Source organism: Lepisosteus oculatus, chromosome 11 (assembly GCF_040954835.1).
Source record: "Lepisosteus oculatus isolate fLepOcu1 chromosome 11, fLepOcu1.hap2, whole genome shotgun sequence".
NCBI classification, from domain to species: Eukaryota; Metazoa; Chordata; class Actinopteri; order Semionotiformes; family Lepisosteidae; genus Lepisosteus; species Lepisosteus oculatus.
The window spans coordinates 2,707,284-2,775,788 of NC_090706.1; the positions used below are offsets into that span (position 1 = coordinate 2,707,284).

At 48.0% G+C, this 68,505-nt stretch overlaps 2 protein-coding genes across 8 annotated transcripts; both read right to left on the reverse strand.

The window, feature by feature from the left end:
• Window positions 1-315: 315 nt before the first annotated feature.
• Window positions 316-35,214, reverse strand: trit1 (tRNA isopentenyltransferase 1). Of its 7 annotated transcripts, none has more exons than XM_069195406.1 (11): window positions 34,742-35,202; window positions 25,141-25,283; window positions 22,613-22,709; window positions 20,879-21,030; window positions 19,794-19,936; window positions 18,812-18,923; window positions 15,300-15,412; window positions 12,957-13,034; window positions 3,468-3,577; window positions 2,543-2,660; window positions 316-2,217 (listed from the first exon to the last, which is right to left on the reverse strand). In XM_069195406.1, exons 1-11 carry the CDS (start codon window positions 34,901-34,903, stop codon window positions 2,039-2,041), a joined length of 1,407 nt encoding a protein of 468 aa, XP_069051507.1. In that variant the 5' UTR covers window positions 34,904-35,202; the 3' UTR covers window positions 316-2,038. The 7 variants fall into 7 exon arrangements, with proteins under 7 accessions (XP_069051507.1, XP_069051506.1, XP_069051508.1 ...); XM_069195405.1 differs by having other exon boundaries at window positions 20,879-21,033; window positions 34,742-35,171; XM_069195407.1 differs by lacking the exon at window positions 34,742-35,202 and adding an exon at window positions 29,654-29,723 and having other exon boundaries at window positions 20,879-21,033.
• A 2,295-nt stretch (window positions 35,215-37,509) lies between these two features.
• Window positions 37,510-45,201, reverse strand: myclb (MYCL proto-oncogene, bHLH transcription factor b). Its single transcript, XM_006631228.3, has 3 exons — window positions 44,669-45,201; window positions 43,344-43,996; window positions 37,510-40,295 (listed from the first exon to the last, which is right to left on the reverse strand). Exons 2-3 carry the CDS (start codon window positions 43,933-43,935, stop codon window positions 39,751-39,753), a joined length of 1,137 nt encoding a protein of 378 aa, XP_006631291.2. The 5' UTR covers window positions 43,936-43,996; window positions 44,669-45,201; the 3' UTR covers window positions 37,510-39,750.
• Window positions 45,202-68,505: the final 23,304 nt, after the last annotated feature.

Sequence of the window (68,505 nt, forward strand, 5' to 3'; positions counted from 1 at the left end):
TCTTTACTTCCTTTTCTCCACAGAAACAACGCTGGTTCATCACTCCTGTTTTCCTATTTGCGTTTTCTTCCATAGCAGCAATCTACCAAAGTTCTGGGGCTATAAATAGATGATCAATTGGCGTGTTACTACAGTGGCTTTGCCTGTGCTGAACTTACCCAAACAACAGCAGCTTTGCCCACGTTTGATTTATAGGCTGCTATTTTCAAGAATTGTGCGAGTTTCCTCTATAAGCATACCCAACACACTGAGCTCTCAGCTGCCTGCCCCTAGGCAGAGAGAGTGCTCTTAGAAATAAGATGACAAAGACAGACAAAAATTTAACTTTTTAATTTTGAGTCTGGCAGCTAGCAGAAACCAAAGTGTTTAACTATTTTTATTTTTAAAAGACGCATTTCTGAAGGTGGACTTTTTTAACTATACACCCTTGCGTTTGGCATGCTGTAATTTGGAAGCATACTGATGAAAAACAGCAAAACTGCAATCATTATTTATTTTTTTATTTACTTGAAGCTTGTCGCTGCTCTGAGAATGGTCTGTTTCAATTTATAGTTTGCTCTGAGAAAGCAGGGATTTGCACCTGAAGAGGAAAACCAGGAGTTCATCGGTAGAAAGCACTGTTCAAAATGTGTGCTTCCATCAAATACCGCCTACCAGAATGTGGGAGGAAAGTGAATTAAAATGTATATTGTATTGACAATTAGAACAGGTCTGCCTTTGTCTGGAACTATTAAAACAAGGCTGAAGTGAAATCATCATTTCACTTGATCATTTAATCATTTTTGGTTAAAGAATTAACAATTAAGAATCCCCTTTTCACAGAAATGAAAATAAGACACATGTATTAATGTTCAAATAACAGAAAGTAAATCATTTCAAACAACCCCCAAATAAGATATGGCACAGTCCATGTGCTCTATTAAAAACTTATTCAGCTCTCTTAAAAGTTCTCGAGGCTTCGGTTTCTCTGTCCAGCTGTGCTTCATGATAGTCCGTTAACTCCACACAGTCATATTTAAAAAAGCCTGGATCAATTTCTTGATTTTAATACAGTGCCTGGTATTCTCTTCACAGAACAGCATCACACTTCAACCAGATCCTGCAGCAGTGTGGGTCCCAGCACAGACGGGAGCTTCTACTCCAACTGACAGGTGTTTTAAGGCACCAAAAAATGGAGGGAGGTATGTGTACAGAGGAGCTGAGTGGTATGCTTTGTATAGAATAGGTTAACAGGAGAGGCCAGGCACTAGGAAACAGCCTAATACAACCACTTTCCTCTGTCAAGGGGTCCAGGGTGAAGCGAAAAAACAGAAGGCACAATCATAATCAGAACAGTTTCTTCGGTAAATCCACAGCACTAGAAAATCAGATTTTGCTGGTTCAGGCAGAGGGTTTCAGGCTCAGCTGTAGGGATCCCCGTATCCTCAGAGGTCACCCGGGGCAGGGGAAGGTGCTGGCTGTCCTGGCGGTGGATGCCGTCAAGGGTGGTTGTTGGGGCCAGGTCATACAAACCTTGTGCCATGTCACTGGGGGAATCCCAGGCCAGGAGAAAGAGGGTTCTGAGGCTGAGTTACAGTGGATTCGGCCGCGCCTTGCCGGTGAAAACCCATCCACCGCCACCCACTGTGGATTCCCCAGTGTTTCCCCACCGATTTGTGACTTTCACCACACAGAGCCGCTTCTGCAGGAGGGGATTCCCCAGAATCCACTGCGAGAAGAATCCCACAGAATACCGGATTCAGCTGAAAAAACACCTCCCACCTCTCGCGGCACAAGAGCGAGCTGTCAGACTCAACGTCCGGCTGCTGCCCTTTCTTGGAAAAGTCCTCTGCGCCGAGCCGGGACTTCAGCCTCCTCCCATGAGGCTTCCTGCGAGCCGGCTTGCGACCCGCTGGGCTGGTGCAGAGGAACGGCAGTCCAGTCCGGGGCACTTCCTGAACGACGGGCCTGGGGCGGGTCAGTGCCTGGCTCTGCTTCTCCGCCGCGGACGCAGCCGAGACAAACACTGACTGACCTAGGGCCCCCCGCGGCCCGCCAGTCACACCGCGGTGCCGGCCGCGCTGTCCGTCCGGCAGGCCGGGTCAGAACCTGGGTGTATGTTAGCGACACCAGCCTGGCGAGGAGAGACACAGGAGGACCCCTGGGAGCCCGAAGCCGATTCCAGCTTCTTCTTCTTCTTCCTCACCTGGTGCAGGTGGCTCTTGGACTTCAAGTGGGCTTTAAAAAGACAAAGACAAGTTCTTAGCGTTCGCTCCACGGCGGCAGCCACGTTCTGTCCCTGCACCGCGGCGCGCTATCGCCGTGCGCGTGAAAGAGCAAGACCGGCTTTCGTTTCAAATGCTGCAGCGTCAGGTGTTTCAGCTGCAAACCACAGACCACTCCACCACACTTCTCACACGACGGCGGCTCCCGTCAGGTTTCAAAAACATCAATAAATAAAAACGATGTCAGATGGCGGAAAGGGACGAAAGAGACCCCCCCCCCCCAGAGGAAGAGGAGGAAACGCAAAGCCGAGAGCTCGGGAGCCTGAGCCGCCGCCCACCTGTCCACTCCAGGTCTCCGATGATGACCCGCTCACACAGCTCGCAGGCGTGCCGGCGGCGCTTGCTGCCCCGCTCCTCGGCCCCGGGCGCGAGAGGCTCGGCGGCCGGCCGCTGCCCCTGCGGGGAGACGAGGGCAAAGCAGCGCTGAGCCATCGGGAGGGCGGAGCAACACCAAACCAGCCGCACCCAGAGCGTCACATATCTCCCCACGCCGAGCGGGGAACCCTTTCATGTCTAATTCCCTTCGTTTCCTTGACTTTTCTACGGATCGCAGGGAGCACCTCATCACTGGTCCCTACGAGTGCCTGAAGCGCTCAGCTGCGTGCACAGAGCCCGCCCCTGTGTGAACTGCGCTTGGCTGGGTACGTGTGCCAGCTGCACCAGCCTGCTCTCCTCTTAAAGGCCTGTGTAACCTCCTGCCCTTTCCTTCGTTCTTGTGCTGGAGCTCCTGCTGTTTCTGTGTGTCCTCGTTTAAAGCTTTTTGGAATATAAAACAATGTTAAAAACAGACAACAGGGCTAAAAATACACGTATATTAGGTATATGCATCTATGTTCTTAAAAAAAAGGCATTAGCTTGTGCAGAAACACATGCAATAGCAGACACAGTCGGTTTACAGGAAGATTTTGATAATTTAACCTCCTTCCTGGGCTATAAGGAGTCCAGCTAGAGCGCTAGAGTACTCTACACTAGTGCATACTCCAGTGAACTCCTGCATTGTGCTGACAGGCCCCCTTTCCCAGGTGAGAACATGCCACTCTATTCCATGTTGCCTGTCTGCACAGCTGGGAGATTCAGCTCTTCAATTTATCCACCAACGTACGGCGCAGAGTGGGCTTGGCTGGCCTGCTCGATCGGTTCACCCCTGGGGATAGAGCTGCTTGTGTGGAGGTGGGGCTGCTAGGGCCTGATCCCCGCTGATACCTTGCGCAGGCTGTCCAGAATCTGCAGGGCCGGCGCGAGGACCGTCTCGTCCCAGTGAGACACGTCGGTGACGTCCAGCCCATACACAGGAGGCGCGCTGGACCCCGGCCCTGCAAACACACACACACACGGTCACGTCAAGTCAGCCACGCCAGCCATCGGCCTGCACTGCTCCTGCAGCCACACTGCACGGCCACAAGAGCAGCAGCGTGTGGCAGCAAAGGACAGGGGGAAAATACGCTCCTCACTTGTTAATGGCACACGTTAAACCCTGACAGCCCTGATGACCAGCACACGGTCTCATCTGAGGGGCCCCTGTGGCTCCGTTCAGCGAGCAGGCCTTTTACTGTGATAAAGTGTGCAGCCTCAACGTCAGGAAAAACAACCCACAAAACTGCAAAGAAGCACAAAACAGTGGACACAAACACTACCACAGCTGGACCTTGCTGGGCAAGCAGAGCCTGAAGCAGAAAGCCAGACAGAACATATACAGCAACGCTGCAGGAAAACTGAGCAATTTCACTGGTTTGGGAAGAAGGGCACCCATTTTTATACAGCGTAGCACTTCAGATTTTGTGTCTCTGGCACCAACACAATATCTAAGAACAAAAACTTTACACCGATTTTGATTTTCTTCTTAAACAACAATCCGTAGCTTTCCAGTCCAGTTTCAGTTTTTTGCATTTGCATTTTTTTCTGTTTTCTCTCTTTTCTGTTTATGTCTCCATGCAAACCCCAACACGCAATACAATTTGTTTAAGGGCCACGGAGCCACATATAAAGGACAGTTGGGAAGGAAGGATTAACAACAACCTACTGTCAATTTCTCTGAGCAATACAAAATACATAAGGTATTTCACAGGTCAACTTACAGGTACTATTGCAAATGGCAGAAGGGGATAATGGAGACAGAGAGCACTGCTAGTTTCTCAAACATCCAGGGCAGACCCGCTGAGGACGGGGAAGAGCTCTGTGCCGTGGCAGAGCGAGGGTTAAGTGGTGAGCAGAGTGGAGGGTCCCTGCGGAACTGCAAAGCTGCTGACTCACAGACGCTCAATAATCTCCCCATTCTGACACTGTCAGCAGTCCTGGCCAGCCTGCCTGCCCGCGCTGAGCTGAGCTGTGCTGGCTGGGTATTGATTCATTCGGAAAGGCACAGACAGAGAGACACACACACACACACTTGTCCACGCCGGGCACAATCCTCTACTGCAATGCTAAGACAAAAGCAGAGAAGCAGTTTTAAAGCTCAAGAGTATCATGAATCATTATCATCACGTCATTCAGCTGACACTGCTATTCAAAGCGAATGACAGATGCTTTGGGCGGGAGAAATTCGTTAACAGCTGCTGCAGAATCACTTTAAACAGGATCTCGGACTCCCCATCAGAAAAGGAAGAGCATGAGCAGGTTCAGTAATTTGCTCAGTATGACACTGAATCAATAGGGTCTTCTGAACCCTTTGCCACGAAGGCATCCTATAGCTCACAACATCTGGACCATCAGCAGTCCACAGTTCAGTGCCACGCAACTAAAACACTCAAGTCTGTGGTTGTAAATTATTTTTTAGATGTATTTTGTTGTTTTGAAACATGTGCCATCGGCGCAGTGAGCCAAGCCAGAGGACTGGAATCTATATTCCTGGTCTCCACAGCAAGGAACCAGTCAGAGCATCTGGTGCCTTGCACTTATAGATTCACTGTATTTATATAGAGCTCTACATCAATCAAGGTTCTCAGAGCAACTTTAATCGATCAGTCAATTGCAACTTCCATCTGGGTGACATGGCCCCAGTGCCCTCCACTGAGCAGACCGGGGGAGGAGTGAGACTCTGTTTCACCAGTTCAATTAAGGGCGGATTTGAGGGCGTGCGGACTGTGCAAGCTCAAGATGGGATTCCACTAGGACACCAGGGTTTATACTCTCTTGGAAAAGTGTCGTGGGACCTTTAATGGCTGGGTTGTCACTGATCAGGCCCAGCCTCGTGTAGCTTCCGCGATCTAACGCAGTGAGGCTTGAAGGCGCCAGCTCGTTCTGCGACCGTAGGGCGAAGGAGCCAGTCTCAGGGTGCAGTGGAGCAACGCTCCGGGCATGGCCACAGCTACGGCACGTTACGACATCACATCTGACGAAGCCTGACAGATCACCTGGTCCGTCTTTATCTGCAGGCACTACTGCCAACAAGAGGGGTGGCAGACTTCCAGCCCCCCCTGAGACGTGCCCCAGACTGAAACCACAGCTGACACACAAGCAGCTGAAGATGCTACACACAGGGCAGGGCAGGGCAGGGCGATGAACTGCTTCATCACTCCTCGTGATATTTCGCTTGATGACATTAATGAAGTGGGTCAAACTGTCATGAAATTGTATGCTTGTGACTTAAGTGTCATTATTTTTAATTCTTTCATTGCCTATTCTAGATCTCCCTTCACTTTGGATAATTTCCAATTCTGGTGTGTGTGCTGTGTTAAGACCTTAGAAAGTTTCAGCTCCTCAAAAAGCCTTGTGTAACTGCTAAGGTTGTAAAATACTGTGCTTTGAACTGTACTGCCTATGAGCAGTTTCCTGAGAAAAAATATTTTTATTGAGATTTACCATCTGTTTTGCATTATCATTTACATTCCTCTGTTGCATTAATGTTATGTCTTAATCGCAAGAACAGCCTTTATAAGATAAAATTCTGCGAGTTGGAATGCTAAAATCAGAGCAAGCATATTTGCCACCCTTTATAATGCCCTTTCCCTATTTCAGATACAGCCAGTCTTCCCCGGCAAGGAGTCTACTCGCAACATACAGTGATCCTTCTGTACACCAGAACCAGCTGACCCTGATGTGGTGGACAGCTGAAAGACAATTTGATCTTATTACATCCAATCAGCGACCACCTCCTTATGCATACTTTGAGGGATACTGCCCACCCCAAGAAAACTGACCACAAGTGTCACAAGCTCTGGCTGTCCTCTGCACTACAAACCTGGTAACAAAAAAGTCAATGAAAAAGTAATGAAAAACACGGATCAAAATGGTCCATTACTGGAACACATCAAATCTGGAACATCTGAGATACTGTGACGCATGTTTTTAATTCTATCATCCCTCCCCTAACACATAGTAACAAGATGAACTTCCAGATGTTTTTTTCCCTGCAGTGTAGGGAGTTGCTTTCCTTTTTTACGGACTTTAAATACACTTCGGATCATTTTCCAAACTGACAATTAGAGAGTTTTGAAAAGAAACCCTCCTTCGGTTCCAAGCATGCTCTATACTTCCGGGTACTGCTCATTGTGAAATCCAGGTGATTTTAGGGTGACCTACAGGACTAGCTGGACAGGGGCTCCCCAGGACCCGGGCTGGAGAGCCCTCCTTTACACTGTCTTGTGAAAAACGTTTCATCCTTAAACCTCACAAATTACTTTAAGAAAACAAGGAACACCTTTTGCCTGGGAAGGCTCTGAAAAATCCACCTGAACAAAAAAAAACATTTCTCTTTTACAATACTACAAATATCCAAGACTATACGCATGGGGCTTATGTAGCACCACAGATATGAGGAGACGCATTCCAATGCCCAATCCCCTGCCTGCGATTAACGTGCCCGGAATTTCCTGCCCTTGGCGTTACGACTGTTATTCCTCTGTTCCGAGACAGTGTGAAAACGTGTGTGCTGGGGACATATGAGCCATGGTGGGCTCTGTTCGCGGTAAGTGGGACCCTATCAGACGCCTCCGAAAAGAAATCTACACTGCAGAGGAACGGGAGGCCCCAGGGCAGACAGATGTGGAACAGGAGCAATTTGAAATCTTGGTAAATGATCCCAGCTTCTGTAGAAAAAAAACCCCACAGGGCTTTCCGGGTGGGTGGGGGGGGGTGTTTAAGAGTCTGGCCCGTGACACAGCAGACGAGCGGCCCCTGCGACAGAAGCCAGAAACACTGCTGCCTTTATCCCGCCGGATTCCTGCCCCGCTGGACGAGCAGGATGAAAGGTCGCCCCCGCGGCGCGCAAGCCGAGCCGCCCCTGGGGGCAGACGTCCCGGTCAGCTGCAGTTTCATCATCTCCCCCGGGGGCGCGGGGGCCCCGGCTCGCACCTGCCTCGCACCTGCTGCCGTCCGCGGGTGCGGGCGGGGAGGCGAGACACGCAGCCCGCACGTGTGTGTGTGTGTGTGTGTGCGTGCGTGTGTGCGCGCTCTGGGAAGGCGGAGCGGGCGGGCACAGCCAGCGCACACCTGTCCCACAGCACGCCGCACACCTGCCGGGGTGTGGCACGCCCGCCCTTATCTCCTGCCCTGCCCTTTCCTCCCCTCTGAAAAGGTGCCTTGTGCCTGGCTGGCCCGGTTCCAGGGCTCAGCACTTCCTCTCCTGCCCCCACGGGGTGCAAATCGCACCCGAGGCCAGGGAAGGCGAGCCATCCCCCCAGGCTCCTGTGGAGGGCGCACCGGGGTTCCCACTCTCTCCAAATGCGGGGTCAACAGGAGTTGAACCGCTCCACCTGGCCTGCATTACACGTTTCACGATAGTTTCCCCCCTTCTTTGCTTACTTTTTAACGCTTTGGGAAATTTCCACAAAAGGTTCAAAGCAGAAGTTGGTGTAAGAGGACACTTGTGTCACAGCTCGCTTACTCACACCTGTCGCCTGAGAGTATCATGTTACTTCCTGCCGTCTGAAGATCCAGAGTGCGTTACTTAAAACTCAGCCAATTAACAGCTTATTTTTCTTTGAAGCGGGTTATGCAAATACTGCTTTACTAGAAAGCCCCAACCCAGCACGTTTCCAAGCTAACCATTAAATCATTAACTCCTAAAGAATTGGATTAAAGTTTACCATGAGCAACACAGTGGGGAATATGTGAAATTAAGCAATTTAGAGATCACTTTGGAACAAAACAGGAATCCTCTTCAGCCCTCAAGTACCAGAGCTCTCTTCACTGAGCAAATTACATGCTGAACTGATTAACACCTCCCAACTTCGGGGGACAAGACTGGAGCTGGCGGCCCCCCATAAGTAGAGCACAAAACAGCACCAGCCAAAGCAGAACTGCAAAAAAAGCGAGCAAGGAAGAGCCACGGGAGACCACTGTACCCTCAAGGGCGTGAAAACGAGCTTGTGAGACCTGCGGTAAGAAATCAGGAGAGGACATTTTCGTCCTTCTAAAGAGAAAAGCGGTTTTTGTTTCCTCGGAAGAAGCAGTAAATCTAATTGGTGAAACAGTATCAGAATAACAGAGCCTTTTGTCGCCCCCCCCACCACTGCTGCAGCTGGGAGAGAAACTATTAAAAGCTGGCTGGAGGAAAGTGGCTGGAGCTGGCAGAGGAACAAGCTGGGTATTCTGCAACGGGTCTCCCACATGCAACAAAAGGTACAATACTGGAGCCGGCACCAGGCAGGACGGGGCATTCGATATGTCTGGCGTTAGCCCAGGGCTGCGACCGGACACGCGTGCGCTAGGCACTGCAGCAGAGGGACTTCAAAAAAATTTAAATTCACTCTGCGAAGCGCCGTACCAGGAGCCTTTTCAGACATGGAAATTCAATAAGGCGAAAGACCGCGGCTGTAGGACACAGAGCATTAGCCCTGTAACTCAATAGGGAGGGCTTGGTTTTTCACATCTTAACTCGCTGGTGTCAAAGCAGCAGGGACTGCAGATCCCAAAGACACAGTACAGCAGGAAAGGACACTGCGATTCAGCCCCAGAGCAAAGAGGCAGCTGCAGCTGCGCAGGACCGAAGCCAGGAAGCCGTTTTGTGTTTCTAATTGCAATGGCAGTTTGATCTTTAATCTGTGTACTCCACAATAAAATCAATACGCCTTGTGATGCAAAAACAAAATGTTTGCTTCTTCCTTTGCCTACGATAAAGACACAAGGCACCAGGGTGATATTATGCGCCCTTCGATTTCATGCGGGTCCAGTCAGTGTCCCTACTGCACAAACAGACTGTAGAGTTCTGCACCGCTGAGCAAACAGCCACAAGGGGGGGAATTGGGGCCGAAGAAGTAGCCTGCTCGTCTGTGGAAAAACCCACAGCAAGGTGGAGACAGTGAACATCATCCTAGAAACAGCTGCTCATGTTCAGGGGGTGTTTCGTAAGGTTACTCGCTTAAAGCCCTGACCTCCCGGCTAGCTACTGGAACCAGCTGTCTAATCTTTTGCTCCCCACTGCATGGAGCACGGCGGCGGGCTCCTACTCCGAGACTGGATGTCCTGACGTTTCATGACCTCAGAACCTGGACCCTTAGACCTAAGAGGGGAACCTCAGCTACTTCACTCCCTGACCACAGAACCCAAGACAGCTGGATAACATCTGCACAATAACAATCGTCCAAGATTTATTATTGGACCACAGACCCATTGCCTGCGGGGAGGACAGCCATCGGGCTTGAAGCCCCCAGAGGTTTAATTTCTCCCAGTGAGAGTATTTGCTTTCCTTTCCTCTGTGCCGACATGGCCAAACCGTTGCTACATTGTCAAACTCTTGACAGAAATTTGTAAGGCGCTCTGTGGCAAACTGCTGCCAAGAGCACTACAGCAAATAACCTGACTGATTGGTCGACTGGTCCTGTCATTGCTGCACAGCTTGTGATTGAATCAAACTGTCAATTCGCACTGATTCTGTTTTTTCTTTTTCTGAAAATGGAAAACAGGGCTTAAATATCCGCTGCAAGCACAGGCCCTGTTCGGTGCTCTCCGGAGCGGTGCCGTTTGGTCACTTGTCCCCATGACAAGCTGGACGGACAATGACCGCGCACACCAGAGGGTGCCGCTTCAGCTCGCTGTGAGCGTGTCGCCCGGCGGGGCACAGTGCGAAGCTGCAGGACGCTGGAATGTGGTCCAGATATCTCTGCTCCATGCTGCGGGAGCTCACTACACATCTGACCGAACTGTCGGCTCAGCTCACGTCTTCAGCACCCTGAATCGGTATGCGGGAGGGAGAGGGGAGAGAACAGTCAAGACCCGGGAATCTCCGGGAAACTCGTGCTTCCCTTGCTGCCGGTTCTGTCGCTCTCGCAGGTCAGCGCGCGGGAAAGCTTCCCAGCGGCTCACTCCACCGAGGATTACCGGGGTCAGAGGGGAGCCGACAGGCCAGCGGGGCAGCAGCGGGGGGGGGGAGCATGACGTGACCTCGGCGGCCGAGCAGGGCACTCTGGGGTCAGGGTGGAGGGAGGCGCCGGCTCTGCAAACACAGCAGACAGGCGGCAACCTCAACAACTAGGGGGAAGAGAGCTAAAGCACAGAAGGAAACAAAAAACTCGACCCTGCTGCAGTGCGCATCCTTTACAGCTAACTGCAAAGCCTCAGACTCAAGGCACGTCTGCACTGTGCACTTTACATGTTCTACCATGTTTCCATGTTTCTTTTTCCAGTGCTAAAAATGTACTGTTTTCCACAACATATTTATTGTTCTGGCTGTATTATTGATTATGTTTTTAATGGGCTGTCTACATTGTGTGCTGTACTGTGTATGTCCCGAGAGATCAGCATGGGAAAGAATTCCACTGTACGTGTACACATGCCAATAAACTCCTCTACTACTCTAGGATCTCCTCTCCTCTGCGCCCACATGGTTAAAATGGAACTGCTACAGAAATCTGTAGGGCACTCTGTGGCAAACTGTGGTGAAGGGCACTACAACAAATAAAAGACTAAATGATTAATCGATTCACTGATAAAAGCCTCCTTGCTGCAGTTATGATCAAATCATCAGCAGCTAATGCAAGATTCTGATTTTGAAAACCTTTACTTTGCGAATCTGGAGTTAAAGCCTAGAAACAGTCTGCCCGCCCCCAATTCAAGCCCAAAACTTCCAACCCCACCTGCTTGCAAAACTACTTTCTAACACAGAACAGTGCCCTTCTCAGCCCAAACCAGACTCTTCTGGCAAGAGCCAACATTAATCTTCATTCACTTGCAAAATCCTTAAAAATAGATATCCTTATATAATCAGTAGGAAAAGTTTTGCCAGGATCACAATACGCAAGTTTGAGAATTAGCCTCGGCACGCGAAGAGAAAATGACAAACATATTTGTATTTTTATACCTGTAAAGAACTCCCATTACATCTGATTGTATTTTTAACAATTTTCTCTTGAAATGGTAACTTAACAAGGGGTGAAAGGAAATCAAACAAAATTGCACTGGGGCTTGTGATTTTTATAAGAAAACTTCATTTGGCTTCTAAATTTTTTAAATTCATCTGCCTCGTGAGCGCTGCCTCACAGATACCTCACAAAGGCCTGTTTCTCAGGAGCCCCTGTATTTGTGAGGTCCTCACCGATGTAGACGTACCTGCGCTCATACTTGAACCGATCATAGGGCAGGATTAAAAATACTCTCGACAAGCCTCAATCCATTCTGGGATGCCTTCAGAAAGACTCAGCTGAAGGCGTGGATGATTCTACCTCGTGTTGGGGCTAATAAAGACTCGGCACCAGAACCTTTTAAAAAGCATGCGGTTCTGGAGGCAGAACAAGGGGAGGCTCGCTCTGAAGAGGCAGAGTGTTCTGGGAGCTGAGCAGGGAAAAACTGGGCAGAGGGGCTGAAGACACACCCTTAGGGTGGCTAAAGGAACTTCAAAGGCTTACGCTGGGGGGCCCATCCAGACCACTACACAATGAGCTGTTAGAGAAAACCAGGACATTTCACAACAGGGGCCACGGCACCCATCCCCACCCCCGCTCCCCCCATTCCACAACCCCCCAGGAAAAGTAATTAGCCGGTTTTATTTTACAACCGAGCCCTCTCCACCCCCGAACTGCGATCACCTCCTGTCTTTCGGCCCCTCCCCGAGGAACAAACTGTCAATTCACACTTAGACGCTGGGAGACAGAAATGGTGTGCAGGATTAAGAGCCCCTAACGAGCTGTTCCCACAATGCAGGGTTTATTGAGGAGGTTATTCATGTCACTAAAGCCGAGAGAAGCCCAGGACGCTATGGAACAGGGTTCCAAACTGCAGTAACATTTTATGTACCTTCTCGTTTACAAGAACAGGAAAACAGGAGGGTCAATGTATTGATCTGGGTGCTGGCAGACAGGAGTCTGCAGCCCGATTTGTTCCCCTGCTTTTCTTTGTCTTTGCAAATGCCGTCACGGCCATAAACGTCTCATCAAATGCAAGGGGAAAAAAACGCATTCACCGCTTAAAACTGCAAGGAAATGAGAATGCACATGCGTTTGCTGGCGGACATATAATTCGGAGGCAGATCCGCAGTGAGCTGGAAGCTGACACGCACGTGACTCGCAGCAATAACCAGTCGGCTGTCTCTGCCATTCCTGACAATCCACTCCCGAAAACATCGTCGCGAGCACCCCACTTTTAGCTGCTGGGACCCCACCATGAAGGACCCCACAAGCTGTTTTACACCCAGAAGTAGAGGGGAGAATGAAAGACTCAAACCTCTGCCTCACAGCTCCCTGAAAGGCTGTACAACCTGTGAGAACCTTTAAACTGCTAAAAACAGATGGAGGACAAATGACAAAAAAAAATCCAACTTACGTTTGAGAAAGCGGTTTCGGACCCATTTGTTCTGCTTCCTGGCGTAGCGCTTGGTCGCCTGTTTCAAAGCTTCGATGCCTATATCAGAGAAAAGAGGGGAGGGTTACTTTTTAGTTGGACAGCTTTTTTATCACTTTTTATTGCTGCTCACTGAACCTCCTATCTTGCGAGATAAAGCTGTAACAGACAGTGCCAGTCCTGTTACTACAAACTGGAAGATCTGCCAAAACCGCCTCACAGAGTCCGTTTTTATCCTGCTGCCTCCACATCCCGACTTGCTCTCCGGCTCCCTGCTCATCGGCCCTCTGATGGGGTTGGGGGCTGTCATCAACGAGCAGGTGACACGAGGAAGGGCTGCAGCCCCACCATGCCAGGCTGGCGGCCAGTAGCTCACCCCTCTGCCACATTCTGCTGGACCTCAGAGAATCCAGCTCGAGCAGAATCGTGCTGCGGCTTTTTACAGCAGCTCCGTTTAAAGCAGCACACTCTCATTTTCTGTTCTCACGTTGCAGATGTGCACAGAAGAAAATGGTCATGAGAAAAATTGCAGGGTGGGGATTCTCATAATGGGGGGGGGGGGGGGGGGGAGAGGCCATCTTTTAAGTAAGCTTCTGCACACGAGGCTCAGAAAGCTGCACTTAAGGAAATATAAAGAAGGCCCTTAGTGCACATTCAGTATTGCATCCAGAACTTGTACTTTTCCTAGAGCCCTGTCAATACGGATGCGGCATCGGTGCAGCGCGTGACCCGGCAGCAGACAGTATCAATGTCGCTTCTTCACTTGACTGTGAATATATAAACACTGGGTTACCATACTGCACACAAAGGTCTTGGCAGCCAGTTGAAACTGACGAGTTCTTTCATGGCGTACTGCTGCCAATAACAAAAAAAGAGGCAGTACTTTCTTTAAATTTATCAAGTGCTTTAGATAACGGAGGGGACCCACTTAGTTCCCTGCTGGGTGACGTGTGGCAGCCATGATCAGCCAGCAGCAGACCAGATGGGGGAGTGAGAAACAGCTTGACCCACTGCATTAAGGGGGAACTTTAGGGTGGACAGATTTTATAAGACCAGAGTGGAATCTAGCCAGGAGACTAAGGTTAACACCACTATTACAAATCAAGTCTGGGGATCTTTAATGATCAAGTACTCAGGATCCGGGGATTGACATCTCGCCCAATGGATGCCACTTCCTGCCATCTTTATTGCAATACTGGGGCACTGGGCTACACATTCTTGGGCCAAGAAGAGCGCCATCTACTGGTTTACAAACACCTTTTACAACAGCAACCTGGTTTTCCTTAGAAGTCTCCCATCGCAGTGCTGACCAGGCCCACCCTTGCTGGGTTTCTGAGACCTGGAGAGACCAGACTTCAAGGTGGCAAAGCTGTGGTCGACAGGATTAGACAGCAAAATGCAAACCTAAAAGCAAGGGCCTGTTTTGCGAACATATCTGGGACAGCCTGCATTCCACCCCCCTTCCCTTTTTGTAAACATAAAAAATACAGCCAGATCGGTTCACCCTGAAAATCAAAAGCGTTAACTAACGACTTCCAAGAAAAACCTCTAATGGCAGCCCTACTGCAGAACCCCAGTGGGAACTAGATTTGCTGAGCCTGTACCCTCCTTTCAGGGAAGTATTGAAGATTATCAAAGCAAGCAAGCATCCATTCTTCTTCACTCCTCTACAAAAAAAAATCAATCTGATCTCATTGAAATTCCTGAAATGTAGGAAAAGCCTGAGCTGTCCCTCAGGCCCAGGCTATGACTGTCTGCGCATTTCATCACCTTTTTTTTCTTATCCCAGTAGCCCAAGAGATCTCAGCTGCTAGTCCATGTAAAACAGGCTTGCCCAGCTCGAGCCTCCACGGGCCAGAACCCAACGGGTTTTTCAGTTTGGATCACCCGCATCTTCAGCCCTGTGAAGGAGGGTTAAACTAGCCCAATTAAGGATTAAACGAGTGCTGGCAGTAGCTTTGCAGAGAGCTATAAGACACACTGCTCTGTGGCCCTTGAGGACTAGGTTTAGGAGCCCTGGATCCAAATGACACAGCACACCTGAATGGTGCTACACCCTGTGAACATGCAGCACGGCATTTCACCCGAGACATATGGGAGGGGTCCGTTCCCTTCATTCCCTGCTTCCCGCCAGTAATGTCGCACGGATACGAATAAATGAAGCCGAGCATTTCTTTTTCCTGCACAGAAACACAAGACGCATCTGGGGGGATGCGATGGGGCTCTGTAGATTTCTGAAGGAGGAGGATCAACGCAGAACTGCCCCTCCTTCTAGCGCAGGCTAATCACAGGGGCATCATGGGAATGTGCCTGTGCCCTGCCTACCTTTGCTCATCAGCTTCTGTCGCTCCTCCTCACTGCGGTCTGTGCCAGCTGTCAGGTACTCGTGAAACTCTTTGAAGCCGATGGACTGGAAGATACCATGCTGGTAGTCTTGGCTGCGTACAGGACACAAAACACGCAAGAATTATTATGCACAATCGATCAGGAAAAAGGTGAAAATATGACAAAGAACAAGAGGAACGTTTACAGGGAACATTCTTTCAGCTTCTCCTGAGCTGCCTGGCGTGTTTGCGAGATAGGTTAAGGGCGTCCATGTGAACTCCCTAGCTAGCTCTACCAGTTTGTGAAGTTGCACTGCTGTGTTGGTTAGGAATCTGTGAACAGAGGTGCAACAGCCTCAACCTCTTATACCATTCCCAGAGGGTAACACAAAGAGATGAGGCAACATGGAACAAGCTACCCAGCCATCTTTACACAGCCGATAACTTGGCTTCTTTTAAGAGGATGAGATGAGATCCCTGGACTGAAAACTAACTCACAAGCCCAGTTCTGTGTGAGTGTTCGTCGGGATAACAAGGGGCTGGAGCTGGGGCAACAAGCTCAACTGCCCCAGGATCCGGGCTCTGCAAGCCTCGCAAATGTGCAGAGCTTGATCCTTTGCCCTGGATCTGCCCCAGCAGGTGGAAAAGCCTCAGCAGGTGGAAAACACCACGCATCTTTCAAGAAAGGGGCTTCATTGGAATCAAGAGGGAAATGTTTTAAAAAAACGTAAAGGTACCGACAGTCATCCCGACTGGACTGCACGAAGCTCAGTGACGAAACAAGCGCACAAGAGCCGAGACAGACGTTGACAGGGAAGGGTATTTAGGCCTGAGAACTGGAGGACCCTGGGTGTCAGGACCCAGCTGCCCAGCCATGTTTTATAAGCTGATGTCCTAGATGCAACAGGACCAGACCCTTGATATATCAGCTCTTAACAGTCAAAAGCTCAAGACAGGACAAACGTCCTCTCATTCTTAACCATTCTAGAGTTTTGCAGCATGTGAACAGCAGCACTGAGCTCCTGATTTTCAGTAACAGAATACAAAAGCGCAGGTGACCGAACTGCCGGTCAGCCCTGCCTCAACAAGCAGCCCCGATGCAGGACACTGACAGCACATCGGCAGGTCAGACAGGGTGAGCGAGGGCCCATGTCCGCGCTGCAGCTCAGGAGAGGAGAATACATTTAAAACCGCTGTGGCAGCAAGTCTGTGTCGTTCAGTTCGGGGGGAGGGGCAGTCTCTGGGGAGAGGGGAGGATGAGATTCAGTCTTGGAGAGTGACGCCCACTCCTGTCCCTGCCGAACGGACGCTCATGGCGCACCACAGACAGTGGGGGGGTTGTGGCGTGACCTTGCTGCTTGGTGGCGAGAGGTTGTTGCATTCGGTGGGGGGAGAGAAGACTACAGAAAAGCTGTGTCAGAACTTTTCCTGGTGCGTGCTGCTGACAGAGGATCGATCACGCTGTCTGAAGGAAGGGCAAGAGCCAGGCACAGAGCCACCAGCACATCTGCGCTCCACGTCCACATCGAGAGAAATCCCTCAGCCGGATTCAGAAGCAATGCATACAGATGGGTGTGTGCGTGTACAGGTCCTTTGGTATTTATTCCCTTCAACCTAAACCCAGCGATTGTCTAGAATCTCTTAACAGCCACTTGTAAGAATGAATGAGAGCTCAATGATACTCTCTCCATCCTGTGCTTGAAGCAGCTCACTCATGTCTTGCCTTTGGTATGTGTAACAGATGTGGCAGCTCTTATAGGAGAGTGGCACCCCTTCTAGCATCATCAAACCCCTGGGACCATCTTAGCAAGAGGCAGTAAGGTTCTGGTTAATTAATAAATAGTGTTAACTCTACTGGCGATAGAGTCTGAGGGTCTGAAGGAGACACAGCAAGAGGCCTTCCTCGCTTGCATAGATACTAGAAGGTACATGAAGCGTGAATCGGCGCTGTTCGATGAAAAGACACAACGGAATCAGGTTAAACAGCACAGCCTCTTCCACAGACTGACCAACCCTCTATGGCAAGACGCGACTCCTCTTCTCAATCCATTTCTTAATGATCCGGAAGTAATCCACCGGATTAACCTTTTTTCACAACCTTTCGCCATTCCGATTCAATGCATTACGCGCCCTCAGAATTTCTTTCTGCTCAAGCCCGAGGAGATTAACATCTTTTAAGAAGTAACCGATTTGCTGATTTGAACTGCAGAAGACAGCAGTGGTATTGTTTACACATCACAGTTCTTCACAACGGTTAAGATACCTGATATGACATAATGTATCTATTCTCGTTAGACAGGCTGCCAGGAACTGCAAACTGGCTTTTCTCGTTCAGGGCACACAATCATGCTGACAACCATCACCTGTAAACCGGCTATTGTAACAATTACCTCACCACAGAGAGTTTAACAGCTGTCCACGCAAAACATAAAGCACTGGAAATTTACCAGTTTTTTTCATATAGTGATAAAGGCTATAGGAGTTCATGAAAGAAAGGCCTCCAGCAGCTTAGAAATCTATTTGTTCACATTTTCCTATTGTATAATTAAGCAAAACTTCCCCCAGGAAAACCATGTATTCCTGAAACCTAACAACATCAGATTTGATGGCTCGGTTTTTGGAATGGCCTTTTCATCTATGCAAAAGGAATCCTTACTTTTCGCAATTGCAGCACAAAATCAGTTCTTACTTTCTAGAATTTAAGGAACATGAATCTTGATCAGATGCAAAATATTGTTCATAAAGGGACCGAAACACTCGTGCAATTATGGTCTTGGGCGTTCTGATACTGAACTAAGAAATGCAAGCTGATGTGTTAATTTCTCATAGGTTTACAAGTAGAGCAGATTTCTTTTTTTCTCTCAGGAACCCCCTGATGACCACACACTTCCTGTACTAAAGAGCTGTGTGTCATTATTCACCAAGGCTGACTAAAAGAGAAATATCAGCACAACTGCCGCCTGAACTAGCCCGAAACACTTGGGGCTTTACAAAAATCAACTTTTTCTAGATGGTATCGCAGTTCCGATGTCTTTTTCTGAATCTTTTTAGTTTAAGGTCGCCACTGACACGCAGGAACATCACGTGTTTCTTGATCGCCGCGATCTACAGCAAAGTTACAGTGACTTTCAGGGTCGAAGCAGCTTTAGCTTTCTCTGCGTTGCTAAACAGAAGAGCCCAGAAAATGAATAAATGAATGATATGCCTCACCTCAGCATTAAACAGGACTGCCTAACCGGTATCTGTTAACTGATTTTCATTAGTAATCCCCCTCTGGCGGTTTTTTGAACATCCTGTACAAATCTTGTTGGAGCACGCTTGACAAATGCATTAACTGCTGTTTCAGAACAGGTTTTACTCTGTTTTTTCTGCTCTTCTCTTCCCTGTCCCATGACCACAGAGCTCCGTTTCACCCTCTCTTCCTTTTCACACCTGGTTGGCTTTCCGGGATGCGATCCAGCTGTGTGGGATTGAGGATTTCACCCGCCCCAGCTCACGGCCCGGCTTTCTCACCCGCTGTCCTGGAGTTTCTGCTCGTTGTACCGCTCGTGGAAGTCCTTCAGCTCCTCGAGCAGGCCTGCGGACAGCATGTCCTCCACGCGCTCCTCCAGCCTCGCGTCCAGGGCTACAAGGACAGGATGGGAGACGGACACCTCAGCGACACTGCGATCCCCTCAGAGGGGACAGAAACGACACGTCAATTCGGTATGGGAGAGTTGGAGCTTTGATTTCGCCATCCATTCCCTTCTAAGTTATCGCAATCATGTCATCGGGCACGAATTACAGCTTTAGTTCTAAACAGACTTGACTAGACGGAAGGCAGGAGCATAGTGGTGAGAAGCAAACTAATCTCAAATATTAAACAGCGCACCAGCGGCATGAAATATCTGATTTTTACATGCAGGAGCTGTCCTACGCTGCTATAAATGCAGGGAAATTTGAAAAACAAAAGCCCACATCGACTGGAAGAGCCCTCTAGGAAAAGCACATGGGGAAAGGCATAGTAAAACCTCCTGTCCCAGGAATCACACGCCTGGCTGCAGAAAAAAAAAACTTTCAAAAAGTACAAACCCCATCAATTTCTGAGAAGTAGCTAAGCTGATCCCCTCTCCTCCTTTCATACTAAACGTGGCTTATCATGCTTTTAAGAAAAATAATCACATTCTAAAATAAAAAAAGCTGAAACTTCCTACAAGTTATATAGGGGTGTTATAAAAGCTGCTTCTGAAAATAAAAAGAAATATGAGGACCGGGGCTCTCGGGAGCCTTAGGGCAGGCGCAGGTTACACTCAGAATGACTTTACCTGAGAGCGCAGGTGAGGGAAAATAAAACATCCATTCAGAACCAGCGCTGAGCAACAAGGCTGCTCTAAAGCACCTCTTTCACAGCTGAGACAAGAGGAGGACACTGGAGTTCCCCAGCGGCCCAAGAGGAGGCGCACTGGCTCCTGCTGGATGGGGGGGTGGGGTCGCCGCGGGAAAGTGGGGTGCTCACCTGGCAGCTCGGCGTGCAGCCAGAAGATGCAGGGGCCGTCGAACCGCAGGGGCCCCCCGAGGCCGTCCGCCCCCTCCTGCTCCCTCTGCTCCTGCAGCAACCGGCTGTGGGGAATCCCCATCTCCTGGAGGACCTGCAGGCTCCTGCACACGAACCCGGGGCCTCACTGCTTCTGTCATCACCTGACGGCTAATTACAGTACCCCAACCTGCTGGGCTGCGGCCCTCCCCGAAGCACTGGGCAAGCACCTGGTTAAAACGGCTCTGAGGGAGACGGTCCCAACGCACTCAATCAGCCTCGAGCCACGATCACCTGCCGTGTTGTTTCATAAGCACAAGCACTGCAGGTACTGAGCCCCCCCATCTACCCCCACCAGGCTTTTCACATGACTACAACAGCACATCAACGTGTAATTTAAAATCCTAGCTGCTTTGCATTCTGTGCAAGAGCGCAACAGATGCAAATTTCTCACTTTTTCAAATCGAACAGGGCCAACGTTAGCTCGCTGCACGCACTGGCACGCAATCTATATTCCGGGACTCTCAACCAGACACTGACAGGACCAATGCCCTGGACAGGGAAGGGAGGGGATTGTGTGTGAGCGGGGCGGCTGGAAAACAGTGCAATAAAAAGAAATTATCAAAAGAAAGGTGTCTGATGCACATCAAAGGGCCGTTAAGCAGGATTGTGAAGTCTAAGCAAAATGCCAGGAGCCATGGTTGTAACACAAAGAGAGGCAGTGAGTGAAATTCTAATTAGTCCAGCAGTTCTGAGCAAACCCCAGACACCTAGGCATTACAGCCGCAGATCGGACAAAAAAAAAAGAAGACAGGGTGCTTCTTAATCAAGACGGAAAAGGAGACATACTGGTCGCAGGATCAAGACAAGGAACAGGTTTGATGTCACGAAGCATCAATTAATTCATAACTATCGCCAAGAGATGCAAGATGAACACACATTTTTCCACGGTTCTGATCTTAAGACTATTGAAAACCTGGTTTACCCACAGCTTAAAAGGATTATAGATGGTAGAGTGAGTCAGTTTCTCAGGATCTCGGTATGTCTCTCCCGTTGAGGTGCAGTACCTGGCGATCTTGCGAGTGTTGTGGGGGTGCAGCATGGACGCCATGTCTGGGTCCACCTCCGCCAGTCTCCGGTGCAGCTCTGGCCCCCCTAGCTTCTCCAGCTCTGCTCTCCTGCGGGGCGAGTCACCCGCCCCGTTCCCCTGTCCGTCGTCCTGCTGGGGGAAGACAGGAGCACACAGCTGACTCCGAGACCCAGCCATCACCGGCACAAGAGCGCAGGAGGACAGGAAATGTTTTGCATGGATCATCCCCAAACTCCACTAACAGCACTCCAGAAACACTACAATAAGCTACCAGAATGCTCACTTGCCTGGAGAATTCTTTTGGCTTGTTAGGAAGGGACATAACTGCTGTATTATATTACAGCACTGTACTGCAGAATTGCACTTCATCATTTCCTAATGTACTGAACACCTATGTATTTACTATATTGTATAACACTGCATTAATTACACACACCTCTAATATATAGCCAGCAGCCATATCACTCTGCAACTCACAGCTGGCAGCCCACTGAAGCTCAGCAGGTGTGAGCCTGGTCAGTACCTGGATGGGGGACTCCTGTGAAAAACTAAGGTTGCTGCTGGAAGAGGTGTTAGTGGGGCCAGCAGGGGGCGCTCACCCTGTGGTCTATGTGGGTCCTAATGCCCCAGTATGGTGATGGGGACACTATACTGTAAACAGGCGCCGTCCTTCAGATGTGACGTAAAACCGTGGTCCTGACTCCCTGTGGTCTTTAAAAATCCCAGCGCGTTTCTCCAAAAGAGTAGGGGTGAAACCCTGGTGTCCTGGCCAAAAATGTCCATTTCTCCAATCTCTGAACTGGCTTCATCACTCTGCCCTCCTCCCCACTGAGAGCTGGTGTGTGGGGGGTGTACTGGCGCACTATGGCTGCCGTCTCATCATCCAGGTGGGGCTGCACACTGGTGGTGGTGGAGGGGATCCCCTTTACCTGTAAAGCGCTTTGAGTGGAGTGTCCAGAAAGTGTAAGCAATTATTATTAATTATTATATAGTAACTCTGTTTTGAACAGATGCTCTGGTGGCCTGTGTGCAATATGCAACGCCAATAAAGCTCGCTCTGAGCTGGAGTTGAGCTGACTGCCGGTCTAGATTCCTATTCCTTGCACAACAGCTCCCAGCCGTCAGCCTCACTCACCTACAAGAGCCTCTCTCACTGCGCTGCTAATCCACACCCTGATGCTTTTTACATTCCTCACACACCTCTGCTTTCCTCTTCCCACTTCAATCATTCCTGTTCGCTAACACCGCCAGCAGAGCCCTCCCCCCTCCCCTCCCAGCTCAGTCTTGCATTCGAGATTCCAGGCCCCCACCCCCCTCTGCACCTCTGCACACATCCGAGCCCTCTGCGTGTTACACCCCTGCAGCCCAGCTCTCAATTCTCAGTTCTTCGAGTCTGGCCCATTCGTGAAAACATCAAGCCCCACTCCCAGATAAACCAACATTTTCCCAATTGCCCTTTTTTTTAAATTTCTTAATTCCTCTACCGTTCAATAGTTAACCCTCCTAAGGCGAGCCCTGGTAGTCTGGGACAGGAGTGAGGAGTCCTGGACTAGCCGGAAGGTTGTGGGTTCGAAGCCCAGGTTTTACCCTGTTTTACCCTTGAGCAAGGCATCTCTGTCAGACCGATGCAGTAAAGGCCCAGCTCTATAAATGGGTGCAAAAGTCAGGCTTGGATAAAAGCTGGGTAGTACTGCTTAGTGGCACTCCTCACCTTGGTGTCCAAGAGCACTTTCCACAATATGGATTCGATGTAGTAGTTGGTGCCTCCTACAATTATGGGCATCTTCTCCCTCTGGTGCATGTCTTCAATGTGTCTCATTAAGGAAAATGCAATATGCATGACATGTGAAAAGGACAGCTTTCACTCACTGCACAGGGGTTTTGAAAGACAGAAAACATACAGGAGCAATGTCTACTGGTGCATATATAAGAGCATATATAAGAGATATTTATATATAAGAGATGCATAAAACATTCTGGGTTTAATACAGAAGGAAACAGCAAAGGCCACCACTGGTGTAGCTACTTATATGTAATGATGAGCAAAATTGGAAGACTGAGTCCGAATATTTTGGACTAGGTCCACTCTTCATCCTGGTATCTCTGCAGGATTTTAGGCCTCTTTAAAGTAGTAGTGTACAGTTAATAGACGAACGATGGCAGAAGCTGTTAAACTGGTCCGATTCAGCCAATAATGAGCTGAGTTAAGTTGTTAACAGCTGAGGAGGAATTAAAGTCTGCAGACCTGCCTGTTTGCGGGCCCTTTGTTCTGTATTCACACCTTGTTTTTTTACAGGTAGACTAGGCAGGATACCGAAAACCCCAAAGTAAAATGCAATGCCATCTCTGAATTTTGAAGCTGGTGAACTCACGTGGCATGCATGCAACACTTTCCTTAGATTCTCCAGAAAGACCCCCACCATCACACTCACATACACCTTATCAAGGGCTGGTTGTGAAAAACAGGAAGGGTTTGAAATTATACCACTTAGAATGCAGCCCAGTTTTTCTAACCCTTTGCAACCTCACAGACAGAAAAGTTAGAGAACACTTAAACCAAGAATCAAAACCCCCCAAAGTCCCAGATCAATAAGTCCCACAAGGGCAGAGCTGCATTCATGCAATTTCACAAAAATAACTATTTTATTTAAAAGCAGATTACCAAACATGGAAAGAAACAGACTTGGTAGCTGCACACCGACATGGATTCTCTCTTACAAAATGCACTCAGTTATTCTGGTTATGAACAGCTGTGTGTCCTCTTCTGTAGGATGCCATTGAAATCAAAACGTGGGCGCAACTGAGTGTAATAGCCCCGATATTCTCAACTCAAGTTTTATCCTGACAAGCGCTCTAGATCACTGTGAAACACCGCTCTCTGCCGCACGTCTTAAATGCAACAACAGAATAAGAGGGAGTGCTGATATCCCCCGACGCATCTGTCCTCCTGATCCCTGCGCTAGCCTGTCCACTGACTACCTGTCAGCGACTGTCATACCTAGCCGCCCACAGAAATGCAGTGGAGGCTTGTTCCTATTCTTAGCTTGTCTTCTGCTCCAGTTACCGCGAGTGGCTGGTGTGCTGTTATTTACACTCCTCTAGTGCCGTTCCAAGGCTGTGCACAGCTGCAGCCCTGTCAGACAGTTTGCGTGCGCAGCACCCTGCTATTAAAGTAGCAGCCTCCCCTGTCTATTAATATCGCTCTGTGCTGTTCGGCTCAGACGCATACTCCCACCTCTGCAGCTCCCTAAAAATAAGGACGCTCCATCATCATCTTCCACATTGCTCCCCCTAGTAGCACTTATATAGGGCTCCTGCAAGATTTAAACATATCTAGACCTTCGGTGTCCCTTGTTAACGGCTAACACCAAAATCCAAGCAATGTGCAGGCTAGCTCAGCACATATCTGGAGTGCAAGTCAATCCCCAATGCAGCGTCCTAGCATAACCACCTAGACAGCATCTACTGTACCATTTCATATATTCACACATGCTTTCATGCAAACCCCTGTAAGGGACCACATAACTGACAATGTTTTCTCTTCAATGTATCTGGAATTAATGTGACTTGCTTTTTTCCCCAACAAATAAATCCACTGCAAAATAAAAACCTGCACCAAGGGGAGAAGAGCAGATTTGCATGCAGGGTTTTAAAAAGGAAGGGCAGGAGAAGCGAGCATTGTACCCGTTTCTGAGCCTGGACAATAACGCAGCCATACCCTGAATAATTCAGCCAGCCCAAGGGCATCAGGTAAGGCACGCACGGCAGGAAGAGCAGTAAGAGCTACAGAAGCACAGGACTGTGGCATCTAACTCCACACGGCGCAGTGGAAAACACAACGCCTCAGGCCACACAAAAATAAGGACACATCCTCTCACACTGACACACGCGGGTGTATACACTGGCTCATAATGGAGCACTGTGCGCTGCAACATCACTCTGAAATTCACCTGACTGGAGAAACTGAATATAAACAACGCAATCCGTCAAAAAGGAGGGGAGACAGGTCTCCCCAGAATAAAAAAAAATAAAAAAGGCCAAAATCGGGAGCAAGATTCTGAAAATACACCCGCATGTCCACCTGCACTTCTACCAGGGGCTTACATGCTTTTGTACTGTTGCAAAGCTTTGCCACCCTCTCTCTGCGAGCGAATGAATCCCCATCAGGCATCGGCTGTGACTCCGACTACTGGCGCGTGCTGTCCGAGGCCGGGAGCGCGGAGGCCGGGCGGAGAGGATATGAGGGGCAGAGCCCTGTTCCTGAAGTCCACCACGGTGAAGCTGCTGACCAGGGGGTCCACGAAGCTGATCATGTGATGGGGGCACAGCTCCTGCTCCTCCGCCGTCACCTTGTTGGTAATGATGTCCAGGCCTCTGTACACCTGCCGGGACACACAGCGGTTCAGCAGGCCCACGGGCAATGGAAAGAAGGTTCCCAGTCCTTAGCACCTGGAGCCGTGACAGGTTTTGAGAACCGCAGGCTCCTTTACTCGGACTGAAACCCAGATGACAGTCAGCAACTGAATAGATCTGGCAACCACAAACCCAGCACTCACAGGCTTCATGCCTCCACCTTGCAGGAGAACCAGCGTCAAGGACTGGGCTAGTGCTTCTGACAGGCATGCAAGGTCCGGGAGTCAGAAGAGGAAAGCACTTTGAGAGGGAGCTAATCTTGGGTCTTACAGTTCCCCCACCCGCCAAACCCTGAAAAATACCCTCCTAAAACTTGCACGACACTTTGCCTCCGCTGGACGGCAAAGACTCTCAGCTGGAGGGACGCACTCAGCCTTTTTGAAAGCGACCCGCGCCAGGTCTGCCAGAACAACAGACGGCCTCCGCAGCTGGGGTATCATTACAGAGAAACCCAAATGAGCACTCTCCTCCGACGCTTCTGCACGGCCGACTCCGGCGCCCAGAGGAGAGGAAAGGAAGGAGGGTTAAGGGGTTCATGCCACTAAAGACACCCCGACTCCGGAGAGACGCTCCCTGCGGAGGAGGCGCGGGGAGCAGGATGGCGCCCGGGAGCGTGCCAGCCCGGTGCTCCGTGCGCTCCCAACTTGCGTGCCGTACCAGAGAGCGAAATCAACTGCTGAATTATTCAGCATCCCTGCAGGACACCCCTGCCGACACAGGAAAGGGGTAGGGAGGTGGGAGGAGGCGGGAGGCGGGAGGTGGAAGGAGGTGGGGGGGGGGTTAGCGGTGTGATCAGGAAAAAAAACCAGAAAGCCCGTGCAGGATTTAAGCACTTAAAGGGGCGGTAAATCCAGCAGAGGAAGAAGGCATATCATTAAAGAAACTCTCAGACTCCTCACTTGCCATATGACTTCTTGTTAAACTTGAGCCCGAGTGGCCTCTTGTTTGGGACCTGTCCTGTGCAGAAAAGGACTATCGGGTGGAGAGCTCGCCCGTTCGAAACAAACCGCGTGTCCAAGCAGGGAAGAGGAAAGACGGAGAGGCTCTGCAGGGTCGTTAATCCCACGTCGCCATTCAGAACCAGTGACCACACAGGTGGCCCAGCTCTGCTCCTCGGAGGGACACAGGGGCGTGTCTCGGCCTCCTGCACCATCACCGACTGAGGAGAAGGGATCCGAGGAGGAGGGCTCCACGGTAGAGGGCTGGGGGTTTAACCCCCTCACACCAGCCGCTCGCTGGTAGAGACATGCAGAAAACCCACTGGGTGGCAGTGTGCCCTGACTGGGAGCTCCCAGACTTGGGAACGCAGAGTCCCGGGACGCTCGCTCCCTTTGCTCCCGGCGTTCCAAAACCCACTGACTTCTACACTTACCTGGGAAACCACACCAGGCCATCTCCATCTTTCACGCGAGAAAGGAAACGACCACCTAACGACGCCGGGCTGCCCGCAGCACAGCGGGCAGGTGTGCAGGAAGAGGGGCTGGGGTGCCAGGGTGCCAGCACAGCCGCTGATGGGATCTCACACTACTGAGTGCCATGCCAGTCCATGACACCGCGCGCTCAGGGTGAAAGAGAGAGGGGAGTAGAGGGGGGGGGGGAACGAGCAAGGCTGAGACGGAGTGCATAGGTGGGGTAACAGACACCCCACCTGGAGAGGCTGTCAGCCAGGTGGTGCGCTCTGATGTCCTGCCGAGAGCGCAGCCTGATGGAGAAAACAGGCGCTGCAATGAGGCAACTTCAGCAGACAGATCTCATTTCTCTCTATCCACTGAACTCCAACAGCACAGCAGGTCATATCCTACAAACGGCAGCACCAGCAGGCGGTGGATGCATCAGGCCTTGTGCCCTAGTCTGAATGAATCTGCAAAAACTAAAAAACAATACCAGCTGCGATTCCTCTCAGTCTCCTTGGATATCATCTCCACAAGAGCCTGCAGTCTGTTTTCCTACCAAAAAGTTGATCTTTTTATAAACCTTAAAAAATTGATTATTTACTCTCCTCGCAGTTTTAAAACTTACAGTGTAAGTTTCTTTTGGCTGTTTTAAAAAATGAAATGTCCTAGCAGGCCGTCCTCAAGCTCTCCTCCCACCTCTCCCAGAGGAAGACAGAAATCGAAACGCTTGCCAAAGGAAAAAAACGATTCAAACTGTAGGAAGACGTGGATGAATTTTCCTTTTATTTCTCAAGATTGTTTGCCCCGAGGCAGGCATTTAAAATATACCTACAACGAGAGGCATTAAAAATGCAAACCAATGCGACTGCTTCCAGTATTCGTCTGTGGCGTGTTTCATGCCTCTCAGGGTCTGTGTGGAAAATCCTAAGCCGGGCCTGGCTTTGTTTCCGTTCCATTTCACACGCACACACACGCTTGAAAAGAACATAGCAGACTGATGAATGAGCTCTGCTGCGCCACCCCTCTGCCCTTCTCTTTGTGACTCCAGAGCCGCTCGCTCGCGGACCCAGGAGCTGCGCTAGCTCCGCTTGGGCAGCACCCCAGACAGCCGGCCGAACAATAGAGCTCTGTGCTCGCCACAGCGCCTGCCCGCCCGCCCGCCCGAAAGACACTGGACCTCGGGCTCTGCGCGAGACAGCTGCCACGCCGCCGCCAGGAGCCGGCCTGCCCTCACCCTGACCCACAGCCCCACTCAGGAATCAACACCCTGGCCTGCTCAGCAGCGCCGCTCAGGATGGGCAACAGAACCTCCCCACCCTCGTCTCTTGTCCTGCCCTCCTGTGGGAGTCCCCCTGTCAAGCAAGTCTAGTAAACCACCACGAACCTGGCTTGTCTTTTTGCAGTCGCCTCAGCTTTTCGCACGCATTTACATGACACTTACAAACTTCAGACGGCCAGCCCCCCCCCAGTCTGAACTCTTACCTTCGTATGGTTTAGAGGTGGTGCTTGGGGGGCCTCATGTGAGACTCAGGAGCTCACAGGAATCTGGACTGTCGGGCGAACATCTTCGCGGCTAAATTTGCTTTTTTTCTTGAACCCGGTCCTCCAAAGGCTAGATCCCCACTAGAATTACTCTCAGCGCGCTCACCTTGAAATGAGACTCAATGCCTCTCTGAACCGGATAAATCACGCGCCGCGTGGTGGTGAGACGCCCAGCTCCCTGAAAACGGTGCTCAGTCTGTCTTCTCGAATCGAGAAAGCACAATTCCAGATTCTTTATCAGGTCCCGTTCCATAAACGGGAAGAGAAAGAAACCCACCTTCTCTTTTTTTGCGAGAGGTAACTATGCACCGTCTTCGTCAGAGAAGTGATGCATTCCAAATTTGTCATCCAGACGCGGCTTTGCAATTTCAAATCAGGAGAGCTATCTGGAAACGCGTTAACCCTCGACAATACCCTTGCTGCAGCAGATACCAGCTGCAACTCAATAACACCTAATCTGCATTTTAATATCTGGGAACTAACTGTGAGCCGTGAGTCTGCAGATGACAGACGAAGGGAAAATTTAAACCCGTACAGGAAGAAGGTGTGCAGAAATCTAGGACAAAACAAAAAAAAGAAACCAGCTGCCACGCAAAGCAGCAATAACACAGCTTCCTGTGCCCATTCAGCCACCAGTTGCTTCTGCTCCTCTGATTTATGTTGGTTCCAGTATGTATTGATAAAGTGTTGACTTTATTCATCAGTTCCTGCCTACTTCAGTACAGTTATGACGTTACTGCAACCAGGAATTCAGAGAGAGTAGTGTAAATGAGTCACCAGCCCGATGGTTTTACACAATTACACAAAAAACACATCTTTTAGAATTCTTTTGAAAACGAATAAATCCTTTCACGCGAGAGTAAAACACACACAGGCTGTGACTACACAACAAAGACAGCCATGTGCGTCACAACTGTACTTCTGTGCTCATCCAAAAAGGACTGTTCGCTGGCCACTTGCTTAACAGCTGCCCATGTAAATTACATGTATTGTTGGGCTTTCTGAGGAAATACCAAAATCTCCTGTGAATGCTTCCATTCAGGGCACAGGGCAGGGGGGCAGCCATTGCCTGACAATAAGCAACCAGACTTTTTTTTTTTTAACTTATCCTCAGTTGTTAATCCTCAGCTGCCACGACCTACACACAGACATGAGCATGAGGACAGTAAAAAGAAAGATACACACCACGGCCACAAACAGAGAGCTGATCTGAAAGGCACGGCCTCATATGCAAGACGGATCCCACAAGCGCATTCTCTCCTTTGTGTGTGCCCATGCAATACAGCAATACAGAGTGCAGCTGGTGCTCCCCACCTAAAGACTCCAAGGCATTTGCAGGGAAGTTCTACATGTGGAAGGCATGTTGTGTGAAGGCAACCAAGGTGCATTTGGATCAGTCTCACCTGTGGCTCCTAGCTTGTAGCCTCCTCATGATGTGAAAACAAATTCCCATCTGTAAGAAAAAGAAATGGACTGCCCTCGGCAGGAAACCTGCCTGTGACTTTTAAGGCGTAAAGCTGAAATTAAAGACACCCTGCGGTCACAGGATGAGCACTGTTCCCCCTCACCAGGTTCCAAATAATTCCTCTGCCGGTTTAAGCTGCTCTCAGCTCCTGCCATTATTCCTGCCTCCTGACCCATTAAATGGCCTCTGAGAAAGTCAGAGGGAAGACCCCACACAACAGGGTGACACACGGCCTGTTCTTCTGCTAGCTCGTCCCGAGCCCTGCGGCCTCTCCCAGCCTTTCCCAGCTCCCACTGATCCTGGGAATGACGGGGTGTGGCGGGGGAGGGGGGGCGGGGCAGGGCCTGGCGGTCCTTTGGAGAGTGGCGTGGGAAATCTGACGGGGCGCGCAGCAACGCCCCCCTCTGGTTGCATCTTCTCCTCCAGACGCGCTGCACCGTTCCCCCACCCAGCCAACAAGAGCCAAGGAAAGGAGCTGAGCTGACTCCAGAGACAGGCCACTACAGCGCCCATCCCCCTCAATTTGATTGGCGTGCCCTAGTTTGCTGCCGCGGGCGAGGCCAACATCTTTAAGGAAACTCTTCCCAGGACAAACTATCTCCAGGAAGGAACAACAGAGAGGGACGCTGTGGATAAATACCCCACAACGGGAGAAAATAACTAACGAGAGAAGGCCATTCAGCCCATCCAGAAGTAATTAATTTGAGGATCTCACCCAAAAGAACCCAAGGAATCAGCTTAAAAAAAAAAGTTGCCAGCTTGTTCCATACTCCCACAACCCTTTATGTAAAGAAGAGCCTGGTGCTCTCAACTTTAAATGCTCTTGCGTGTTGCTTCCACTTGTGTCCTCTGGCTCAGGCTTCATTGTTGATTCCGAAGAAGGAGAGTCTGTCAATATCAGTTTCTGTCTTTTGAGCTACCTCCCCTAGTCTGACTGACATATACAGTAAAACAACTCAAGGGCTTGCATGTAGAATATTACTTCTCCAGGTGCAAGATTTCTTTTCTCTTTTTCCTTTTGTGATCAATGTGTTACAGTCCTACAACAAATGTTAGGCCTCCTCTACAGGAAAAGAACAGCTGTCAAAATACATGTGGTTGCTTGTTTTCATAACCTGTAACAGTAGGCTGGCGTCTCAGAAATTGTGGTACTTTTGCACAACCACAGCTGCCTTCATCACCTGTCACTTCACGGCCCAAAACATTTCTTTCTGTCAGAGTCTGTCACATCCCATGTCTACTGTCCACCAAGTAAAGGCCCTGTTTTAATTACTTAAAGACCTTTCAGTTACAATAAAATACACCACTAGCATGCTGCAAGATATCTAAAGCACTACCTGCTCATTATTACCGATTAGCAACCCATTTTCTTTGCCGATCAAGAAAACACACGCTCTTCCACTCTTCTTGTTTCTCTTGTGTCCCTCTGTTCATTCCTCCAGCCCCGCCGAGCCCCAGCCTGGCTGCGGGACAAAGGGCAGGGGAAGGGGCTTTGATCCCTGATCCTCAAGCCGGAGGGAGCTGGGAACGGTGCAGAGCCGAGGGAGGGCAATGAGTTCCCAACAGAGGCGGCGCAGCCAGCGACTCTTTCACACCCTCACGGGGTCACGGACCAGCAATCACTCGCCTCACAAAACCCCCGCCTCTCGCTTCGCACCTTGACTGGACGGGCTGAAAACACAAAATAAAGCCTGAGGAATACAGATTTATTTGCTTAGCTAAGAAAGGGGTTTGCAGTTCAGAGCTGTAAAACCCTTTGTCTTGGCTCAGCCTAGCCAAAACCTCTTCAGCTTGAAAGACTCAAGCAGGCTCTTTGTACTTCAGTCCACAGCTCCCGGTTCCATAGTCAGTTCCGGAAGTTCTGACTGAAAAGTAACAAGAAGTTTCCTGCTGCCTTTCCTTTCTGATGAATGCGCTCCTGATGAATTAAGGCACTGGAGATGCTAGATGTCTTTACCATGCATGCACGGTGTGAGAACACCAAGTGAAAACAACACAGTCCTCTCTCAGAAAGCCACCCACCTCTCTATATAACACCCTTCAGCACAAACCCTGGGAAGATTTCTTATTTCTTCAGAGAAATAAGCACCCCAGACTCTAAGTTCACATTGGAGACAAATACAAAAAAAGAGGTGGAAACTCTCTTTGCTTGAGTCTCTTTCTTCTGTGTATTTATTTTCTAAGCAAATTTAAACATACTTGAGCTCCAAAGCCAACACGATCGGACTTGTTTGAGCTAATAAACCCTAAAATGACTCAAACTGCTACAGGACAGGAATTTTCTTTTCCACGTTCCACTGCAGACGCACTACAGAACAGAAAGAGACCATTGATGCCCCAGTAGGTCCTGCTATCCCTATTTAGCACGCCACACGGCAAAGGTCTTGTTCAGCAGAACAGAAATAATTCCTTTACTAAGTTACCGCCCATCACAAACACTGATCGCAGGTCCTTGAGTTTTCTGCTCCTCAAACATTTCATCAAGATGAGACAGCGTACTGAATCCAGAATCCCACAAAAGCTACTCGGTAGCAACAGGAATGCAGCTTCAGCCCGTAAACATTCCAGATGGTCATCTGAGTTGAGACACAGAAAAGCCATGAATCCTGACTTTGAAGTCTGCAAACCAGGGGCAGCCAGGATTCCACAGATCAGCCTCACAAAGTCACCTCTTTATCTTAACCTCGTTCAACAAAAGTACAGTATTTCCACTCCCAGATCAAGAAAAGCACTTCAAAGGTGAAATAAGGACATTTCTCCTGTTACAGCACAACAAAATTACGAATCAAGTTAAACTGAACATCATACACAACTCAACACCCGTTTATGCTGCTTATCCTCATGGACGGGTATTCCAGTTTTGCCTTACAAATTCTGCCTGCTTTTGAAAGCACAAAGTCAGAGAAAAAACAGAGGCAGAATATATCCATACATGTATTAAAAACTACATAAATGTTTCAAAAGGTGAAACTAGAATTAATTAAACTATAACTTAATTGCCTCTCATTCAATATGAGCAAGACCTCAGTCACCACCCCACCATGGACAGGTGTTGACTGTTAAAAAGAATAAGCACATCAGCTTACTTGGTTCACAAAAAGCATTTGGACATTTGGACCGAGACCTCACGTGCTTTTAGGTGTTATTTTTAGGAAGTGCCCTAAAATACCCCACAACAGTAAAGCAGAGCTGCATAAGGGAAAGAAAGAAAAGAATCACTGAAACTAAAACCAAGATCAGTAGCATTTCTATACCCAAAGGGTGGTGGGAGCATGGAACAAGCCACCCAGCCGTGCTGCTGAATCAGATACCATGGCTTCTTTCAGGAAATGGCTGGATGAGATACTAATTTACTAACCAACAGGCATGAGGGCTGAATGGCCTCCTCTCGTTTTTTCATAATTTCCTATGAGTTGTGTTTGATTGTTTTGGTACGTTTTTCCACAACATCTTAGTCTGTTGCTCCTCCTTGGAGATAATTCATCCAAGCCATGTGGTGGCTCTCTGGCTAAGGATCTGCGCCTGTGGCTGGAAGGTCGCAGGTTCAAATCCTGTGGCTGGCAGAGGAATCCTACTCTGTTGGGCAAGGTCAGCAAGGTCCTTAACCCCAACTGCTCCAGGGGCACCGTATAAATGGCTGACCCTGTGCTCTGACCCCAGGCTTCTCTCCCTGTCTGTGTGTCTCATGGAGAGCAAGCTGGGGTATGTGAAAAGACAAATTCCTAACACACGAAATTGTATCTGGCCAATAAAGTGATCTTATCTCTTATCTTATGTAAGCAGAGAGATTCCTAATGCACAGTCAGGTGTCTGGTTTTCCTTCCACCTGATGCCTTAATTACCTAATTGAGCTAATCATCTGCTTAACCGGACAAGTAGGAGCCTGTCCTTTTTCTGGAGAAGCTAGAGATTTAAAGGGGCCAGTGAGCCCTGCTGGACAGCAGCCCCCGAGTCCTGGGTTAGACCCAGGCTTGTTCAGCTGTTCTAGAGCTGCCACACGATCTGAACATGTGCCACCCTGCACTCTGCATTCCAGCATCCCTGTTCTGCTTGTAGTTCAGGGGGGTCAGACTGGTGTTTTCTGGGCTTTGTTCCGACTCGTGTCCTCTGTTAAACAATCATCTATTTAATTGTAATTAATTTCTCATATCTAGGGTTTTTTTTAAAAGATCTTCTGCAATTGATAAATTAAACCATTCGCTTCATTTGAGGTAAAGTTACCTATACACCTCCCCAGAGCCCATTTCGACGTATTACACTCCTGCAGTTTGTTACATTATGAGACTAACTGTTTACAACCCAGAGGGCACTAGACCCTGCAGGAATTAAGGTGGACAGCCCTGCTGCAGTCAGTAATGGGGAAGCCATCTCCTCATTTGACCAGAGGACACTAAAAGCTTTACGATTCCAGAAAGCAACAACATGTGCTCTGCTACAGCCGTGGTTCGTGTTTATCATAACTTCACTTTTTTTTTCTGTAAAGCTACGAAGAAAACGACCTTCTCCTGATAATTACAGATTAACTGTCCGTGTATCCACGCAATACTTTAAAAACAAAAACAAAAAAATAATTCGGATGTTCAAAGCAAAAGAATGACGAGGCGTTTCTGCGCCTTAACTGACATCTCGAAATATCACTGTTGTCTTGGACCCGAGTTTTACCCGAGCTTGTGCTGTGAGCCATTTGGAATGATAAACGCTCGATCATTTTAAGAAACTGTAGGTGCTGGTGTACATTTTACATTGGCGTATGATTGTTAAGGCATTACATAAAAGAACAACAACCACAATAAGAATACTTCATTATAAATGCTAAGCAAGTGATTAAAACGAAGATCAACAGTACATAGAGCAACACAGCTGCTAAACTGTTCGCTGGTACTTAGTTTATTCCTGCGGGCGTCCTTCTGTCCCATGCGCCTCGTTGTGCGATGTAAGCCCGGTTAGCTCAGCTAAGTGAGTCCCAGGCTTTTAGGCCTTCCCCGTTCTCACGCGTCGGGCTGGTCCGCCTGGGCTCATCGCTCACCTGCATCGAGTCGGCGCTGATGATTTCGCCCTGCATCCGCCGTCCGATCTCTATGGCCAGTTTGGACTTGCCGGTGCCGGTGGCCCCGAGAATCACAACCAGCGGAGGCACGACCCCCTTCTTCAGCGTGTTCTGCAGGGCGAGCGAGGCCGCGGCCATCATGACGGCTCCGGCAGCGAGCACGCGGAGCGAGGCGGAAGGAGACACGGGAGCTTCGGTACGGTTACTAGGCAACCAGGAAGCAGTTGCCGTGGAAATGGGGACGGTTGCCTCGGGAACTCGGGGGGCCTGGGCATCGATTGATGTCTGGGAACAATGTCAGACGTCTCTGAAAACGAAGCCCTTAAGAGGAACAGAAGGTCTTGAACCTTCAGCCAAGGTTGCAATTCGATAACTGTCAGCGCCGGTTCAATGCCAATAAATGAGTTTTCATTGATCTCCCCTCCCAAGAATGTAAATGTGACCCGTCAAGCCAGACATTGCTCTGTGAGTCGTTAGCTATGTGCATAATGACTAGCATAAGACTGGATTGCGCGATGCACGCCGTGCACTTGGTTTTATCTCCGAACTGGGGTTCTGTACTTCCTGAATTCTCGTTCAACCGTTACCAATAAAACATACAAATATAGAAGTCAAATAATTTTAACAGGACATATCCTTTGGGATATTCGTGTGTCAGCTGTAGATTTCGCCGCCGAATGGCGTTGGGAATAATGTCATTATTACAAGAACATGTCGTTCGATTTCGGAGCCGCCAGATATATTGCACACCCAGCTCTAACGTGTCAAACCGCGGAACGGCGTTTAACACCTTCGGAAAGGCAGGAGAAGCGAATAGCTCGGTTGCTATGGAAACTGACAGATCCGAGCCCTGGAACTGGAAGATGCTGTTGCCATGGCGAAGAGAGGCTACGATGCATCTCCGTGGAAACGGCCGCGCGGATGAGAAAGGGCTGCCTGCCATCACCAGTTCACACACACCTGCCCACACAGGTGTTGCCGGAGAACACAGTGACTCCTCAACACAAAGCAACAATTCATTTGGATCTCTCAAATCGGACCACTATCGTTACGTAACAGTAACTCCTGAACTGGTGTGTGGATTTAAATGTATATATATATATCACAATATGGAATTTGTGAAATGTATTAGGCAGCTCAAAGCACTAACACCATTCACCCAGAAAGACACTAATCGAAACCACCCCAGCCTGACTCACGAGTCTTGATTCTGATCATCTTATTCTCATTGCATTAAAGTACATTAGAAGGTGCCTTTATAGGACACCTAAGATAAATACTAAATCGATAAAATGATGGGTTCATGCCCCCCACAGGACGTTGTTTGTTTGACGCTTGGAACAGACGTCACAGGATGGGGACACTAGTTTTTTTTCCCTCGCCATCTCCGGTGATTAATCTGCGCGATTTCTGTGTCCTTCGCCCCTGAGATGTTAATTACTGGCAAGGCATTCTGTTGCAGATCAGAGAAGCGGATGGTTACACAGTAAACCAATGCTTTTGTCTCGTAGAAAGGAAAGAAAATCCATCCTGCTGGATGAGTAATTGCCTCTGGGCTCTTTAAATTTCACTTTCCAATATAACTTAATTTACACTAACTTTTTTAACTCACCTATTATTCTGAATTTTTGTACCTAGAAAACGATATTTGTAGTACGTTTTGTTCAATATTGAAGCATGAATCTTGAATTACGTTTGTATAGCAAAGTGAGTCAGTTACCCAAATGCATCATCATAACAACAACTCCGATTTAGCAAATGTATAAATTCGCCTTACGACGTCTTTGGTGAACTTTAAACTCGAATTAAAGCGATTAGTAAGAAAGACAGAGCACTTGTTGTCTTCCGAAAACGGAATTTCTACAGAGATCGTATCGAGTAGGCTAACAGAACATCGCTTCGAGGTATGTTCTAGAGACAATCCTACCTGGAAATGCTAGAAATATTTTTTTAACCGGGACAGGACTTTTTTTCATCATCCCCTTCAGAGACTCTGAAGGGCCGAGGACTCCGAGACGAGAACAGGGTGTGGCAGATATGAACATAAACGCAATTGCCAGGTGAACTCCAGAGATCTGGATTGACAGCGATCTCCCACAGGCTGCTCTCATGAGTACCGCTGTGGGCGTGACTGGCGTTTCTTTCTCCTCGCTTGTACCTTTTGCTTTTGTCTGTCTTTTCGTCTGAAGATTATATTTCTGTGACCAAAGTTTTAGTGAAGGCAAAACTATTTTCTTTTTTTTTAAAAAGGGGTTAAGCCTGTGTGTGCAGAAGAGGCAGACATGTGCTACTGTTGCAAAATGAGAACAGGTTAAAACACTTTCTTTCTCCTCCCTCAGCTGTTTACAGGGATCAAGCTCCCTGACATCATTCGGCTTGTGAAATACAGCATCTGTTTCAGACACAGGACAACCTCGGGGAATCCATTTGGAGAGATTAACGCTAGTCCCAGAGTTTTTTACCCGAATCAATTTTAGTGCTGATCAGTGTCTTTAAGACCGCTGCTGGGTGTTTTTAAATTGGCCTAAGGTTTCAATTCTGAAACCATGTTACCTTTAACAAATGTTCTTCAAATCCAGACGTTGAGAGATGTCATTGTGTTTCAGATAGTTACAGCCACTTATCTGCATCAGGTTAAATGGCACACAGTTGTCACCTATGCAAGCCAAGAAAATACAGCAACCATATGTGGGTTTTGTTCCACACACACACACCACATGCAGCACAAAAAAAGAGAGACAGAAAAATGATTTTTGTTTGATTTAATTCTTATTCTCATGAGGTACTGAACACAAAGTGCTAAACAGAACTGAGGTTCTATTCCATTCTAGAACCGAATCAGCATTCCAAATGAAACATAGGAACAAGTTGACAGCACGTATTAATGACAGACCGAATTCGGTGTAGATCAGTCATTCATAAAGCTATTTTTTCCCCAGATAATATAAAAGAAAAAGTGAGGTGGTATGTGCTGGACAATGCAACAGCAAAAAAAGCAAACAGCGTCTCAAATTCCAAAGGGAAGGAGTCTTACAACGACACAAAGGAAAGCCAATACCGATCCAAGGAGGAGTACAAAAGGCCAGGAATACAGAGGCTAAAAACCTAAGTGTCTCGACCTCTGTCACCATTCAGCTAAACTAGAAGACTGAATAGATCAGCTTTTCTAAAAGAAAAAAACAACTCAATTTCCATTGGTTGTTCATCGAGAGGACGGGGCTCTTTCACAGACAGCGCTACAGAGAACTTTTTCATTCTCTCAGTGTAGATGGCATTTTACAAAGTCTCAGCCTTTAAAGGGTTTGCTTTAACGGACAAATGAATAAACCTTAATTGGTGCATACCAAGTTTTAATTCTGATTTACTTGTAATTTTTTTTCTGAACAGCAAACAGCTGATTCCAAATATAAAATCAGAGAGGCATCTGGTCTGGGCCTTTGTTCCCCCAATGCATCCATCTTCTCCACAGCCAGTAATTAAATTGCGCCAGGAAGAAATCCATCTCCGATCCGCCACGCCTACTCGGATAAACATTCGTTTTTCTGTCCGCAGGTCCAAACGTTCTGCTGTGTTTAGTTTCCACAGAGCACCGCAGGACCGATTCCCTGGAGTGCAAGCTGAGAGAACTGACAGAAATTCCAGCACATACCACCTGTTACTCGTACAATTCATGACCTTAAAAAAGAAAACAAGTCTCCAGCTTTCACAAACGTAACGTTGTAGGAAAATATAGTATAAACTTTTGCTTTTCTTTTTTCCAGATACTGTATAGAAATCAACAACAACAAAAAAAAAAAGTACAGGCAGTGAGGACAGTATCGTAAAAGTGACGAGTGTAGTTAAAGTAAAGTACAGTAGTGTTATTTTATTTCATTTTATTATTTTTTAACAAAAATAGAAGCTCTGAAGTAAACCTTAGAGAGCCTGTTAGGTCAGCCCCAAGTCTGAGAACATTAGGAAAAAAACACTCAAATCAAATGAAAATAAAGAAATTTAAAGAAAGGTCCTTCAACATTTGATTTTGGCTCTTGAAGTAGAGTATTACTATTTACAGCAGATAAGAATCTATACAGCAGGATCATTCACAGCTATGTACAAAGTCTCAAGGACATATAAATGACTATTTACACTGCAAAGCTGAGTCAAACACTGTTCCACAGATGCAACAGTCCGGAAATGCTACTGTTGATCGGCGATTTACCTTGAATAAAACCAGAATTCGAAAGTGGGATGTGCATAAAACCAGCATGCGCTGCACGTGAGAAACACCCTCTGGGGATGCGACTTCCATTCCGGTCCCTGTCATCTCGCCCCCCCGAGCAATGTCCCAGCCGTGGAGTCTCTCTTTGTTTTGGGATCGAGAAATCGAAGCGAAGAAGGAGGAGCTACTTAAAAAGCCAAATCGCACCCCCCCGATACAAGAGGAGCATCGCAGGTGGGCTGAACTGTTAACTACACCTGCGTTTATTTCGCTACAGCACACATTCCCCGGTTCCCTTTCCAGCCAAAAAGCGTTATCAGAAACCAAGACTGTGTTATTTATTTTTCGGGGGGGGGGGGGGGGGAGAGATTGAAAGCGGACACGGGATTTTTCCCGTCTCCGGTCACGTGTGTGGGATGGACAAGCGTGTGTGTGTGAGTGTGTGTCGCGACGAAGCAGAAGGCTTCTTAACAGCATGCTAAACCGACAACGAAGACGCACCCCAGCCTCCCCACAGAGAGCCCGCAGGATGTCCCCCAGATGGATTTCAGCACCCCGTGCATGCGAGGATATCCTCGGGAGACCCCCTAAAAAAAATAATGCAAACATCACCAGATCCTATAGTAAGAGTAGAGCCGCCACCCGCTCTCGCTGTTCGCTCAGGGCCCTGTTTCCGGAGGGGCACCGCCATGGCGCGATCGAGCCGTGCCCCCCAGCACCCGGTCCCGCCGTCCCGAGGCCAATCGGTGTGCAAAGAGCGAGCGACGAGCGCCCCCCCCGCCCCCGTTTACGAGCGCTTGAGGTCGGCCAGCCTCCTCAGCAGCTGCTGCTGCCGCGACTTGAGCTGCCTCCTCTCCTGGGCCTTGTGCTTGTCGCTGGAGTGCAGCAGGCGCAGGTACTCGGCGGCCTTGGTCAGGATGACCACCTTGGGGGTCTTGGGGCAGTCCACCAGGCCGGGGATCTCGTCCCGCAGCGCCAGGAAGCGCGAGCGCAGGTCGTTGCGCCTCTTCCGCTCCAGGTAGTTGTGGGTCTTCCTCTTGTCCGTGTCCTCGGCGTCCGAGCTGGGCGGGCTGCTGGAGGGGCCCCCGGGGCTGTCCTGGGGCGGGCAGGCGGGCTCCTCGGGCGGGGGCTCCTGCCGAGGCCTCTTGGGGGGCGGGCTGTCGGGCGAGGGCGCGGCGTAGTTGTGCTGCTGCTGGTGGATGGAGATGTGGAAGCGCTTCATGCAGGGGTCGTGGGGGTCGGCGCGCACCGTGATGGTCACCGGCTTGCGCCCGCTCGCCAGCTGCCGGCTCTGCTTGCTCTCCACCGTCACCACGTCGATCTCCTCATCCTCTGCAACACAAAGCACGCGACGCCGCGGTCAGCACAGAGCTGGGGCGCGGCCCAGCCCCTGGGCTTCAGCTGCCTGGCCCGGTCGCTGTGCTCGTTAGTCCCCTTTTTATGAAAGTCCCAAACTCCTGCCCAGATCTCGTGCCCCAGTGTGTAAATCCAGCTACAAACAGGACGTCCACCCTCTCCGTTTAATATCGGCACTCCCACCTGAGTAAGAGGACCCTGCAGACCCCAGCCTGTGTTACACCGGGGTGACCACAGGCCAGAGACGCCCCCTTTGTGTGAAACAGCCCCCCCGTCAGTCGCTGTGTCGTAGGACATCACCGTTAGACCCCAGCACCTCTAAATAAACCAACTCCGGCATCACGATGACCACAACGTCCACAGTGGCTCTGTCCAAGCGCGAGAGTCTGTTTCCCCACTCCTTCCCTCTTCTAAAGCGAGTTTCAGTCAGCTGAGGTACATTCCCACCTCAGGTCCCTCTGCCGGATTCCACTTTCTACCGGCTCTGCAAGCACACCTGCACAGGTAGCCCTGGGGCAGAAACACCCCCGAAAACTGCAAGCACCAGCCAGGCTATTCCAGCAAAGAGCCCCTGCAGGTGCAGTCACGCGCATCTCGAACCTCACACCTGAAGAAGGCTTCACAGCCCGAAACGTTGCGTTTTCTCTCTTCTCTTTTCAGCGAGGGAATAAACCCATTATGTCCCACCTCAGCACGCCTTCACACTCCATTTTAAAGAAACATTCTTTCCACTAAAGGCAGCAAAGTGCTTCCTGTCAAGCTTGTTTTCTTCCCCGGCCTTTAAGAGAATACACGCAGGCCGTAATTAAAGGATCTTCACTTTTGATTTGTTCATGTTTCTATCAGTGATGCAAAAAGCCTTTTCTTTTAAATTAATTCATGGGGATTTTTTTTTAAACACGTAGCTCTCGCTGCCCTCTGCTGTGGAATTCTTTTGTTTCGCTCACGCATTCTTCAGGACACAAAGAAACGCGGTTCCGGGATCCCCGGAGCCAGAAGGGACGAGTCTGCGACGCCCAATCTGGTCCAGCGGTTTCTCGGGAAACACGCGGTGGAATTCCGGCTTTTGTTCGGCGCCGATGGGGTTAATCTGAATGTGAAATGAGCGGAGCTGCTGGGGGGGGTGGCGGCGTGAGCAGGCGAGCCCCGTTTTTGTTCAAAACCTGAATAGCTCCCTTCGCGCCGGCTGACGCGCCACTTTCACGGGCTCTCAATCAGAAAGGAGCGCCTGGCCCCGCCCAGAAGCTTCCCTGCTTCAATCACGGCCGGCCCTTTGAAAGAGGGCGAGAAGGAGCCGGCAAAGAAACCACCCAACGGGCATCGCACCCCTAACAAGGGGACTTCGCTGCAAGGGTTTAATCACCCGAAATAACCGGAATTAAACCCAACCCCCCACAGTATGTCTAGGCAGCAGCCCGCGGCTTGGTTAACAGAAGGCTTTAAATCACGCCGTTTCTATAGCACCTGTAATCCACCGCCCTAGTTCCCTTTGTCTCCCTTCCTGAAGCAGTCTCCACACTTGGGAAACTCCACGTTAAACCGTAAAACGTTCCGAAGCCACTGCAATAAAAATGCAAGATGCCAAGCAACTTTTTTTTTTCCAGAAAAGGAATTATTTCGTTATACGGAAGTCAGGCAGCCAAGAATGTCGGTCACATTTAAAAAAATAAATAAAACACCGAATAGTGGATTTCAGTTAAAATATCAGTTTAGTCAATGGGGTATAAGGAACCCACGTGGTCCTGTACGATTCCTGCCTGCCTCCGGTTCGCAGCATTGTAGCCCCGCCTTCACCCTCATCCGATTGGCTGTCTCGACGTTCCAATCCTGGCATCTTTTCGTTTCAATTGGCTGCCTATCTTGTCATCAAACGCACAGCCCCGCCCCGTCTGCTAAACAATCCTCTATTGTTGCGCCAGTTTATTATTGCTTGCCGAGATGCCCTTGTGTAGGGCGGGCTCGCAAATATGCCACAAGGCACAGAGTAAATAAAAAGGAACCGTCAAACAGCAGGAAAAAAGGAAAGACACAAACGACAAGAAAAGCTGGATCATTTTAATAACGACAGCGTAACAGGTGTTGCGATAAAGAAGGGGCAAAAATTATATTTCAAAACCACAGTAGCCTGCAGTGGGACCACAGCCACCTTCTGCTTTCTAAAAACAAGAACACGCGTCCCTGACCAAAAAGAGCAGAACATTGCATAATTAAAAGAAAAGCTACGCATGATGCAATTATAATAATAATCATCACATCAATACTTTCGAAATGCACGTTAACAGCGCAAAAACCACAATAATAAAAGATTGTTTATGTTTGCTTACGAAGTGCAGGCATTCGGCGTGAGCGCGGCTACAAGCTCAGACAGTTAAAGATGTGACACGGGCGGTCCTGTGTGTGTCGGAAGCAGCACTCTGGAGCAGCTCAATACTTTGTTTATCCAGTGTCCCCCCAACCGAATCACAGTACTTATGCAACTTCCGTTTGCAGGCGTTGCACTAGTTGTTTAATGGGCTGTGCAAATGCTGGTTGCTGTCCTGTTATCGTGGACCTGAGCTCGCTATCGTGCACGCCAGGTAAAGCAATCACACAAAGCACATCAACAACAACTATTTCGTCACCAGCAGCCGCTGCTGAATCGTATCGCCCGAGTCATGCCCGGGCTGTCGGAGTGAGATGATCCTAAAGTTAGCGCGGACACCAGAGCCGTCTCCCCCCACGACCCAGAAACGGCTCAGGTGGAGGTCATGAGTGCAAAGCACCACCGCGGCGGTGGGAGCCGGGAGAGCCACCGGCGGGGCAGGCAGACGTCACACGCTCGCCTCCAATCGCGGGGAGTCCGATTTCAGCCTCGATCAACACAAACCGCGGTGTTTGTCCCCCCATCTCGGCCCCACGTCCCCCGAGGCTGTGAGCTACGGGCTGTGGGGCAGAGTCAGAGCCGGCTGGCACCCCCCCGCCCTGGATATGTGCGGCAACAACAACATTAAAAAAAAGAGAAAACGTGAATGAAAGATGCCTTACCAGAGTCCGTGCGGGACTCGGATCCCGAATAAGCCTGTTTCTTGCAGGCCGGGTTGTAGGGGTAGGTCAGAACCGCTGCCGGGTCCACGCAGTCCGCCGGCGAACTGCTCGGCACCGACGCGTCCTGGTGAGCGGGCTGGGCTCTGCCGCTCCCGGCGGCGGGGTGTCCCGTGTGGCCCATTTTGGCCGGCGCCGACCCGGACAGCCGCTCGTTGACCACTTTCTCCAGGCGCTGGCTGGCCGAGAACCCGCTCCACATGCAGTCCTGGATGATGATGGAGCTGAGGTTGCCCACGATCTCCGGGGCGCCGATCTTGTAGTGCCCCTCCTGCTCCTCGTCCTGCCCCAGGAACTGCGAGACCCACTCCAGCGTGTCGCCGGCCGTGGGCGCCGCGCCGGCGTCCGCGGACCGGGAGGGCGACATGGGCGGGGTGGGGACCAACTCGAACTTCTTCCAGATGTCCTCGCTCGGCGCCGTGGACTTGTAAAAATCCTCCTTCAGGTCGTGGTCGTCGTAGAAATAGTGCTGGTAGCGATCGTATTCCATCTCACAGCTGTCATAGCGCTGCGCGTTTGAATGGATCCCGGGCATTGGAGAGGGTTGCGCTGGGGGAGAGCGAAGGACAGAGGGGGGGCGACGCTTCTCCGGCGATCTAGGAGGAGGATTAAAAAAAAGAACCGCGGATGGAAAAAAATATAAACTAAAAAAAATCGTACCTAGGAGAGGGGGGGACGCGGCCGGAGAGCATCGGCTTTTAAACAGCCGTCTACCGCCCTACATGTCCGAGGAAACCCTGAAGCCCGCAACGAGGCGTGAAAAAAAAAAGCGACACTACCAAGTAGCAGCGATCTGAACTGAAGCGAACTCGTGAACTATACAAAAATAACAAAGCGATCGCCCCCGGTGCCAACTGTCCCTTACCCACCCATGCCACCGGAGTGTGTCAGGCAGCTACAGATCCACGGCGGTGCACGGCAGATTAAATGAGATTAGAGATTTTAATTACACTTACTAGCCCTATCTAGGTTACAGGAACAGGGGGTAGAAATGCGCTGAAGGCGCAAGATGTCCTAGTAGTGTAAATAGCGTACGCATGCAGTTAGTGTAAATCTCCAGGTTTCGCAACGAATTACATAAGGCTGCACATTGCAATGCCCGGCGAAAGGTTTCTGTCTCAAATAAATGCACAACCGGACCCGACCTGCTCGATTCCCCCTGCAATGAGCAACCAGCACGGATTTGGGAAAGTAATTTTACCCTCGATTTCATTCAGGGCAAACGCAGACCGCAGCGTGGGGCTTGAGACGTTAAAACCAACACTCACCGGCTTCGAGAAGCTGTTCCAAAGTGTTCAAAAGCCCGAGCAAAAGAAAAAAGTAAAAGAATAAATAAAAACACGCGAGTTTAAAAAAAAAAACAAGTCACGGAGAACCAGATGGGTGATTATCTCAGCTCCTCCGGGCACTCGGACAAGTGTGAGAAAAATAAATCCGAAATTCTTCCTTAACGCTTCGGATAAGCGTTAAAAAAAGATCACCAAATCAAGTATATATATATATTTTTAAAAGAATGCTTTCTTTTTTATCTTAGCAAATTATATTTGCATCAGGCGTCCACTTCCTGCAGACAAAAAAAAAAAGTTTGGTATTTTTTTTTTCATTACATCTGATTTCACAGCCCCAATTCTCAAACCGATTTCTTGTCTCTCCTTTTGCGCGTGTGTGGTGCTACAGCTCCCCTCTGGAAAGTTAATCAGTCCCTTGCCCTAAAACTTAATGCATGAGCCTGGGTGGTGCTGTGCTCGGGGTGCACAGAGGTGGTCTGCGTGCAGGCGGCAGCTTGGGCGAGCTGTGAGCTGTTAAAAGGACTGCGGCGCTATATTAGCCGGGATCCGGGAAGGAGTAGGCCTGATTTGCATAAAAGGCGGGTGATTGGGTCTGTGACCACGCCCCTCTTAAAGCTACAGGACCAGAGCCGCACGACCTGACCGGGCTGGTGAGAGAGATGGTGTTTACAAACTGGAAGGGGGCGCGTCGCTTTGATGGTGTCCCGAAGTTATAAGCTTTACGCGCACATTTGTCTCGATGTTTACCAACAGCGTCCGCTCAGTTACAAACTTGGGAAGCTTGGGAGGCATCTGCGACGTCTGCTTTTGGAAGTAACGACGACGTGTTAGCCCGCTATTTCAAACCGATCACCTCAAAGTACTTTGCAAACCCCGAAAAGGCACATTTCACAACAAAATTGGCTTAAATACGATTACAAAGATGACAAGTCAGATGTGAACAAAATCTGGTAATGAAGTAGTCGTTAAAGAATAAAGAATCACAGAAGTACAGTGCTGTACGGATAGAAAGGGTGATAAGGATCTCAGATCCTCCAGCACCACGCAGTGTTTTGTTTTTACATACTAAACCCTCCATAAAAAATCAAAACAACAACCAACAGTCACAGTCATCAATATTTTTGTGTTGTGGACAGACTTGGTGCCTTATTAGTACCTGTCTGCCGTTTACTGCTGTAGGCACAGCTAACAATACTGATGGCTACAATTCCCAAGAAACGCCTTAGATTTTCATCAGAAGAAGGTGCCAGTTAACTTTGAGATGTGTTTGCTGTTGGGCAGTACGTAAGAACCTTTCCTCAATGGGAGTTGTGATCCTCACACCACATGTGCTTTTTCCTCCCCAACCTGCAGTATTTGCCTTCCTGGACTCTTCACCCTCTCCGATCCGTAAATCCCACTGGGCATCTGCATCCCCCAGGAGCTGAGGCAGGAGCCCAGCGCTGGCCGGTCCTCAGCCCGTCTTCGCGCAGTGCAGTCAGACAGCATGGCTCACACAGAAAACGACAGCGACTGCTGACTTTGAAACAGCCTGCCGAGGCCTTGTTTAAGAGTTTAACAGCTGTGAGGATGTCACATACCAATTATTCTTCCCGTGCTTGTAGGTTTTTGATGTTAACCATTATGGCCTATACTGGATGAAATATATATATCAGATGATATAAACAAGTCTTGCGTGAGAAACAGACTAATTTGTGTGCAAAATATAATAGAAAACTAGAAAGATATTGTGCTGTTCAAAGTGCACAACAGACTAACAGTTTCACGAATCTGTGGTTGTCTCAGCCCAGAAGCTTCAGGAGGGCTGGCTGCAGTCCTCAATGGGAGAGTAACCGACCTGATCGAGTCTTTAGAATGCACAGTGAAACACAAAGCAGGCAATACCAGGGGCAACAGGGAAGTGAATTTAAAACAGAACATTTTTACACAGAGGATGGTGGGTGTCTGGAACAAGCTACCCGGCTACATTATCAAAGCTGGCGAAGAAATAGTTGGATGAGACCTGCTAGTAAATAAATGCTCAAATGTTCTTCTGGGAGAAGAAATTGTAGGTGAATCGGGGACACGTTTCTCACAAAATAATGAGAGATTTTGTAATGAAATATTAATGATGATACAGTCTGACATGGTTCTTGCACAAGGGCTTACAGGCAGCCTTGTTGTTAATTTTCCATGTTGATTCTCTGTAATATCAAAACATTACCAATCATGAAATGTTTTTATTATAACACTAAAGGCTGTGCCAATGTGATGGGATTGGCTGAAACAGTTCCATAGACTGTAATACCCCTACTTTTTGTGGTTTAACATAAAGAGAATCAAAGCAATTCTCAGCTGTCTTCATTACCAGGGATGATAGGTACAGCACATCTATAACAAAGGGTCTTGTAAGGCACATCTATAACAAAGGGACCTGAGGATTTGTAGTGTTTGTGTGCTGACAGCGTTAATCAAGAAACATCTGCCCTAACAGCTGTTTACTGAGGGGCTCGTCTGGATTTAAACTAAACAGAAACAAAGGTTAAATGGAACTGTAATGGAAAGGTGCTCCAGAAAAACAAAAGGGGAAAAAAAACGATACCCTGAAGGGATTTCAAATTCCAAGACACTCCTTCCATAACATCTAGCACAAGTAAACCACACCTCTTTACTTTCCTGATCAAGAACGAATACTATAATCCACTTAGCGTTGACCTGTGAAGGAAACAACTGGTGAAAGGCAGGGCAGAACTGCACAAAAGAGAAACAGGGATGTAAAGATACTCTCAGAGACAAAGCATGGGATAAACTCAACTTGAAAAAAAGGAAACAAAGTCACAACTTTTAAATTGAAGTAAATGTCACCGGTTGTATTCATGACATCGGCGGTGTGGATACTGGGCTAATCTGGCTGTCCCTGGACTTTCCACTGCCCGTGCCCCAAAGGATTTGCGCATTTCACGTTCCCTCCGTGCTTTGGAAAATCATTGCCTAGCATTTTACTAGCAATTAGCACCCGGTTCCTGAAAGCTGTTCCAGGATCTGGGGAGCTGGGAAAGGTCCATGCAAGCTGCTGATGGAGCCGAACTCCCGCAGAGGAAGAGTTAACAGAGGGCTGTGCTTGCTGACCCCTGGAGAAACAAGTGTAGCAGTTGTTAACACCTTCGACGGGGGCTGACCTGTCTGTCCCCTTTCTGATTCTGGGGCGTATGATTGCTCAGCCAGCACCTGTGGCGATGAGCTCACTGGCGCCCTTCCCCCACTGCAAGGTTGCACTCCCCTTAATTGAATATTTCAAGCTGTGGCGTCCCCATGACCCTGAACAGACGCATCCTTAATAATATAATCAATTTGTGCTCTACATCTGTTTTGATACACATCGCTGAGCTCAAGACAGCCTTCCCCACTGTGGCATTTATTAACCCCACAAATGGAACTTGAATGAGAGGCTTTACTGTCAATTTTGTGCTGTTATATCTGTCAATTAACACTGTACAGAATTGCAAAAACTACTGCATGTACATCTCTTATTTTGTTTGTCGGGAATAATACATCCGTACAGAGCATCAATGCAGCATTACTTATAGTAGCAATTACGATAGCTGTTATTATGAATAGAGCTGGTATAATAGATGTCAATAATGGTAGTATAATAATAAATAGTTGTACTAGCTGCAGTAATAGTGTAGATTTGGCTCCTCAAGAGGAGCTTCTTCAATTAAAGTTGTAGTTTTTGGGAGCATTTTTTCTAACATTTCCAAAGCAAAGCACGCATTCCTTTCCGTCCAGTGTGTTTCTGGGCTCCTGTTCCAGTCGAGTCCCACAAAGGGAAATCTGGGTAATCTAATTATCATTAGAAACTCACCAAGAAAAAAGCGATCACAAGTGGACACAAGACATGGGTTACCCCGCCGGGGCCGGTTGTCTTTGTTTTTCCAGGTTTTTATTGGCTGGAGTTTGAATGTGTCCTGGCCAATCACAGCTTGTGCCTGGCCAGGATCAGCCAATGGTCAATCAGTAAGACCCCGTCCATTCACTGGGACCCTTCCATTGTGTTTGCAAGCATGCTTTGAGCTGCACTACCGTCCGTTCCACTCATTAAACAAGAGAGTGGATGGAACCACACAGTGGGTAATTGTCCTGCCCTCATGGGTCGTTAATTGAGAGGGGCCTGCAAACAGGAAGGAGATCGATACATCTGCAATATAGCTCCACAGAGCTGTGAGTCTCTTAAAACACACCTCAATTTCGATTTCATCAAAGGTTTTCTTGCAGTGCCTCATCTGGAGTGTCATGTTAAATATTTAATAGTTCCCTTTGCGCTCGCTAAACCAAATGAATTAGGAATGGTAAAACTATAGAATAGGAATTCCTAGCTTTATTAAAGCTTAATGAAGTACGGAAAACTAAATGAGCTGCACGTGCCCTCTCTTGTTTGTAACCTCTCTTGTTATGTTCTTGCCGTTGTACACTGATCATGACATTGCATCATGAAAGCATGGAGAAGGATGCTAATTCAGGACAGAAGAAGCCACAACAAGGATAGTAACTGCATGTTATTTATTCAACTGTAAACTAAGAGGGAAAAAGTAGAAATAATGTGCAATGTTATGCTGGTCATTTTTTAACAAATACAGTTCTTCTGCCCCAGTTGGTTTGTGTTATAGCACACTTAACAATTCACAAATCTCTGAGTTTTTTTGCTGCCTTGGATTAAAGGAAAAAGTTGTTCGCAGCACGTACAGGGTAACTATCCATTTGCCTTCTGTCGCCTGTGCTCAGACCAAAACAACAATCCAACACTGAATTTTTGCAATGTTCTGCAGTGGGAATGGCAGACAGCAGTTAGTCATGTTCTGACTGTTTCTGTTACATTTCCCGGAAAATAATTCCAGTAAGTTTAAGGCTTCAGCTTGTGGTACAGAGTGTACTTGTTGCTTGCTGCAGCTTGGCATCAATTTGAGTGAGTGTGTGTGAGGTTCAGGGAAGGTTAGGTAATAATCTTATGTCTCTGTCCTGGCACAGGCTCCTAATGGGAATACTTCAAATTTTTATGATGAAAGACGGGTGTATATGGGCAGAAATGCTTTTCTCGGGGTGATAAGAGTGGATGTTTTCTTGAACAGACCAGGGGTAAAAAAATGATTTTTCCTTCAAGGCGGTCGTTGGGTTCAGATGTGAGATGCCCAAGTTCCTTGCTGTTATTTGTTCTCCGTGTCTGGTCTCTTTGGCCACTCCAGTGCAGGCTGTGTTTTCAGTGGCAGTTTGAGGGGAACAGCCATTCCTTCTAATGAAACCTTCGCCTTTGTGTGGAAGAAGCCGCTCTTCTTCCTGAGGTAATGGCACTTGCTAACAAACAGGGGAGGGGAGGCTGGCACGCAGGCAGAGAGGGAGAAGAGAGAGGCTTGGAGAGGCTCTTGTTGTAAGTGCACATTGAGCCCGTAATTAGGGAGAAAACACAGGCAGGCTGTGCTGCAACTACCACACAAAGAAGGACTTTAATGTTACCTGCCTCCTGTTGCCCTGTGAGCTTGGAGAGCAAAAACATGTGTTGCACCATCGTCACTGCATTCATCCTCATCCTCCTCATCGGCATTAGGGACAGAGCCCTGCAAATCAGAAACTGACCTTCATCTGCCAACAAGTAGCCATCCTCTTCACCGTGACTTCTTTACATAATCCACCGTTAATTATTGCCGTTGTTCAGTTCTGTGTTCATTTAATTACTCGAGTAATTGACTAAATCCCTAAATCGCATGGACACAGACCTGAAGATTTAGAAAAGGCTGCAGGTCTCCTTTTGAAGAGTTTAAAAAAAGTGACAATTCTCACCTGGTGCTGTAGAGCTGCTGCTTGGAGGCTTTTAAAATAGCGACCTCTTGTGGGAAGATATGGAACAGAGCAAAAACCCTTCCTTTTGTTTGGCTAAAGCCCAACCTACAGCATAGAACAACATAGAAATTGAACAAAATAGCAAAACAAAAAATGTAAGAATCCAATCCTACAGGTACAGTATGGTGAAAAGAAATTAAATTAATGTAATGATAATGTAAACTCTAAATCTCTAAAATAAATCTCTAAAACCTTTGCCACAATCTGTCTTTGTTTTGCAGTATTTCAAGGTTTAAAGGTTTAATGTAGTGCTTTCATGCTGCAATTTTGGATAGTAATGACAGACTGTGCAAAGAGCTAAAACACATTGATTGCAAAAAAGTTAAACTGTTATAAATCAGTCTATTGATCCAACCACCAATAAATCAATAATTTAGTCAGTGAATCAATCTTCTGACCCCTGTCTTGCGCTAAACTAGCTGGTTGTTGAAAACGAGCTCAATCAATGTGTTGTTGCCCTTCCCCCAGACATTTGGCTGAACATACAAATGCTTAGTTGTTCATGAAGCCTCCACAATTTCTGTTGCAGCCGACTAGCATGAATGGGGTGTGATCTGTGTTTCTCCGTGCTGCTTTGTGCTTGTGAGTACCAGTGCGAACACCAGGCTTCTGTTACACAGATCAGTTGCTGATATTTGCTGTGTTACCGAGTGTGCTTATTTCTTGGTCTTCCCAGTCTTACTGCGCTTTATAAACTTGCTACACGGCACCTGTTAATCACAGTCGGCGTTTGTCAGATCACTGAGGTGCAGCAATTCCGAACGTCTTCTGGGCTAGTTCACAGCAGCCTGCTCCGGCAGGAAAGGCAGTAGAAGGTGTGGTTAACCGAAAGGAAAGCTTATGATAGAAAGTGAGACACACTCATGCTTTCATAAGGGAAGAGAGATGTGGTGACTCACGGGCCACTATCACGGCTTGTGCAGCAGAAAGTGCTGTAAACAGCTCCTGCCCTGCAGGCGGCTCTTCCCCATGGAGACCTTTTATCCTCTGCTGCTGAACTACGAGCATCTGTCGCCTCTGCGGTCCCCGTCCGAGTCGTCCTGCGTCTCGAGGGCACCGGCCACCCTGCTTTCGCGGGTGACTTCCTGTGCCTCTGCTCCCAATCCGCACAGCCTCGGCGGTCCCAGCCATCCCTCATACATCCGTCCCTCACCTGGGCTGCAGTAACAGACTCGTGATCCTGCCGGTCACCGGACTCTCTGAGCACTGAGCTGCATGTTATTACTGGAAGGTAGATTGGCCTTCACACAGAAGTGCTTTGGAATGGCTTCATTAGCGATTCGTTCTGCATTTACACAGAGTCCTTTGCAGAGTGCGCTGAGCACTGAGACGCTGCCGGGAAGGGCTCGCTCCTGAGGTGATCGAAAATGTAATGATACACAAAATAGGCTAAGTACTGTACTGTACTTCACTGTACAGTTACCTGCAAGGGAGCCTGTGAGTGCATGACCCCCAGTGGTCCCTTTCCCATCGCTCACAGGGACACAAGAGGCTGTGATGGGGGAGAGAGGCTCTTTGGCTCACTTGCTCATTTGGTTGTTAGTAGATAATCGATCCCTGAGGCTCATGCAGCCGACGCCTGAAAGGAGATAAACACAGGTCCACAGAGCAGGGCATTAAATTAAATAATTCAGGCGTGGATCATGCATAGGTGTAATCATTTTCCAGGACACAGAGAATCACTGCAGCACAGCCCAGCTCTGACTCATCACATAACAAGATCCGCCCAAGTCTTTAACTTGTTTTTTTTCCCCTTCCTTTTTAATCCCAGACACGAGGAATGACAGGAAAACGTCTCCGCTGGGAGCTGTCACAGTCCTCTGCCTTTCACCAGCGCCAGACTTCAAAACCCAACTTTTAATAATACATTTCAGCCCCCCCTCGCCCCCTCCACACACCTCTGTGCTGCAGCACACTAAAAAGTGCAGCCGGCAGAGTGGCTGTAAATAATGCATGAGGAGGCGTTTGTAGGTTAATGTATGGAGGGCGCAGTGGGAAGGCGGCCTGCCAGCCCCTGGGGCTCCACAGCCACTGCGAGTGCCTGGATGGATACAGGGCAGAGAGAACAGCCGTGGTAACACTGTAATTAGAACTGGAACTGGAAACTATTTTTACTCTTTCAAAAAATACATAGATGTGCAAAACCGCCATGGGGACAAGGGGTTGTGGTTAGTGCTGTTAAGTCATGGCTCTTGGGCCCCGGGTTTGAGTCCAGCCTGGGGCACTTCTGTGTGGAGTTTGCATGCTCTCTCCAATGCTCGCATGGGTTCTCGCCAGGTGCCTCCAGAAGACGTGCTGTCTCTAAATTGTCCTTGTGTTTGTGCCCTGTGACAGGCTGGCATTCAGCACAGGGTGTGTTTCTGTCTTGCACCCTCTGCTTCTGGGATTGCTTCCAGGTTACTGTAACCCTTCTCTCTGTTAATGGATGGGTGGGGATGAGTGCTGCACAACACTGTACAAAATGTGTACACAAACATCAAAAGACATATGGAGACATGCCTTCACACATGTATTGTGTATTTATTAAAGACATGATGCATGTGTAATTTATAGTACCTTTTCTGCAGTGATAGTGTATAAACCTGTAGAACACAACTGTATATGATTCCAGTATCACAATCCTGCAGTCTACAGACACTGTGTGGAGAAGCACAGAATTGGGGGTAAGGGGGCCAGTGAGGGGGACAAAGAGGAAGAGAAGGGTGACAAAGAATAAGGAAGGAGCTTGAGGAGAGATGTGCAGAGAAAGATTTACAAAAACCAAGGAAGTGAAAGAATGAAGAGATAAACGGAGGGGGCATTGCAGATAGGTGATGACGCGTGGGTATCGTAATTGAGACAATCCCTTGTTCACTGGAGTCTTTTCCAAAGCAAACCAAAAAAAGGGGGTCGGAGACTCATATGATGAGCACTGTCTTTTTAATTGAAGCAATCCTGTCTGTGATGACGCAGTCTGTGGGTAAGACACAGGGGCAGGGGGGGCAGGCGGGGCTTCGTTGTAGGAGAAACAATCTACTTTGCATCTTAATGAGTGTTAATTGTACCACAGCACCAGGTGGTCAGAGCTGCCATTCCAGTCACAGATCTGATAAGCAATCCTCTGAATAAATACAAAAGCCCCAGCCAGGTAGAGTGTTTTACAGGCCCTCTCCATTCTCATGCAGTGCCAGTCTTATGCAGTAATTTGGAATTTGGAACTCTATCCGGTGAAGTGTAACTCATCGCTTCTCATGTCAACCTGCCTGTTCCCTGCTAATGGACACTCTCGCCCAGGCTTCTTTCAATAGCTTAACATGTAGAATTCAAATTGAGGGAATTTGTGTTGGGATTGGGCAAGGCATTCCCAAGAAGTTTTGCTGGCTACAATTCCGCACAGTTTAATAAGGCATTGCAGCTTTAGAATCTGTCTGGTGATGATCAGTTGGATGTATTTCTAAGCTGTAAAAGAATGTCTTACAGTGACGGAAGCTGAATCTTTTTCATCTTATACAGAGCAGAGAGGACCTGCATTCAAAATCATTTAAGTCACTGACAGAATCCACCCAGTGAATGTTCTCAGAGTCTAATGTAAAACACAAACCGTAAATCTGAGCTAAGGGGAAGTACATTTAAAACTAGGAACAGAAGGCACTTTTTACACAAAGGGCTGTGAAAAGCAGCATGTCTGTGCAATATCCAGGTTAAGGAAAGCTCTGCACAACCCTACATGTGTGCTATGTACACGACATGAAAATGCTCTGCAAATCTGTCCCAGAATCTGGAATGGAGCCTAGTTATGGAAACCCAGAGCTGGCCTGCTTGTCCCAGAAAAGCTCCTCCTGCACAAGATGTGGCGTCACTTTCCAGCAGTAAATGCACCTTCTCTCCATTTCACTTGTGCCCATGCATCCCTGATTTGCTGCTGATCACCCCACAACATGCTCTGTTCAAGACTAAAGACATCCCGTTTCTTTCAACTGTCTGTGAGTGAAATGGGAGGCTAGTTGCTTTGGCTGTTCTCCTTTAAAATACCCCCCCCACACACACTTAAAATAGCAAAAATCAACGTTTGAGGTGTCAGTTTTAGGTGACATTTGTGATCTCAATCATTGAAGCATTTGAATCTGTATCCTGGCAGGTATAGGTCTCTGTAAAAATGAGTTGAAAGTCACTTATTTAATGACCAATGATAAAGAATCAAATAGTTTATGCATCAGATTAGAAACCCACTTTAATGATTAGACACGTTTGTGCTTTTACATGTGTAATATATTTGTCTGTAGACAGCACACTCTCTAAGAGAGAAAACCAAACACTTCCAAGACATTTAGATCACTTTGAATAAGATTCCTGTTCCGATTCTTGCACAGCTGATTTTACGCTGAGAGCAGCGCAGGAATATTCATTAGTCTGAGAAGGAATAAAAGCGCTGAGGCCCTGCCCCCACACCCAGTGGAGCTCCTAAAATAGTTGTCCTTTTTAATTGTATTGCGCGCACAACAATGCCAACACCAACAATGGCTCCTTTCAAGAGATTATTCTTCTGGTCAACTCAGGCTTAGCTTCAATTGCCTTCAATTGTCCAGGGAGCATATGTTTGTGAAACAGTGGGGGTGACAGATGCACCTTTGGAGAGAAGTCAAGCATCACATATTAACACCCACTCCGTCATCCAAACCCCTCCTGGGCACCCATTGAGGACACAGGGGTGAAGAGCAGCATCACTGCAGGAATTCGAGCCATTCAGAGAATCTCCTTCATCAATGAAGACTGCCCCCCCCCACCCCCCCCCGCCATTCCCCCACACCACAAACACCCCCCTCAAGGGATAATCTGAAACAGATTTACCTCTGGGGTGCCTCCAATTACGTCCTTTTTAAAAGAGATGTATTAACTGTATTGAAATGCGTGAGCCTGCCTTTTGTCCCAACATCAAGAAGCCACTGTCCTCTAAGATACTGCAGGGAAAAAGAAACGCAGGCCCAGTCTGGATGGTTTTCTCTTTGCAGCAGCAAACAGCTGCCTCAATTCTCCTGAAGAGCCGGACACTGGCACTGGAGCCAGCGAGTGCAGCACGCCAGGTTTCAACAACGGCAGGAGTCCGGGAGGGCGGGGGCAGGCACCGCAGCAGAAATAACAAGACACAGCAAAATATGACACAACGAGTCAGGCAGACACATGTGAAGAGTTCACACACGGGCTTCAGCTCGGCTCAAATTGTCTTCCACGATGAGTAACCGGCCATTTCAAATATCACGAAGAAGTCCTCTTCAATTTTCAGCTACAGTACCAGTCTTGCCTTCCCACGTATTAATATAGCACGAACGCTCTGCTAGTCCCCTTAACAGATGGTCTCCATCTTCATGACCCTCTTTCTCTGGATGCCTTAGTGATCTTGCATTTGTAAACCCCTGGTTAATAAATTGTGTGTGAGATCCAAGCTCCTGGCAGTGGAGGCAGAAGTCTGGCAAAGACGGGTATGGTCCTTGGGGTGTTGCTCGAGAAGAGTAGGGATGTTACCCCGGTGTCCTGGCCAAATTCTCCCCCTGGCCTTTATCAATCATGGCCTCCTAGTAATCCCCATCTCTGAACTGGCGTAATCACTCTGCTCTCCTCTCCACTGAGAGCTGGTGTGTGGGGAGCGTTCTGGTGCACTATGGCTGCCGTCGCATCATCCAGGTGGGGCTGCACACTGGTGGTGGTGGAGGGGAGTCCCCATTACCTGTAAAGCGCTTTGAGTAGAGTGTCCAGAAAAGCGCTGTATAAGTGTAAGCAATTATTATTAATCAAATGCATTTTGGGAGGGCACTATACAAAATTCATCGCACTTTAATTCAGACCTCACGAGTGAGACATCAGCACACATCCTGTACTGAGTTACTACATGCCTGAGACTTCGCTTCCTTGACACCAGCAGCGGATGAATTCCGAAGAAAGTACTAGATGCTGTACATGCAAACTCAGCACTGAGGTTAATGGTTGCTCAAGATTTGTCTAGGAGTGGCACGAATGCTGAGTGCACTTCGCTTCATCCCTGACAGGCTATCGGCTGCGACTTCCGTGTTGCAGCGGTGCTGTGACTTCTCCTGGATCGGTGGCGACTTCTCCGAGCCACGAGGCCTGTCGGTTCCCTGATTGATCGGGCACAGGGCCCCTTCCTCCCTGCCTGTGTGGATGTCCTCTGGTAATCATTTGTCAATCCATCAAGCAGGCAGGAGTGCCATTTGTCACCAATGCGCTGACAACAGCACAGCTCGGCCTCTCTGGGAAAAAAAAAAAGACTCCTTCTGTTCTCTGCAAATTGCATTTTGATTTTTGTAAACAGTCATTAAAGCCACTTGAAATACTGCTGAGCAAGAGTTATTTCGGACAAACAACTAATCATCTTGTCAACAATGTGGACTTTCAGTGGATCACAGACTTTAGTGAAGAGTGTTTATTTGGGAAAACAAAAAATGTCAATGTTTTTCATAAAGTTCTTTTTTTTTCTTTGTGTAAGATATATTAGTAGCTTTCTCGGCTTACATCTCGACAAAAACAAAAGTGCGCACAACTGCTCAAAAACAGCAAGGGAAAGGAAATCCTAGAATGTCCAGTTTCGCACAGGGTCCTGTAGGCTACACTCAGAAATGCTTTGCAGGACTCCTTTCACAGGAAGGATAAAAGAATTCCGAAGGTTTCTGCAGGATTTGTGCAGGAAACCTAACAAAATTTGATTCAAACCAGCCTTTTCTCTCCACGTCCTGTGGGTGAACTGTTGTCCCCCTTTTCTCCATACTACTCCAGAGCGGCGGGGTCCTGGCTTAATTGTGAGCACCTGGGGGTCACCTTTCATCTCCCGGCAGAGCTCCGCCAGAGCTGACTAAATTGTTGTATTGTAGTGGCAAGTGACCAGACGCAGTGTCCGTCAGGTCTCAACATTAAATAGACGGAAAGAGGGCGCGTTTCTCTTTCCCGGTAAAGAGGATGTTCCTAATGCAGGCGACGCCTGTCAGGGAGCCCCGCTCCCCAAATGTGTTATCAAAGCCTTCCAAAAGTTCGCCGTGTGCCGTGTTTCTGTAAACAAGTTGTGAAATGACGGCCTAATTCATCAGGGTGAAAAAGGATTGCGGCATTCAGTCACCTATGCTTTCTACGCTTTCAAATACTATTGTGAAGGGTTATTGTGTGATGATCCAACTAGTATTTTTGATTTACGAGCTGGACGTTTCTCATGAGCTGCGGGAACAGAATTCGCTGTTGTTTTTCAAGCGCAGAGACCTTTTATCCCAACATCGCCAAAGTTTCTTATTAATAGCAGAAGACGGCGTATAGAGCAGTCACGTATTGCTCTCGTTTCGGTGTTTGTGAGATACACACGGGCCTGCTAGCGAACTGCGGTCAGGGATTGATTACTGATGATCTTCTTTTGATGTTTTAAGAAGAACAGACGGAGAAAATAAACCACTTAACTTCACGCTTAAAACATTTCCCTGATCAAAAAATAACATTTCCATATTTTATAAATAATACTGGATGTTTTAGCCCCATTTCGATTTCTGACTTATTTCAATGTAGTTCTGTAATAATAATAATAATAATAATAATAATAATAATAATAATAATAATAATAATAATAATAATAATAATACATTACACTTATATTGTATAGTGCTTTCTGGACATTTCACTGAAAGAGATTCAACTTAATTTTTAGCTTGCTTGGTTAATTGTACTTGGTTTTGATATTGTTAACAAAAAAAAAATGGAAATTTCAAGCTACACCAGTCTTGTTACTCAATCTGTCTTTACCAAGACACCTAAAGCGCAGCCACTGGACTAATAGAAGTCCAAAGCAGATGAATTTAATCATAACCTTATCCCAAACGCCACTTCAGAAGCAGGACCCAAATACAACCTTAATGTTAGCCTGACATCTAAAGCTCTTAACAAGCAAAAACACTTGAGGGCATCAGAAACAAATTTTTTTGGTGACATTCCGAATGCCTGAACTCACAATGTGATGAGCTCTGAGAGGGATCTCATAAAGTAAGAGGAAAATGATAAGGAAGAAAACAGGTCTAGAGGGCAGCTCAGGGTCTCAAATCAAAACCGATTGATTTTGTATTAAGATAACCAGTATATCTAGGGCTAGATTGCTATGAAAGTCAATTAGAATGAAGCTAAATAGAATAGGTGTGGTTTGGGTAAACATTTGCACTTTCAACCGCTGAAGCACTGCAGGTCTGGAAAAGGGGAAGTTTCACAATCCCAACACTTGGGCTTTATTTAGCTGCTTTTGAAACTCTGTTTCCAGAAAATGTGGAACAGCTTGTTCCTTGGGGTAAAACACTCCATCATCAACCTGCTAATCTGATTTGTGTCTCATTGTCTATATGTATGTTGCCGAATGAAGTCTCCTGTAGCAGACCAGTGATGAATGTTTTCTCCACAGTCAGAAATATTCGGCCTTAGTGTCACGCTGTCGAATCTTTAAATGAAAAAACAAACAAAAAAAGAATTAGCAGGATAGGAGATTGAAAGTTCCTCACTGAAACATGCACCACCTGACTCACCGTAAGGGCAGCAGGGTAGAGTTCAGTCCCGGGCAAAGCTGGACAATCAGTTTTCAGACAGGGTTCAAACCCCACAGATAACAGTGGCAACCACATCAATTAATAATGACATTATCTTCCGAAAGTGCAGTTCTGACCAATGGTAGGTCCCAACAGTCAAACGACTGTCTAAACATCACCAGCCAGTGTTTAAGTGAAAGGGAAAACGAAGTGAGAAAGGAGCAGGCAATTAAAAGGTTAATATGGTCATGAATAACAAGCTCACCGCCGCCTGGTACAATTCTTTGCACTGTACAGGGAAGTTTGCGTCGTATTTCCAATCAAAGTAAATTTAGAAGCTGTTTTTCCTTAGTTTTATTTTAAGAGAGGGGGGGATGCATCGTAAGTTCCTCGTATTATTTTCCTGAAATAGCTCTCCTGTCTCCCCGTGCTCTGCCCATACTCCGCCATCGCTGTTCCTCCGCCTCTCTCCCAGGAGGACCTGTGCAGCCGGCTCGCTCTTGCTGCTCCATCCCATCCCACCTGGTTCCCGTAACGCACGTTTATCGAGGCAACTGTGCTGTAAGGCGGTCGGCGGTGATCTTTTTTACCTTCTTCATGTCTTATTTATTTTTTGGCCCTGGAATGAACGTAGATGTCAAGAATCGGGCCTGAAGGCCAGCAGATGAAAACCGCACTTAAATTCAGCAGGAAGTACCTTCCAGTCAAGGGCACCTCTCTTCTTCTAGCTGGCAGCCCACACCAGCGGATGGCCCAGCCGGGGGTCACCCGCCTGCCTCTTTTATGAACCCTGATTCTGTCCATCATTCTGTGGCTGCCTGTCGCCATGGTAACCCAGACAGGCCTGCACAGAGGCGCCGAGCCTGGAAGCAGAGAACCAGTCTCTCCCAGTCTGGTACCGCCAGGCTGTTTCTTTCATTCATTTTATTTTTAAATCTGTGGGTGTCAGCTGTTTTTTGTTCCCCCTGGGGAACTACCCAACCGGTTGTGAGGTTCTTCAAATTCTGATAAGATAAATAAATTAGAAGTAAAACGAAAGTGTGAAGATGGAGGATGGGGGGGAGAAGTGGGTCTAAGCTCAGGAAGATGCACTTTTCTTTGATGAGATCTACTTCGACAAAAACTAAGAGGGCAAAAAAAGGACATTCGGAAGACGTTGGAGCCTGTCCAGATCTTCGGACTGTGTAGAAATACCTGAAGGGACAAATTTCCTGTAAGAGACTTTGAAAGCATCCTGTGGGATTTCAGTTCATGATGGTTTCAGATCCGTGGGGGGGGTCAGCCGGAGTCCAAGATAAACAGGCCCAGTGGAGTGTGGGGCTGCCCCACGAGCTGTGACAGGGTCCTGACTCCTGACATCACTACTCCTCCCACCGCCGGGGCAGGGAAGACCTCCAGACCTGCAGGGAGACATCACAGCTCCGGTACACAGCCCGGGCAGCGGGAGTCCACTGTGGGAGAGGGAGGAGGGAGACCTGGGCCGGAGAGGGGCTGGGTCAGGTGGCGAAAAATGCTATTTTGTGCCTGGGACTCCCGTGTGCGATTCTTCAACGTTCTGAATGGAAGAACGAACAGGGAGGGGGAGCGGAGGGGTGGCTCCTATCCAGTGACAGGCTTCGCTCTCTCCCCTCCTCGACTCCTGTGCCCCCTCTAATTCTATCCCACTGCTGTCTCTCAGCTGTTCAGACAACTGTCTGTGGGCACCGGGAGAACACGAGAGATCTCTGTCCAGGGAAACACAGGAACCCCTTTGCAGGGACAGCTGACAAGACTGGTTAAAAAAATCTCTTGGGGGTGGGGGGGCGCTTAAAGCACAGGACTAGAGCCCCCCCCCCTCACAGAGGCTGACCAGAGAATAGCCTGCTTGTTCAGACACCAGCCCAGAGCACAGGCACAGGCTTGAGCAGGGCAGCTTGTCCTGAGTCACTCTGCCGCGCTGCAATGGTGCGGCGAAGACAAAAAAAGAAACTACTGTGGTTTCTTAGAGAAATAACCGTCTCTTTCAGAGAAACGTTAAAAGGTTCTGTTACAAGATTTCCTCTTTGAGTCAAGCCAAAAACCCTGCAGATCTTATTTGAAAAAAAAACATTAGCATAGAAAGGGCAGTGGTGTGACTTGGGAGTTCAGCAACAAGCTTTAGGTTTTTACTAATTTTCTTAAAGCATAAGAGTAGTGCCTCTTGATGCTGCCTTTTCAAACCTCTTATACTGCAAGTGAGATTTTCTGCCTCATCGAATATTGTATCTGCACAGGTTTCAAAGGTGTAGCTTTCCCAAGCCTCTCAGTACAAGCTTCTCAACACAGCGCAAGATGAAACCAGCAGAGCCGAAATGCCCAGTGCCTTCAGAGGCCTTGTGCCTAGCTCCTCAGAAAACTAAAGAGCCTCTTTTTTTTATTTGCATGACAAAAAAACGCAACATTTCCTCCCGAATATATATTATATATAAAAAGTGAGGACAGACTCTCACGGAAGAGAAATGGCTACACTCGCCGAATCGCAGGAGGCAGGCTGCACTCTGGGCGGGACGTCAGTCCATCGCAGGGCACACACACACGCTCTCTCTCGCGCCTCTTCGTGGGCTGCAGTGCCCCAGATGTGGCGTCCTGGCACTGGTCTGTGGACCAGTCTGAGGTCTGAGGAAATCCTGGCCAAGGCCAGGTGGAGAAAAGCCTTTCCATTGGCAAGAACTGCACAGTGAATCAATCACATTACACTGGGCTTCACTATCACCTAGAGTCATGTCCCTCAGTCTTATCTGGGATTTACAAAATGCAATCACGTCCCCTTCTGTTGTCGTTTGATTTGTTTATCATATCAAAGTCAGGAAAAGGTCAGAGAAGCGCCCCTTCAAAAATACCAGTTCATTAAAAGTGTTGCGTTTTTTTACACAGGCGATCTGTGCTGATGGGGAGCATCTTAGGCTAACAGTAAAACTTTAAAAATGTTGTTGTACCTTTTAAAGTCGTCTCCATAACAAACAACGACAGATTTCTCAATAGGATTTCTTTAAACAACAGCTGTGGCATTTATTTAGTTCGGCGCTGTGCTTGACAGGACCCGCCGAGAACCATGTTCTGACATACGCGGTCACGGTGCGCCCCCTGCTGGAGGCGATGACCCACGACAAAGTCTTTTTTTTCCTTAAATCAGTTTAACTCGACATTGAAGACTTTGTCAGCTTACGTAATTTATTTCTAAACTCTTTTGTCAATAGGTGTTGCCGGCCTTTATAGCACTGAATGATTGGAAAGGGCCTATCCAGGTAGTGATTACGGAATCTCTTTCTTCCTCCCTATCAATCCCATTCCAGCTCAAGAAAGTCTTCTGGACTGTGTAGCACCTGACGGTGGGGGAGGGCCAGGCTGAGGCCTGAGTCAGGGGGAGTGGGATCGGTTTGATAGGCCACAGGGTGTAACATACACGAGTAACTCTAAAGGGATGCTCACAGTGGGGCGATAAGAGCTTGAATTCATTCTGCTCACAATTTAGCAGGATGTCTGAGGACTCTATGTTGCCTGCGAAAAGGAAATAAAGAGCTGATGAATACTGGCGTATCCACTCTGTACAGCAAATGAGCTGCACCCTTATTAAAAGCAAGAGGCTCCGCAGTTGCCAGCGCAGGAAAAGAAGGAGTCCGACTTCTTTTCCTTGAAACAGGAGGGTTCAAAAAAGAGCCCGGCAAATAACACAACCATGAAAACGTTAAAGTCATTTCTTTGGTTTTAACATTACACTCCGCGCGCTGTCTGCGTGGATTTCTGGGCCATTGACCCCCGTCCTCTGACGTCAATCTTCAACAGCTCCCGTTGAATCTCACCGACTCCCGTGACGTCTTATCGTTTTGTCCCATTCCCATCGTTTTCCATCCGCGCTCATCAACTCCCCTCGACTCTCGCTCCAGTCGTATTCACTCTCCACTGCGCCGCCAAAACGAAACTCAACATGGTCTGAAAGCAGAGCTCAACCAATATTTTTAGCACTTGTGTTTTTCAGAAGGGGCCACTATGGTTTGCAAGGAGTTATTACCCAGAGGGGACATTAGAGGGGACTTTCCCACATCCCCTCCCAACAAGAAATGCCGGGCCCCAGCACTGGTTCCCCATAACTGAAGAAAGCTTAACTCGTGGTAGTTTAAGGTTACATATTTTAGTAGGTTTTCTTAAACGTAAGACACTGATTCCGTAATACATCTGTACGTCTGTAGCTCTGTAGATGTGCATGGTGGTGTGAATGTCCACACTGCTTCTCTCGGGCTTTGCTGAAACTGCTGGAACAATGACCAATCCCCATCGAGCGGGAACTGGGACAATGCCTTTTAGACAGAAGCTCTTCAGATGAATGGAATCATCTCCCAGTCTCTCACAAATCCAGGGAATTACTGCAATCTCTCGTATTGAGCAGGGCGGTAGTTTCCTCAGCGAGGGAAGCGCTTGGAGCAGGAGTAGTCAGTAGGCACAGACTTCTGGGGGACATTTCTCTCCGCTGGTAAGACACCTCACTGCACTAGGTGTCATTCACCTTTCCTTGGCTAATAAAGAATTTCTCACCTGTCACTTAGGTTATACCATCAATAGATAATTAGTTTATTGTTTTCAATGCAAGAATTAATCAATATGAAGCACTGAAGCTTATAAAAAAACAGACAGAATTTCTTGCAAAGGATATTGCACCCTGAATTCTAATTTTAGCATGAGTGCACGATGAGTGTCATTTCAGTATATAAGGAGTGACTGACAAATACATATCTCAGTGGTGATCTGCTTCTCTCTGTTTGAGTGGCTTTTATTAACCCTTCCTGTCTGTCATCTGTATCAGCCAACGAGAGCTAAACCTGAACCTCTCATGACAGGTTCGACATCATAACCCCCCTCATTAGCACAGCCAACAGACGCTGCTCTGGTGATTCTCTTACCCTGTCGGATCTGTTTAAAATGAACATGCAGGGGTGCCGTTAAACAACCCCACATCAAAGGACTGAGTCTTGTCTGTTTCCTGTTTCAAGCACTAGAAAAGTTCCACACTTTATCCGTCAAGGCTCATCCACTGCAGGAACAGTTGCGCGGTGCTGTAGCTGACAACAGTATGTCAGACAGGACACATACTTAAGATGTTAATTTCTCAACGCGGCGTTAGCGTCACAGCAGCAGAAAAGGATATTGAGAGACAGACAGGCTGATGTAGAATATTATAGATAGAAATACAGTCAGATAGTCATGAAGAATTGTCAGGCAGCATGATATGAGATTATACTTCAATCATTACTAATGTTTTTTTTAAAGGGCTCACCAGAAACCTGCCTTGAGATCTTGAGAGTAAAGGGAAAGAAATATCCTGGCCTGAAAGCCACTGTAAAGTTTCTCAGTGCAGGTTCCCTTCTTGAGATAAAAAAGAACCTTTTGTATCTAACCCTTGTGAGACAAAATAGAAAACAACAGGTAGAGTTGTTGCCATTCCCTATAGACAAAAAGCATTTTTATATATAGTAGCAAAGTTCTTGATCTGCTGCCGTGAGACACTTAAAGCTCAGTAGGTACTCAGTACAGATGTTCAGTATCTTTTCCATTAGTATCTTCTTGGACTGCAGTGCTTCTAGTATCCAGCAGGGGGTAGCAGGCTACAGTGTATTAGCTAATACACCACTGTCTCACCCATACTGTGTATACACAGTTGGCTACAGTACATACTAATCATGGTGTGTGTTATTGTGAAAGTGTATTCTGATCAGTGTGTGGCATGAGAACACGTCACTGTTCAGCTGAAAATCTATGTGACATGGCTGGGCTATTACTTCAGTTAGGTTGTAAAGCAATTCTTCCTGTTTAAAAGTTCAGTTGTAGTAACCACTGTGCAACAGGGACTAGTCCGCAGTAAGTGAGCCCTCTAGCCTGTATCACTGCAAACTGGGCTCCCGTCTTGGTCTGGCTTTAACTATGATTGGGATTAAAGGTCTCCAGCAATAGTTGGTCACTTGTCACACATTCTCTTGGTTCAGGAGTTGCAGAAAATCTGTAAAAGAAGCTGAGTCTGTGAAGCATCTGTACTGTGTCTGTCTGCCAGTTTTTTTACAGTGTGATTAATTGCTAAATGCTGGGTAACTGCAGCCAAGCAAGCCACACCTAAGAATGTGTAAAAACAGTCAACTCTTTCCTAAGAATTTATTTCTAATGAACGCTCTCAAAACCAGAGAAGGTGGGCGCAGTGACAGAGTAAATTAGACGATAGGATTGTATATCCCCTGCTTCCATGCCTTGGTATTTCTTCTGATGGACTAATGTTTCAGAACCGAAAGAGGAGAGAATTTGCTCTCCTCTTCCTTCACAGTGATCTGGTGCTCAATGGCCAGCAGGCTGGACAGTGTCATTGCAGAGATCTTACTTCAAGTCTCCTAATGTTGTAAACAAGAGATGTTACTTCCCTGAGGCAGTTTGCTGAATTAAATTCCCATGGTTTCTCTATGTTTGTGTTACTAATTTTTCTGCCTGGAGCTCCAGTGTCCCGGGTCCGATTTGGGCCTCTGTCCATGCCAAGCCTACACCATTGCCCCACATGGGGAGGGGCAATTGGATGGTGGTGGGGGGTAACCAGCTCTCTGGAAATGGAGGTGTGAGGGGGTTAACATTCGTTAACATTTCTTTACTCTGTCTTCCCGAAGTTTGGATTACTTCGCCATGTCTTTCAGTGCTTTGCCTTGCCGCCCGTCTCTGCTTTACTAGAACTTGCTGTGCTTTAATCACGGCAGACCACTGTAAGCCTCAATGATGTCTTTCCCAAGTAGCACATTGATTAGCAACAGTGAAGTGACATGTTTGTGAATGAATTGAGTTCCCCTTAAGTTTCAAGCACGCCTTTGAAGACCAGGTTATGTTAGTCAGTGCCCACCGCAGATCCAGACACAGGCTGTGGCACGTCCTGTCTGAAAAGGTGCCACAGCAAACATACACAGTGTTTTTCCCAAAGCCTTCTCCTAATTGCTCTCTGTGCCGAGATGTTTCCTACTGTGCTCTGCCCCCATGCTCCCTGCAAACCCATGTTGTTTACTTTGACTGTGCTGTGCTTTACCACACTTTTGCCAGGCTCTTCATCACAGTAAAGATGTCTAAAACGTCCTGACCAGCTGTGTGGTTAATGAAACAGCCCACTGGCACTCTCTGCGGAAGGACTCACTGGGTTCACTTGCTCAGCCTTTTCTGAACTCTGCTGTGTCAATATGCCAACTTTAGAAGCTATATTTGACACCTCCTGGACTGTCCTGACAGAGTCTCCAGCTGGTGCCTTTCACAAGCTCTGTGTGCATGCTAATGGCACCATTCCTGGGAAAATAAGGATTCCAGATCCTCCAGCTGTGAGCAAATCAGGGAAAAGAGCTTCTCTCATCGGATAATAAAATGAAAATCGACAGAACCAAAGGTCCCTGATCAAAGTTTACTTTGCAGTCACTTAATGGAATCACAAACTGTGCAGAAAAAATACAGTGTACATTATTTGATAAGCGGGAAAGATCTTCACAGCTTGAGTACCAGTAACGTACAATGAGACCTGAATAGACCTTTACTGAATAAATATATTCATGTACTGGAAGGTACACCCCAAGACCAGTGTGAGTCGCACACAAAACACACATATAACCACATGAAAATAATTAGTAACTGGTTTCCAAGAAAGAACAATGACAAAAAAACAACAACAGACACGAATGTAAAACTACTTACAGAGTAGTTTCTACAGAGTAGAAGGAGGTTATTAAACTAAATTAAGGGTTTCAAAGAAGAGAGAGAGGCGTGACCACACTGTCATAATACCGTACTTGCATCAATTTTCAATAACTGCTTAGTCCAATATAGGGTCATCGTGAGTCGGACTCTAAACCAGATTAAAATGAGATACTCCCTGTGTACCAGTCCATCACAGGTCACACACATTCACAAAGGTTAAAATATTGAGGTGCCAACTATCCTTGACAGCCTGTTTTGGATAGTAGGAGCAAACCAGAGAACCCAGGGAAAATCCAGAGACCATGCCATGATGTGTCTGAAGTTAAAATAATATACTATTTATACATATGAAATATACAATGTATATTTGCACTTTGTGTGTGTGTGGAACGGTGTCTCTTTAGAGTCTCTGCTTCTGTGTTTTCCTTTAAGACATGCAAATGAGGAGCTTGATTTGAAAACAGGCCACCTGGAGTTGAGAAACAGGGGATCTTGTGATAAAACAGGCTCAGTTTGTCCTTGGCTGCTCCTTCCAACACACACAAGGCTCCTGTTCCCAGCTGTCAGCTGACTGCTGACGAGATTTACTGGAGCCACCCCCTCTGCTATGGTCAAGTCCCAGACCTATTTTCCTAATCCTGCGCAGGGGAAGAACAGTGGAGACAGATTCCCAGTATTGTCACTACAAGTAGTTCTGTGCGCTTACTCATTTAGTAAAGCAGAGAGGAGGACTGCAGGCTCTGCGCCTCTTACTGAGGGTTTGTGGGTTCAAGATCACAACGTGCTTTATCCCACTTGCTTCAGTCAAGCACAAGTGAAAAAAGGGGTGTCAGTACTTCTGATGAGTTGCTTTAGGATTAAATGGTGTTCCTACTTCGGTGTGTCTTGTACTCTTGGTTGCCTGTAAAGCACTTCAGTTTGTACAGGGCTTGTAACAATTCATATACAAAGCGCTGGGTCTGTCTGGGAAAAGAAACACATATATCCCAGTTGCAGAGGAAAAGCAACAGTAATAGGAAAGTTCTGATTAAAAGTAGGAGAGTTCTAATACGTCTTTGCGTGCACACACTATGTTGTGACATACCCTCACATTGAACTGTGCACACAGTGTATTGTGGAATTTATTAGAAATACACACAAAGGAGATTTGGGATATGAAACATTTCTCTGTCTGCCTTACGTTTTGAATGGGGGATCGGGAAGGCTGGCTCGGAAGTTGTTCACCTTGTGGGGTTCCACCACTCCATCTGGGCCGGTCGAGACACAACATGGTGGAACAGACAGCTAAGGAGAAGAGAAAGGAGCCACAGCAGGTAAGACAAATACAAAACAGATGCATAGATTAAAAGTCAGACCTGTTTTTCACATAACAGCTGGCTCCATCCTGAGGATGCGTGATCCCTCCTCAGGACCTCTGTGCAATGGATCGTTTCAATCCAGTTAGCAGCGTGGTGACGGCCCAAGGCAGAGAGAGGGCCCTGTGTCCACGGTGACCACAAGGCTGATAGGAACAGGGCCTGCTTGTCCTCGGAGAGGGCTACAGCTGGAAGACCGAAGGGCAGCCGGCCGGCTTGCCGGGCTGAGGGAGGGCAGAGTACTATCAGTCTGCCACATCCACAGCCAGCCTGGACTCTGACTCTGTCAGCTGACGGCTCTGAATAAGGTGTTTATAAATATCTGCACGAGTGTGTATGCTGG

Excerpts from the sequence above, each read along its gene's own strand:
- trit1 (XM_069195405.1), bottom strand. The coding sequence starts at position 34,903 with ATGATGGCCGCGGCCTCGCTCGCCCTGCAGAACACGCTGAAGAAGGGG. Across the intron at positions 19,937-20,878 it reads AACACTCGCAAGATCGCCAG|GAGCCTGCAGGTCCTCCAGG; the intron begins GTACTGCACCTC and ends GTTCGTGTGCAG. Across the intron at positions 2,218-2,542 it reads CGGAGACCTGGAGTGGACAG|CCCACTTGAAGTCCAAGAGC; the intron begins GTGGGCGGCGGC and ends GTCTTTTTAAAG.
- myclb (XM_006631228.3), bottom strand. The coding sequence starts at position 43,935 with ATGCCCGGGATCCATTCAAACGCGCAGCGCTATGACAGCTGTGAGATG. Across the intron at positions 40,296-43,343 it reads CGAGTCCCGCACGGACTCTG|AGGATGAGGAGATCGACGTG; the intron begins GTAAGGCATCTT and ends TTTGTGTTGCAG.